Source organism: Callorhinus ursinus, unplaced genomic scaffold (assembly GCF_003265705.2).
Source record: "Callorhinus ursinus isolate GAN/ISIS: 27379988/994484 unplaced genomic scaffold, GSC_fseal_2.0 scaffold46, whole genome shotgun sequence".
NCBI classification, from domain to species: domain Eukaryota; kingdom Metazoa; phylum Chordata; class Mammalia; order Carnivora; family Otariidae; genus Callorhinus; species Callorhinus ursinus.
Window position 1 is genome coordinate 8569694 of NW_027397108.1, and position 61433 is coordinate 8631126.

Genomic DNA, 61433 nt, shown 5'->3' on the forward strand with positions numbered 1-61433 from the left:
CTCACGCCGTCCTCCCACCCGGCGTCCCCCAAGCCGGTACTCCCCCCGACCCCGACCACTCGGCGAGTCGGGGCGTCCGCGGAAAAGCCCCCACACTGCCGCCCCTTCCCGGCGCTGGGGCCTGAGGCAAATGGCCGACCCAGCCCTTACCCCGATGAGGTAGATCTTGTCTAGGCTGAAGTTTGGGATTATGGTGACCAGCTCCTTCTCAGCCAGAAACTCCACCTCCGCCGCGTCCATGCTGGCCACAGCGACCCGCCCGGGACACGTCGCCGCCGACTGCCCCTCACCATCGGGGGGGGGGGGAAGGGCCGTGGCCGCAGCTTTCCCGCCAACACGCGGGGCCCGCCCCCCCCGCGCCGGAAGCCTATAGCAATAGGCCAGCCAATTGGCCAGCCAATAGCCACGCGGCACTCTGAGGCGGGGACCGCGGCCGCTTCGAGCCCACGGATTGGCGAACGTCAACGAGGCTGAGCAGATCACGCCCCACAGCGCCTCCGCTCGGTCCCCCAAGCTACAGGCCCGGGGCCCCGCCCCTCCCGCGGCCCGGCCCCGCCCCGCCGCGCTCCTCTCGTGGGCGGGGCACCGCGCGGGGCACCTGGCGCCGCGCACGCTCCTGACGCTGTCTCCACGCTTCCGTGTCCCTTCACCTGTCCCGGGCGCCTACACTGAGTCAAGCTGGGGGTGGAGTTCGGAGCACGTGGACACTGGGTGCCGCACCGGGCCAGAAGTAAATGCATTTATTATTAGGTCATGCCTGTGACCTGGCTAGACAAACGGGGCCCAGGCCCCATCGGAGTGAGAGGAACCCTTGTTTCCCTTAACTTCACAATCTTCTGCCCTCTCTTCACATACTGGTTAGACCTATAAAAAGACAGATTCCCCCGCCCCACCACATCTTCCGATTCAGAAACTCAGAGTATGTGCTTTGGCAAGCACCCCAGGTGAGACTCAGGAAGGGGCAGGTTTGCACGGCTGCCGCACGTACTGATGAGCTTCTCTGTCCCTCCCTATATACAGTGGGCTTATGTAAGACCTCATAGCAGTGGTTCTCACACTCTCTTCTATGTCAGAATCCCCTAGAAGATTCTGAGTGTTGGGTGCCTGGGTGGCTCAGTTGGTTAAGCGACTGCCTTCGGCTCAAGTCATGATCCTGGAGTCCGGGGATCGAGTCCCGCATCGGGCTCCCTGCTCAGCGGGGAGTCTGCTTCTCCCTCTGACCCTCTTCCCTCTCCTGCTCTCTATCTCTCATTCTCTCTTTCTCTCAGATAAATAAATAAAATCTTTAAAAAAAAAAAGATTCTGAGTGTTAACATGCACACTCCTGGGGGGCTCCTGGGGGGCTCAGTCATTAAGCGTCTGCCTTCCGCTCAGGTCATGATCCCGGGGTCCTGACATCAAGCCCCACGGCAGGCTCCCTGCTCAGCGGGGAGCCTGCTTCTCCCTCTGCCTGCAGCTCCCCCTGCTTGTGCTCTCTTTCTCTCCGACAAATAAATAAAATCGAAAGAAAGAAAAGAAAGAAAGAAGTAAACATGTGCACTCCTGGAGAATTCTAAGTCGGGTCTGGGGTGAGGACAGAAAACTGAACTTTAACCAGGGCCAGAAAGCTTCCTGGGAGTGAAGCTGCTAGTGCGGGTTGTTAGGGACAGGCAGTGGGCTGAATTTGAACCCTTGATCATTGGGCCCTGCGAAAAAACACAGCAAACAGGAGGATTCCAGGGTTCCGAATCCTCACAGGAAAGCTGCCCCACCCTAGATAGCCCCATGCTTTCCTCCCTAAGCCCCCTGAAACCTGCCCCATGTAAGGTTGTTGGAGAGACAAAATAAGGCCATAATTTAGTTCCGCCCACTCACATGACCTAGAAAGCTATGTCTGCTATTTATCTGCTTTGGAAATCACCTTCATTGTGTGCCATTTTATTAAGACAAATACAAAGCCAGGCTGGCTCAATCCGCGGAGCTGGTGACTTTTTTAAGTAACCTCTCCACCCAACCTGGGTCTTGAACTCATGACCCCGAGATCAAGAGTCAGATAGTCTACCAATTGAGCCAGCCAGGCGCCCTGGAGGGAGCTACTCTTGATCTTGGGATCCTGAGTTCAAGCCCTTCCTGCAGTGTGGAGATTACTTGAAGAAAAAATAAATAAAAGGTCCCTCTGGATGCTGTGTGACAGAGGGCAAGTGACTACTTTGAACCTCAGTCTCCTCATCTGCACACGAGGTAGGAATGAGAAGGAGCTTGGGGTGTGTGGGGAGGGGGAGAAGCTGCAGGCCACCTGGTCTCTCCTAAAATAGAAGCTCCCTCAGGCATCTGCAGAGCATGTGTGCCAGTTTGTCTGGGTTTTGACTGATAGGGGAATGTTTTCTTGACTGGCAAATATTTGTGTTTCAGAGTTGGCGAGGCTTCCCTCCCTGCTTTTCAGAGCCTGGAAAAGAGCAAAGGAAAAGAGCTGGTGGGAGAGCCCAGGTTCAGAGAGGCCACGCAGGGCAGGATGAGTAGGAGAACTAGCCGAGCCCAGTGTCTACATCACCCAAGTGCCCTTGTCCCTGACTATAGGGTGGGGGCAGTGCTGCTGCTTACCTCTTCGGGCTGTTGAGAGAGCAAGACGAGCTGGTATGGTGTCCAGTGTTGCACACTGCAACAGGACAGCGCCTCGGAGTCTCAAACATGAGCAAACATCAGGGGCACCTGGAGGCTTGTCGAATGTCTTTCCGTTCCCAGAGGTATGATTCACAACAGCTGAAAGGTGGAAGCCACTCAAATGTTCATCAGTTGAGGGATGGATAAACAAAATGCAGTCTCTACATACTGCGGAATATTATTCCACGACCAACAGGAACGAAGCACTGTTTCGTGCTACAGCATGGATGAACCTGGAAAACATGATGCTACATGAAAAGAAGCCAGTCACAAAAGACCACATATTATGAGTCCACTTATATGAACAATCTAGAAACTAGGTTAGATGTAGAGATAGAAACTAGATTCGTGGTTGCCAGGGCTGGGGGAGAGGGAAAAGAGAGTGGCTGTTCATGGGTACCGGGTGTCTTTTAGGGGTGATGGAAATGCGTGGTGGTGTTTGCAGAGCTCTATAAAGATACTAAAAAACACTGAGCTGTAGACTTTAAAAGGGTGAATTTGTGAAGTATTCCCCAATAAAGCTGTTATTTAAAACGCCCTCCCCTAAGCTCCAGATTTAGACTTTCTGACTGAGTGACCACACACATGTAACTGGCTCCCAGGAGGTTTTTATAATTGGGAAAATTGGGAATTGAAAGGATTGGCCCCAATTCGGTCCAGCTGTGAGCCACACTTAAGATCCAGCAAAGACTTCCAAATGCCTATCCTCATGCCTAGTCTCTGAAAGCCGGGGAGACAGTGCACACAGGGGAGAGGAACACGCAAGGCATGGGGCCAGCCCGGAGGGGCGCGGTGGAGGCGGGCTGTTGCGTCAGACCAGGTGGTCAGAACCCTCCCACCGCTATCCCCTGTTGTAAGAAATGCCTCCCCTGGAAGATGGGAATGACCCATGTCATGGGGAATGAAGAGCTGGAGATGATGTAAACGGAGATGAAGGGACAACCTTACTGTGCAGAAGAATTCCAAACGATGTACACAGAGACTCACTCTCAAGAGGGTGACCCGAGGGCACTTGGCTGGCTCAGTCAGAGGCACGTGCGACTCTTGATCTTGGGGTCGTGAGTTTGAGCCCCATGTTGGGGGTAGAGTTTACTTCAAAAACTAGTGACTCAGGGGGCGCCTGCGTGACTCAGACGGTGAAGCGTCTGCCTTAGGCTCAGGTCATGATCCCGGGGTCCTGGGATGGATCCCGGTGTCGGGCTCCCTGCTCAGTGGGGAGTCTGCTTCTTCCCCCTCCCCTACTCGTGCATGCAGGCACGCACTCTCTCAAATAGATAAATAAAATCTTTAAAAAAAATAATAGTATGCCAAAAGACAACAGGCGTCGGTGAAGATGTGGAGAAAGGGGTATCTTCTTGCACTGTTGGTGGGAATGCAAACTGGTGCAGCCACTCTGTGGAAAACAGTGCGGAGGTTCCTTAAAGAGTTAAAAATAGAGAGGCACCTAGGTGTCTCAGTCAGTTGAATCTCTGACTCTTGGTTTCTGCTCAGGTCATGATCTCAGGGTTGGGGGGATCAAGCCCCATGAAGTGAAAGCCTCCATGCTCAGCAGGGAGTCTGCTTAAGATTCTCTTATCCTTGGGGGCGCCTGGGTGACTGAGTCATTAAGCGTCTGCCTTCAGGTCAGGTCATGATCCCAGGGTCCTGGGATCGATCCCCGTGTCAGGCTCCCTGTTCAGTGGAAAGCCTGCTTCTCCCTCCCCCCTGCCCCTCCCTGCCACCCCCCCCCCCGCGCGCATTCTCTCTCACTCTCTCTCAAAAAAAAAAAAAAAAAATTTTTAAAAAAAATTCTTTCCCCCTCTTCCTCTGCCCCTCCCCCCACTCGCACATGTGCTGGTGCTCTCCCTCCCTCACTCCCGCAGATAAATAAATAAAATCCTTTTTAGGGGTGCCTGGGTGGCTCAGTCATTAAGCGTCTGCCTTCAGCTCAGGTCATGGTTCCAGGGTCCTGGGATCGAGCCCCGCATCGGGCTCCCTGCTCGGCGGGAAGCCTGCTTCTCCCTCTCCCAATCCCCCTGCTTGTGTTCCCTCCCTCACGGTGTCTCTCTCTGTCAAATAAATAAGTAAAATCTTTAATAAATAAATAAATAAATAAATAAAATCCTTTTTAAAAAATTAAAAATAAAGAAGTGCCTGGCTGGCTCATTTGGGAGAGCGCATGACTCTTGATCTCGGGGTTGTGAGCTCAAGCCCTGTGCTGGGTGTAGAGATTACTTAAATAAGTTAATTAATTAAAAAATGTTTACAATAGGGGGCGCCTGGGTGGCTCAGTCGTTAAGCGTCTGCCTTCGGCTCAGGTCATGATCGCAGGGTCCTGGGATCGAGCCCCGCATCGGGCTCCCCGCTCAGCGGGAAGCCTGCTTCTCCCTCTCCCACTCCCCCCGCTTGTGTTCCCTCTCTCACTGTCTGTCTCTCTCTCTCTCTCTGTTAAAAAATAAATAAAATCTTTAAAAAAAAATAATAAAAAAAATTTAAAAATAAAAAATGTTTACAATAGAACTATCATATGATCCAGTAAATACTATTTACCCAAAGAATACAAAAACACTAATTTGAAGGGATAGCTTTATAGCAGCATTATCTTCAATAGCCAAGCTATGGAAGCCGACGAAGTGTCCATCAGACTGATGAATGGATAAAGAGGTGGTGTATATACACAATGGAATATTACTCAGCCATAAAAAGAATGAAATCTTGCCATTTGCAACGACATGGATGGAGCTAGAGAGTATTATGCTAAGTGAAATAAGTCAGAGAAAAACAAATGATATATGATTTCACTCATATGTGGAATTTTTAAAAATTTTTTTAAGATTTTATTTATTTGAGAGAGAGAATGAGAGACAGAGAGAGAGAGCATGAGAGGGGGGAGGGTCAGAGGGAGAAGCAGACTCCCTGCTGAGCAGGGAGCCTGATGCGAGACTCGATCCCGGGACTCCAGGATCATGACCTGAGCCGAAGGCAGTCGCTTAGCCAACTGAGCCACCCAGGCACCCTCATGTGTGGAATTTAAGAAACAAAACTAAGGAGCAAAGGGAAAAAGAGAGAGAGACAAACCAAGAGATAGATTCTTAACTCTAGAGAAGGGAGGCAGTTGGGGGAATGGGTTAAATAGGTGATGGGGATTATGGGATGCACTTGTCTTGAGGAGCACCGGGTGATGTATGCAAGTGTTGAATCACTATGTTGTACACCTGAAACTAATACTGCCCTGTATGTTAACTAACTGGAAAGAAAAGAGTCTTGCACCATAGGGCGCCTGGATGACTCATTTGGTTGGGCACCTGCCTTCAGCTTGGGTCATGATCCCGGGGTCCTGGGATGGAGCCCCCGTCAGGCTCCCTGCTCAGCGGGAAGTCTGCTTCTCCCTCTGCCTCTGCCATTCTCCTCCTTGTGCTCTCTGGCTCTCTCTATAGCTCTGTCAAATGAATAGATAGATAGATAGATAGATAGATAAAATCTTAGTCTTTTTTTAATTCATTTTTTAAAAGATTTTATTTATTTATTTGAGAGAGAGAGAGAATGAGAGAGAGCACATGAGAGGGGGGAGGGTCAGAGGGAGAAGCAGACTCCCCGCTGAGCAGGGAGCCCGACGCGGGACTCGATCCCGGGACTCCAGGATCATGACCTGAGCCGAAGGCAGACGCTTAACGACTGAGCCACCCAGGCGCCCCCTTAAAAAAAAAAAGTCTTGCACCTAAAAAAATAATAGTGTATTGGGCGCCTGGGTGGCTCAGTTGGTTGGGCGACTACCTTCGGCTCAGGTCATGATCCTGGAGTCCCGGGATCGAGTCCCGCATCGGGCTCCCTGCTCAGCAGGGAGTCTGCTTCTCCCTCTGACCCTCTTCCCTCTCGTGCTCTCTATCTCTCATTCTCTCTCTCAAATAAATAAATAAAATCTTTAAAAAATAAATAAAAATAAAAAATAATAGTGTATCAAAATTGGTTCATTAATTTCTTTTAAAGATTTTATTTATTTATTCATGAGAGACAGAGAGAGAGAGAGAGAGAGAGAGAGGGAGAGAGGCAGAGGGAGAAGCAGGCTCCCAAGGAGCAAGGAGCCGGATGCGGGACTCAATCCCAGGACCCTGGGATCATGACCTGAGCTGAAGGCAGACACTTAACCGTCTGAGCCGCCCAGACGCCCTGGTTCATTAATTTTGACAAATAGACCAGAGTAAAGTAAGATTAAGGGCAGGGGAAACTGGGTGGGCACTCTATGGGAACCCTCTGTACTGTTTTTGCAACTATTCTGTAAATTTATTCTTTTTTTTTTACGATTTTATTTATTTGGGAGAGAGAGTGCACGCGCAAGTTGCGGGGGAGGGGCAGAGGTAGAGGGACAAGCCGACTCGGCAATGACAGGGGCCCGACATAGGGTTCCATCCCAGCTCCCCGAGATCATGACCTGAGCCGAAGTCAGATGCGTAACTGACTGAGCCACCCAGGCGCCCCAAATCTAAAGCTATTCTGGAAAAAAAAAAAAAAAGCCTTGGTAAATTAATTTTTGGTCAACCAGATTACTCAAATATTTGAGAGAGAGAGAGAATGAGAGAGAGCACGAGAGGGAAGAGGGTCAGAGGGAGAAGCAGACTCCCCGCTGAGCGGGGAGCCCGATGCGGGACTCGATCCCGGGACCCCAGGATCATGACCTGAGCCGAAGGCAGTCGCTTAACCAACTGAGCCACCCAGGCGCCCAGCCTTGTTAAAAGAAATCTTGGGGCGCCTGGCTGGCTCAGTTGGTGGAAGATGTGACTCTTGATCTCGGGGTCCTGAGTTCGAGCCCCACTTTGGGTGTAGAGATTACTTAAAAAAAAAATCTCTCCTCCAGATTCCCCCAGGCACCTAAACATTCCTGAAGTTGAACCTACTGCCCCCTTCAGGACAGTCCGTGCTAGGGTACCTTTGGTCACGGTAGAATTTAGGCGGGCAGAAAGGCACCTTGGACTTCAGACCTTTCTGCAATGACAGAAGTGTCCTATCATCGTCCCATCCAGTCGGGTGGCCACTTAACCCCGTGTGGACCAGTATTTGCAGCATCAGCCACCTCCTCGAGCCTTGGGTCCTTTGAAGCATCAGGCAGGCCTGTACCTGGCATTGGGGCCGCCGCCTGCCAACACATCCGGGCAGGTGGGTCTTGTGTTGAGCACGTTTGGGCTGGACCTGTGGTCCATCTGCGTAGGGCATGTTCATTCAATCCTTGATCAGTTTACCTCGAAGTCTGAATCCCGGCCACATGGGAGCCCTTTCCTCATGGTGAGGGGACCAGCAGCCGAGCACCATGATGAGCAGCCCAATGGAGGAGGTGGGGGACAGGCTGCAGGGCATCTCGGCCCTGCTTGTGCTTGGGAATCACCTGCCCGAGGCCAGGCCACACCTGGACTGAAGGAACCACAACCTCTGGGGCGAGGCTGAGGGCCACTGGGTCTGATAAACCGAGTCCAGCCTGGCTCCTGCGGCCTGCGGGGGGAAGGTAGAGGAAGCCGTGACTGGCAGCTGGTGTCACCCATCTAAGGAGGGGGCTGGAATTACAGTCACGGCAGCAAAAGAGAAATGCAGAATGGAGATCACCCCCCTCTGGTGCCTCTTCCTTCCCTTGCCTCCACCAGAACCCATTGTGGCATCGCACAGAGCAGTGTCCTGATGATAGGGAAGGATCACTCCCCTACTGGGGCCCCCATCCCACGGTGCTCCAGCAGCCTGAGAGCCATAGCTCCTACCGTGACTTGGGGGGGCTGCGTCCTCTCCAAGGTCTCCAGGGCAGGGGTGATAACACGACCTTCTGGCCCGCAGCGCTGCGGCCCATTGGGCCCACCTGCTCCAGCGGTTGCCTATTCGGAACCTCACCACCTCCTGCGGCCCCGTGAGGCTTGGGAAGGCTGACACGGTGGCAGCTTCTGCACTTAGCTATAGTGGCCTCTCTCGAGACGTCCCGCAGCGAGGAGCCATTCTCCCTGCAGAGCGCACGGAGAGGCAAGGTGGGAAAGACGAGCAGGGGTCAGCTCGCCAGGGCCTGCTCGGTGAGCTGCTTCCAAGGACATGAACAGGATCCTGAGCTCAACGGGAGGCCCTCTGAGGGATGCGGGTCAGGTCGGGGAGTGACCAGAATGGATTCACGTTCTAGGACGAGAACTCTGGTGGCCGCGGGCGGCGTGGGGTGTGGTCTAGCCGCACGCGAGGCTCACCTGGAGGCTGAGAGCAGAAGTCCAGGTGAGAGCCTTGGCCACGGCCTGGCCTCGGGCAGCCCCAGGACGCCCTGGAGTAGGGACTGTGTGAAAGCAGAGCCCGTTAAAGCCCAGCAGCCCCCAGGGGGCCAAGGGAGCTCCCCATCCACCTGTGGCTCCAGGCGGCCGGCCCTCCTGGGGGCCTGCGAGACCCTCCCCGCAGCTCACAGGCCCCCGGGGTTGGGCGGGAGAGCCGGCGAGAAAACCTCTGAGCAGGGCGGGCGCTCTCAAATGGCTCTGACACGGTGCGAGTACACTCTTGTGTCTTTTTGCCATCTGCTGCTGTCATTAAAACATTACATTTCCATCTGTTTTCACACTTCTCCCCCCTCCCAGCCGCCCCTCCTGGAGGCACACGGCACGAATCCCTAGTCGTGGGCCGGAACGTTCCCGCGCCTCCCGGAACCTGGGAGCTGCTCCGGGACACGCCGGGGTTAGGGCGAACAGAGCTTCTCCGGGCTCAGAGCTGTTAACGTCCATCTAGTTCCTCGTCGCCAGTGACCCCAGGCTCTGCGTCACACCCCGCCGACACACACTTTGTGGGGGGAGCCACTCACAAAGCGTTATTGTTGGTTTTAATTGGTGTGCACGACTTTGGCATTAAGAGCAAATGGAAAAATAAAGTACAGACATTAGTATCCATTTCCCCCAGGACGCATTTAAGGAAGAACAGACTGAAGAAGAGTCAGGGAGCCATGCTTTGGGCTCACGTAAGTCATCATTCCAGACCAACCCCCAAAGAGGCACCCACCCCACCCACCCCCTCCTTTGTAAGCACCACCCCCCAACCTTTCATTGAAAAAGGACTTCAGCCGCCTCCATTCTGACCGCAAACTTTTTTTTTTTTTAAGTTTTTATTTTGAAGTAATCTCTACACCGAAAGTGGGGCTTGAACTCGTAACTCCAGGATCAAGAGTCGTTGCTCCAGCCACTGAGTCAGCCAGGCGCCCCTGACCTAAGACTTGCTAGTTTGGGTTCTCCTTTCCAGCTAGTCTGTCGGCTCAGGTGGAAGACCCTGAGGGCAAAGCATCCCATGCTGGGAACAGAAGCTACCCCCTCAAGCGATAAGGACCGCCCTGAGCCTGAGAGATCTCTCGTGATTGACCCAAGACGGGGATGCATTTGACCTTCACTGCCTACCTGCACGCACCCACCCACCTTTGCCCCACGTTTTCCTTAGATAAACTGGAAGTATTTTCGGCACTTTGGAGACAGACTTCGAGCTGCTAGTCCACTGTCTTCCCAGTGTTGGCCTCACTGAAATAATTTCCTTTCTTGTTTCCCTACCACTTTGGATGTTGTCAGCAGCGAGTGGCCAGACCAGGTCTGCTCGTGAACCCCAGAACCAGGTGCTCTTGCATCCCTGTGCCCTGGGCTACATCATGAAGGGCCAAGTCCACACAAAACTGAACAACTTCACAAGTTTGTGACCGCACAGGTGGGCCTGGTGGGTCTTCTCAAACACAGCTGTGCTAACATCAGCATTATTGCTAACGTTCTGGAGGACTCTTTGGATCCTATGCCACATGTTATTCTAGGTTCTGTGTATTCGCTCATTTAATCTTCCCGAAAACCTAGTTATCATCTCCACTTGAAGATCAAGGAAACTGAGGCTCAGGGAGGCAAAGTAACTTGCTCAAGTTCCCCCACTGATAAATAGAGCGTTGGGACAGACGGGATTTAGGCTAGGAAGCAGGAATCCACAATCGCAGACTCCACCCCAGACTTCCCAAAACATAATCTGCATTTGAACCAGATCCCTACTGGGAGTATCTTCAAGCGCAAGAAGCACTAGTGTAGTCCAGAACATGCCTCAGAGTTGCCTGACCACCACCACAAAGAGCACAGCACGGGGGTGGGGGTGGGGGAGGGGTGGTGGTGTGGGTCAGGGGCTTCATTATCTGCTAACCCATCCAAAGGGGGTGACCCTGGTACTGCCAGCTGGCCTTGAGAGCCCCCAGCCCCCCTGCTCCTGCTCCCAAAAAAGCCCCAGGTGCTTGCTCTGGAATGCTGTTGTTACAGAAATGGGAGCTCCCCTAGCACCCAGGGCAGGTAAGGCCCCCGGTGGATGGCTCCAGGACCCCCACTCTCACCACCCACCCCACGTTCATACCTTCACTGTCAGTAATCCTCAGGTCCCTCGGGGCATCGTCTCCATCCTCCAGGTGAAAACGGAGGCCCAGAGGGGTTGGTGACCACCTGCCTGATCAGAATAACTCCCGTGGATTGACTGTTTGATCCCTGCCAGGCACCATGCAGGGATTTTACATAGACTATTTTACTTATTCCTCAGATGCTCCCCATTTTATCCTCACTTTCTAGGTGAAAAAAAGGTTCAGAGAGGTCAAGTGACTTTCCAAGGTCACACAGTACAACATGGGTCTTGCTGACACCAAAGCCCTTGCTCGTACCCACTCCCCGCATTCTTTCTGATAGCTCCTATGTGGGATGCTAGAGCTGCAGTGGGGTGCCCTGCTCCCTACTTGCATGCCCTCCCTGCGCAGAAGTGTGCACTGAGCAAGCCTCCTCCACCTCGCCCCTCCCTTGTGGGGAGAGAGAGCTTGCTTGAAGGCAGAGGCTTAGGGTGCCGGGCAGTGTCACAGCCTTTGCTGCAGGTTGGGGGTGCAGACATCACCAGGAAAGGTCTCTCTCCCCTTACTCAGCAGGCACCCTCCTAAGGTTGCTGGCTTCACCAGGGATGGAGGCTCCAGGTACAAGAGGCACAAAGCCAGGAACTGGTACGGACACCCTGGGTGCCATGAGAGCAAGGGAACTCACTCTGCCCCTGCAAGAAACCCATATCCAGCATCCTGGGACTGCGCAGCCTCTGACCGACCCCCTCCTGCCTGGGCTCCAGCTCACAGCCCTCTTGCTGTTGCCATGGGCACTAAAAGCCTGGGCTGAAGCCGGGATTAGCCACAGCAGGTTGCTGAGTGGGCTGGAGGCCTCTGAGCTGTGCCCGGGGAGATACAGGGACTCCTCCCGCGCCCTGGCGTGTAGACCGAGCCAGTCTTTAGGGCTCGTGCCCAGCACCAGTGCTCTGGCCCAGCGTGCCCCCTGGTGCCCAGAGTCAGGGACTGGGGCCCCAAGCCATGAGCAGGAGCTGAGAATACACTCGCATGGCCTGGCTTGGTCTCTGTGCTCCCGCCACCCTCCATGACGGCACACTGGGGCAGCGGCTGGCCACAGCTGGAGGAGACACACAAAGCCGATTTGAACCCAGCCCCTCACAGCCATTCAGCAGAGCCATGGCCCACCCACCCAAAGACCAGGGAGTGAGACACCTAAGTTCCGCTGTCTTAAGCCAGTGAGTCTGGGGAGCATGTGTTTCTTCGTGTCTTTGGGTTGCCAAAAATGTATTTCTCACATTTCTGGAGGTTGGGAAGTCCAAGATCAAGGCACCAGTAGATTCGGTGTCTGGGGAGAGCCTGCTTCCCGGTTCACGGTTGGCCATGACCTCACACGGTGGCATCTCTCTGAGGTCTTGTCTTGTAAGGGCACCAATCCATTCCCGAGGGCTCCAGCCGCATGACCTAGAGGCCCCCCTCCTTGCTCCATCACACTGGGGATTAGGTCTCAACACGCAAATGTGGGGGGTGGGTACACATTCAGCCTAGAGCTGGGGTTGTTTGTACACAGCAACATCACAGCAAAAAAGAAAGCTGACTAATACGCGACCCCTAGGAGTTTCCTCCAAGAGTATCCTATGCGTTAGAGGTGCTCAGAACTGTGCCTGGCACCCCTCCAGCTGCATGAGCGCGAAATAACAACTCGCGCACCTGTTGTGTGTGAGCTCTGGGAACATGCTGGGAAGTGCGACTCTTCTTTTTTTTTTAGATTTTATTTATTTAGAGCGTGCATGAGCGGGGGGCGGGGGGAGAGGGACAGAGGGAGAGGGAGGACCCCCCAGAGAGGTCTGGCCTTTGTCCTGGGCTCCTGGTAGGTGACCTGGAGGCTCTAGGAATGTCCTGCCTGATAAGACTATCTTTGTTTACCTGGAGCCTCGGTCACGCAGAACAGTCTGACGGTGTGATTTACAGAGGGGCTGGAGACTGAGGTCACCCACCATGTGGGAGGCCAGCCGTGTCTATGTGGCCAACCCCCCCAGGGAAAACCACGGACACCCCGGCGTCTCAGTGCGCTCCCCTGGTTGGCGGTACCCCGAGCGTGCGTCATCATGGAGGCTGGAGAATCAAATGCTGCCCGCGGGACTTCCCCGTGTGCTCTCTCCTGAGCCCCACCCTTGCCATCTCTGCCCTTTGAGGATTGCAATCTGCATTCTTTCGCTGTAAGAAACCATAAACACGGCACAGCCAGAGTGGCTTTTCTGAGTTCTGAGTCCCTCTAGTGAATTCCTGAACCCGAGAATGGTCTTGGGGTCCCCCTCCCTCCCTCCCTGTGTGTCCTGGATCACCTTCCAAATTAACTCTTTCCCCACAAAGCCTTTGCTCAGGCTCTGCTGCTTCAGGAAACCGACGACACAGCGGGAACCACACAGCCTCTGATAGAAGCCAGACAAAGGTGCCACCGTCAGAACAGTCTAGGAGGGGGACGGGGACACCAAGGGTTTAATGTTCTCGAAAAACACCAAACCCAGAACCACTGCCCCCCATCCTAGACATATATCATGACGAGGATCCCACAGCTGGCGAGGACGGAGCTGGGACTCGGGCCCCCACATGACTTCAGAATCCGTGCCTTGGGCCTTGCTCAGGCTTCCGTGGCAGGGTGCGAATCGGGGGGGGGGGGGGGGCCACGACCATCGGAAGGCCCCCCCCACACACACACCGGCCAGCCCCGCCCCTCCCTCTGTAGGAAGCGATTCTCTTCACCTCTGTACCTGTGTGCGTTCCAACGTCTCTGCCCAGCCCAAGGAGCAGAGTTCACTGTTTGTTACAGATGACCTTTATTTATAATGCAAAAAAGGAATTATAAATCACTTTCTGGACTGTTTTGATATCTGTAAAACAACTTGTAAAAAACGGAGCCACTCCTCTGCAAGTTCCTGTGTGTGTTGACCTCGTGCACACCCAACTGTGTGGCCGAGGGCTCAGGGAGGGTACGTTTGTCCAGGAGAAAGTCTCTCCCTCCACCCCGGTGGCTGTCACCATGACCGTGTGGGCGTGAGAGGTCCGGTCAGCTCAGCTCAGCGGGGCCTGGGAAACGTGGCTCTGCAAGCAGGCAGGGCCGGCCGATTCCTTGCTCTTCTTGCCACGTTGCAGCTGCTCAGGTGCCGGATTCTTCCGTTCTCCCATCCAGCGTCCGGCGTGCTCGGCGCATCTGCCCCAGGCAGCCACGCCCCCAGGGACTCGTGGGGTTGGGGGTCCCTGGAGCAGGACCGTCTCCGACCTGTGCCTCCTCCTCAGGCTTCGGGGTCTATTTCTCCATCCTCTGGGCACGACCCTGTCTCGTCCAGCCAGACTAGGAGGAAGACGAGGAGTCAGCGTCTGGGTGGGCACCCACCACATCCAGGCTCCCTTTCCCCCAGAGCTCCAAGGCCAGAGCCTCCAGGCTCCCTGCTTTGTACCGCCACCTTGAACTGCCCCTGCACCCCCCACATAGAGGCGGGTAAGGATGCTGACAGGGGACCCGGGTGACACTGGGTCTCGTGGGCCTTCCCCACGCACCCTCCGCCCACACCGAATGCAGAGCTCACCCGGGGCCCTGGCTGAGGTTTCTCGGATTGTACCCCTGGCCCCACCCTTGGCTCAGCATCTTCTGGGAGGTGCCTTCAAGGCCGGGACTGGACGGGAGGTCGGGACCTCCATGACCCTGTCCTAGAGATGGGAAGTTGAGGCCCAGAGCAGGACAGACCTGATCCAAGCCAGCCAGGGTGGCCCAACCCCTCACCGCCTGGGGAGGCCCAGGTCTCTGGTCATCACTTGGAGCCAGCAACACTGGAAGAAGTGCTACCCAGGTCTGGTGTTCTCCTCCTGCCCCTAAATACCACTGGTGAGAATATGAGCAGCACTGCCCCTGTGCCGCGCGAGGTCGGACTCTGCCCTTCTTGTCACCGGATCCTCCCCAGCCTCTCTGAGGCACCATTTTACAGATGGGGAAATCAAGGCTCAGGGAGGTAGCCCCTCTTGCTCAGTGTCACAGGGTGCTAAGTCACAGAGCAGGGATGTGAATTCAGGGTTCTCTGACCCCGAGGCCCGCGCCCTTTATCCTACGCCTCTGTTCTCTGAAAGGGGAAAAGCGGAGGCACGGGGTCTGGGCGGGTAGGATGGGAGGGTACGGCTGTGCAGGCCCTCGGCGCTGATCCACCCCTGCAGCAGCTTCCACTTAAAGGGGCCTCTCTGGGGTTCCGGAATTCCTCTGCGAGCTCAGGGACTCTGACCCTGTAAAGTAACCCTGAGCCTCCCGGCGCTCACATTGGCCCCGGGGGCGGGGACGGTGGTTATAACCCCATTCTACAGATTTGGACACCAAGCCTGGCAGGACAGGGAGCCTAATGGCAGAGCAAAGGGCCTGAGCCTCTGCTGCCTGCACTGAGCTCTCTGGTTGGACACGGAGCAAGAGCTCAGCTCTTCTCCCACCTTGCTGTGTGCCCTTGGGTGAGTCACTGTCCCTCTCTGGACCTCAGGACTCCCATCTGTAAACTAGTGATAAGGGTGGTACTCACAGCCCTCAGGGTTGGCAGGAGAATAAACATTGTGAGAAACCTTCAGCCCAGTGCCTGGCACTTGGGAGGGTGATACAGGAAGGTGACCCAGGGTGAGTCATAACTGAGAATGGCCCAGCACTAGTCCCCGCATAGGGCCCGACCCAGAGGGGATCCAGTGGGTGGTGGGCAAGCTCAGCACTTCTGGAAAAGTCTACCCAGCCCCCCCACATCAAGCCTGGTCAGCCTGTGCTCCCAGCAAGAGCCAGGCGGGACTGATGTCCTGACGGCTGGTTGGCTGACTGATGCGAGCCACTGGGAGGGCGCCTAGCCTAGGGGCCACAGGGCGGGCTCCAGATCACACGGCTGGGTCTGAATCCCAACCCTGCCACTTACCAGCTCTATGGTGAGCATCTCACCCTCTCTGACCCTCAGTTTGCCCATCCGTGAAACGGGGATGAAAACAGGACCTAGCCTAGAGTCACCCTGAGGACTCAATGAGAAACTGCTCACTGCTAACATCAGTATTTTTTATTACTATTATTCACAACGGCAGCCTCAGCACCTAGCACAGGTATGGCCCCCTAACTCTCTTTGATGAACAAATGAACAAGCCGTCCCACCAGCTCCAACAGTGTCCACGGTGTCCACAGGTGAGGGCACGGGTCTGTACCTCTCTCTGGAAACAAGTCTGTCGCCTCCCCACTCCCTGCAGTGAGCAGCATCTAGGAGGCCCAGACGTGGTGTGTTTCCAAGGCTGTCCTGTCCAGCTGAACTGCTGTGGCCGGCAAGACGGAGCACCAGTCCCCAGCTGGCAGGGGAAGGCACATCCATCCATTACCTTGCTGGGCCTGCCCAGCCCCATCCATCACGTGCCCCGGCTGCCGGCAGGGGCTGTCTAGCTAATTACTTAATAGGCCACATCTTGCCGAGGCTGGTGCGTGCAAGGGGCCCTCGGTGGAGCCTACGCAGATCCCAGCATAAATTTTTAACAAACCCCGGCAGGTGGGGACGTGAGCTCAGACCCACGGCACAAAGGGGGGCCCCCCGGGACCTGTCCCCAGCCAGCTTGGCAGCGGTGGCAGGGCACCTCACCTGTCTGCCTGGAGTCCCGTGGCAGCATCATGCCCGTGGGGGTCGGGGGGGTGATGATGATGTTGGGCACGTCCAGGTGTTTGTCGCTCAGGACGGGGGCCTCGTCATGGCTACTGCTACCGCCACACATTTTAAAGCCTGAGAGGGCAGGCCGTGGGACACACAGGTACACACACACACGACAGGGAGACAAGCATCAGTGGCCGCCTGGAACTGCCCGCCGTGGGTTGCCTGCCGGCCTCCCTCCCTCCCCGCTGCTCCACTTTGCACACACGGGGAGGGACCCCCCCCCCACCGCTGGATGGCCTGTCCAAGCTTGCATTGCTCGGGGAGGGCACTGAGTTGTCCCCGCTTTGTCCACTGACGTGGCCCCAGTGCCCAGAGCAGTGTCTGACACACAGCGGGCGCCCAGAACAGGGTTCTAAATGGACGAGAGCCGTGCAGCTCAAACGGGAACGCGGCCCAACCGACGCGGAGCCCTGCCTGCCAATACCTCTCCCCCACGTCACCATCTGAAAGGGTGTCTGTGACATGGGGCTCATTTCTCCCTGATGCACTGGACCGGATTCCCCAGCGGAGCTGTCTGAGCCTGGCATTTGCTTTGGGCAGAGACTTTGGGTTAGGAATTCGGTGTCTTTCCTCGACAGGGGGCTGGTCAGGTTTTCTGTTTCTTCCTGTGTCAGTTTGGGTAAGCTGGGCTTTCCCAGCCATCTGTCCATGTCTTCCACGGCGGTGAATTTGTGGTCCTGAAGGCTGCTGCTAATGAGGTTCCGGTGACCCGGCCCCGCCCGGGTACAGACCTCCAGCTGACAGAAAAGCATCCCCGAGTCATCAACATCACACGCCTTGCTCCATGCTTCCCCTCTGAGTCAGTGGAACCACGATGCGCTAGAAACCAGAATGTGCGCCATAATTCCTCCCTTTCCTGCTTCACCCTCCAACCCCCGAGACAAACTAGCCAATCTCAAGCCCGCAGGTGCCATCCCTCAGCATCTCTGCAGTCCTTCTCTCTCCCTCCCCATGCCCCTAACCAGTCTCTGGGCCAGAAACTGAGAACCTGATCATACCACATACCTGCAGGACCCTCGCTACCTCCTGACAACCAGCTATAAGCAATAGCTCCCAAAGTGTGTTCCCTAGAACACTGGCCTCCTGAGACTCCCTCAGGAAGGGGGTCCCACAATCACATGAGTTTGGGAATACCACATATTTGAATGTTGACTGGATCCCATCTAATCTATCTTTCTCATGGAGATTCTCATGCATGTTAGAGAGAATTAAAGGCTCTGAGAAGTCCTGCAGTAGGGAAGCAGCTTTCACTGAGGTCAACCCTGGGCTTCCTGAACTTTTAAGTAACCTCGGGGTCTGTTTTTGAAAGAATGCCTGTTAACATCTCACAGAACCATGAGTTGTGAAATACATTTTGGGAAATGTTGATCATAAATTATAGCCGGCCTTCACAATCTGGCCCGAACTACCTGCAGCTTCATTCCCTGCCACTTGCCCACACTCCCCAAACTGCTCACGGTTCCCCAAAAGCCTGGGCTCCCAATGCCTTTGGGCCTTTGCACATGTTACTCTCTCTGCCTGGAATGTTCTTCCTTCCTTTGCAGGGCAATGGGCTCCTGCTTACCCTTCAAAGCCCAGCAAAATAGGCTCTTCTTTGGGGAAGATGTCCCAGCACATGCGATCCCTCCCTCCTTTGTCCATCTACACTGATTCATTCATCAGTCTTCTTCCAGCACTGATCACACTGTACTGAAACATTCGTTCTTAATTCTGTCTCCCTTGGGCCCACACAGTGCCTGGGAGAGAGCAAGTGGAGTGCTTTAAACTGGAAATGAGAAACACCTCCAGGCACTGCTGAACTGGCTGTAAAAATCCTTGTCTCTAGACCCCCCACCACCTTGTTTTTCACCCCAAACAACCCCGGACTGGGATGACATTCGCTCAGGTATCTGGGTCCCTAGTCAACAGCAGGAGCTGGGGAATGGGGTGATTGTTATTCCTGCTGCTCCTCAATGGCCCCTGGCGGGGGGGCGGTCAGTGGTTCTCACGTGTGTCCCCAAGAGGTGGAGTCTGATCCACTTCCCCTTCCATGTGGATGGACTTAGCATGGATTCTTGCACACGGCATATGACGGAAGGCATGGCGTGGGACTTCCAAGACAAGGTCACAAAGGACTGCAACTTCTTCCTTGCCCTCTCGCTCTGGGGGAAGCCAGCCACCATGCTGTGGGGACAAGCTAGCAGCCGGGGGTGTGTGGTGAGGGACTGAGGCTTCCTGCCAACAGCCCTCTGAGGGAGCCACCAGGAGAGGGAGTCCTCCAGCCCAGTCAAGCCTTTGGATGACACTGCAGCCCTGGTTGACCACTTAAATGTCGCCCCACAAGAGACCCTGAGCCAGAAGCTCCCAGCAAAGTCGTTCCTGAATTCCCAAGCCACAGACACGGAGATAATACATGTTAAAGCCGCTGAGTTTGAGGGTAATTTGTCATACAGAATTGGAAGCTGATGTGGTCCCCATAGCTCGCCCTGACCACAGGAGGAGGAAGGATAGCAGGTGCACAGTGGGAATGCACAGTACCCACTGTGCTGTGGGAAAAATCACAGGGGGCTTCTCAGGGTGACCTCTGGCCACCTAAGGGGTGTTCCGCTGATGGGCAGTTCATGCCTGGACTGTCAAAGACAGCCTGTTTGAATCCACAAAAGCATGAACATCAGGTGACCTAAAGCAATGGAATCAGGCCAATTTCTTGGCCCATCTGCAGCTTGACCTGAGCCATGTGCTCAGAAAAGCTGCCAGCAACGGACACAGTGGTGAGCACGCTGGCTCTAAATCAGGCCAACGGCTCGCTATCCGTGCCACCCTGGGCAGGTCACGTCTCCTCTCTGGGCCTCTGATTGGGAAAGAGGTCTGGCCTCTGTGCTCGGCTTCTGGGAGGCCACCTCTAAGCCCCTGGGCTGCCATGCCTGGCAGGAGAGGCTTTGTTTGCCTGGGGGCCCTGGTCATTTTGGAGAGTCCAGCCACGCGGACTCTGGGTGACACCCAAAGGGACTGGAGACAGATCTGCTTCCTGGGCAATCAACCGTGCCTTTGTAATGGAGTCCCAATGTACTTGTGTCCTTGGGTTGCTGTGACAAAGGACCACAGACTGTGGGGCCCCAACAACAGAACCTTACTCTCCCCCAGTCTGGAGGCCAGAAGTCGAGAGCTCCATGCCACCAGGGCTGGCTGCTCCTGAGGCTGCGAGGGAGACCGTGCCCCATGCCTCTCCCCCCCCCCCGGCTCTCCGTGGTTTGCGGGCAATGTTTGGTGTCCTCTGGCTTACAGACACATCACCCCGATTTCTGCCTTCATCTTCACACAGCTTCTCCCTGTGTGTGAGTCTCTGTCCAAATGTTCCCTTTTCATGGGGACACCAATCATATTGGATCACGGATTATAATCCATAATAATCCATACCGGATTATTACCCTACTCCAGGATGTCCTCGTTTTAACTAATTACATCTGCAACAGCAACCCCATTTCCAAAGAAGGTCACGTGCTAGGGTCCTGGGGGCTAGGACTTCAATATATGAATTTTGGGGAGCACAATTCAGCCCAGAACACCCAGTAAAAACTCTGAACACTAAGGCTCAGGCGATCTTCCCTGGTTGGCACCACTGTGTGTGTGTGTGTGTGTGTGTGTGTATCACACATTTTTACCAAGAGTGTAATGCATGTGGGAGCTCTGTCTGGAACTTTCCTGGACTCCGCCCCACACACTCCCTCGGCTCAGCTGGTTGGAATCTGTGTCCCTTCCCCGTAATAAATCATTACCGCGAGCACGAGAGCCTCCAGTGAGTTCTGTGCGTCTTTCTAGGAAATCATTGGACCCCTGAGCCTGCAGCTGCTGTCAGGAGTGAGGCTGTTCTTTGGACTGTGTTCCCTCTGACTTCCTGCTTTCACTGACAAAACAGGGTGGCCGGACCCACGTCTGTGGGCTGGGAAGAAGATGACACCGTGCCTGGCAGACGGCCTGCTCCCTCCCGGTGAACACAGCAGCCTTCCAGCCCTGAAGCCGGATCCTCTGTCCTCCCTGGGGTGGTACTCCCCCCCCCCCCCCCCGCCGCCACCGCCCCAGAACTGGCCAGGCCAGTTAGTTCTGCGGGAAGAGGCCAGGTTTCCTCATCAGACTCCGAGCCCCTCGGGAGCACCCACTGAGGCTCCCGCCAACTTGATTGAAAGCAGTACAACCCAGAATGTAATGCAAAGGAAGCCACTTGGAGGAGGCCGTCCTGTTATCACCTGTAATGGCTGACATCTAGGATTATTTGCTGCATGCCGTTCACGGTGCTGAGCGCCCGATGGGCGCTTTCTCCTTCGGTCTTCACTGTTCCTCGCTGAGGTGCGAAGTGTAACCAGCCCCATCTCATGGATGTGGAGACGGAGGACCAGAGGGAGAAAGCACTTGCACTCAGTTGAACAGCTAGTGTGGGCTGGAGGCCAGGATCAGAGCCCAAGCCCAACCTGTCTGACTCCGCAAGCTGGTGCTTCTCGTAACCACAATTCTATATGATGGAGCTGGCAAACTTTCTGAAAAGGGCCGGGCGGGAAGTATTTTTTACCCTGGGGGCTCTGCAGTCTTCTGCTGCAACTGCTTCACTTTGCCATTGTCACAGGAAAGCTGCCACTGACGATAGGCAAATGAATGAGGGGTTGCATTTCAATAAAACTTGATTATTTCTTTCTTTATATTTAAAGTAGTTTCCAGGGGCCAACGCAGGGCTTGAACTCAAACCCCAAGATCATGACCTGAGCTGATACCAAGGGTCCCATGCTGAAACCGACAGAGGCACCCAGGCGTCCCCCAATAAAACTTTGACAAAAAACGGGCGGTGGGCCGGATTTGGCCCAAGGGCTGCGGGCCACCAGTCCCTAGGCTCTGTAACCTCCAGAAGTCAGGGAGTGTGGATCTGGAACCTGCCTGAGGTCCTAACAGGCAGTAACAGAAACTCAAAAGCCTGAGGCTGCTTAATGCCAAAGACAAGAACAAAATCTGAGCCCCACCTGCTGTGGTAAAGTGACAGTACCTAACGTCGGATGGGTGTTGGGCTCGAGGAAATGAATGAATTCACATAAAGCCCTTGCCCAGCAAGCCAGGGGCCTAGAGGGTGCTCAATCCCTGTTAGCTTTCTCTATAATCATCCATAAAGAGCGTCTCATGGAGTGCTGGCAACAAAAGGAAGCTCTGATTATTGTTATCTGTTAACAGGAGGGAGCCTCCCTGCTCCATCTCCGAGGCCCCTTCCTCCGTGAATATTCCCAAGTTCTAAAATAAAATGCTAATAGGGAAGAGCCACACTCCTCCCGGGGCCCCACATTTGCATTTTAACAGGTTCTGGGAGCTTGGCAACAAAGCCCACATTCTTAATCGGGAAGCATCAGGTCACTCAGTGGGCCCTGGAGAGATGCTCGGGGGGGGGGGGGGGGGGGGGGGAGAAAAGGGGGGGGGGGGGGGACCCCCCCCCCTCCCCCACCCCCCCCCCCCCCCGCCGGGGGCTGCCCAGCTTCGAGCAGAGGTGGCTGAGCAAGAGGGAAAAAGCTCTCAGGAGATAAAGCCTACTTTGGGGATTAAAGACAAATGCCAACCCTGCCCCAGACAAGGAGCTCATTTGTGCTAAAGCCAGAATTGTTACTTGTTAATTACGTGCCCGCCTCAGGCCATTAAAAGCCCATTTCCTGAAGGGGTGGGCTTGGCTGGGATTCCAGGGGGCCAGGCCCCAAGGAAACAGGGGGTGGGGAGCAGACCCCAGCGCCCCAGAAATAATGAAAGATTTTGGAGTGCAATAGGGAGCCTGTGCGGGAGGAGGTCACCTGACCCTGACTGGGCCCCTGCTCTGGGGCACGCAGTGTTCTTGGTCCTGGATTTAGAGCAGGCCAGACTGCCAAAACCCTGGCCTCCAGGAACCGGCCTTCTCTGCGGGTGAAATGGGGAGACACTGGGCAGCGAGGCCAGACAGACTTCCTCTGAAACCTGGTTCTGCCCTTTTCCCAGCTCGAGGGGAGTGGTTTTCCATCTTGGCTGCCCGCTGGAAATCACGTGGGAAGTTTGAAAAATACCGATGGGGGCCCCACCCCCGGAGAGCCCGATTTCACTGCCCTACTCCGGCCACCAGGATTTTTTTTTTTTTTTTAAGTAGGTTCCAGGCCCAGCGTGGAGCCCAGCATGGGGCTTAAACTCATGGCCCTGAGATCAAGACCTGAGCTGAGATCAAGGGTCGATGCTTAACCGACTGAGCCACCCAGGTGCCCCTGGGGCTGCCAGGATTTTTAGAAGCACCCAGGTGAGTCTAACAGCCAGGGCAGGGAACCCACAAGCTAAGGTGACTGTGTGAGCACAGGGCCCCACTCTGAGCTTGTTTTCTGGCTGTAAAAGGGGTTACACCGGTCTTGCAGGCATGAAGTACCTGGCATGGGCCATGGGGCTACCCAGTGCGGGAGACATGGCCAAGGGTGAGCCTGCTGGCTGGCTGGCGCCTGGGGGAGACCGGGGTTGGGGACCAGGCCGCTTCCTCACACCACCCCTTGGGGTGCATACTGGGCCCACGGCTGTTCTCCAGGCGAGAAGACCAAGGCTCAGAGAAAGAAGGTGCCAGGAGGGCCCGCGGAGGCCCGGTGGCTCCCACCTGAGCTCCTGCCCTGCCCCTTCTGGCATCAGCCACCACTTCTCATCCTTCAGAAGCCCCGAGCCAGGCCTGTGCTCTGCTCAGGATGCCCCAGTTCCCTGTGCTGCTCTCAGCAGCCCCCAGGCCACTCCCAGGCCGCAGCCCACACCTGTTGCCCTCGGCAGGCTTCGTGGCTCAAGGGTGCCCTCTGCTGCTTCTTTTGAGAATGGCACTCGGACCGGCACCCAGCCTGGAGACTCCGCCTGGGCCCAAGTCCCTGGGACTGTGTCCACTCTTCCCAAAGGCACCGTCGCCCACACAAGTGACTCCGTTGCGCCCACGATGTAGTGGAGGCCAGAACGTACACCTGGGCTTCAGTACACCTGGTAATGACTCTACCTCTTTGGGCCTTGTTTCCTCACCGGCAAAATGAAGGTAAATGATCGTCCCCACCTCCAGGGGGCGCTGAGGGGGATTAAGACCCACACTGAAGTCCACACTCCAGCCAAGGAGGGGTGCAAACACTATGGGCATTTTGCAGGTGAGAAATCCACACAGTTGGCCATGCGGAGCACGCTCAGTAAACACAAGTGGTGATTAATGGCACGAGATTCTGATCTTAGCACTTATTCATTGATTCAGCCAATATTGAGCACCGACTGGGTGCCACCCTGCAGTTGTTACTCCTAGCCCCCTGAGCGGTCCCACCCTCGGTGTGGGACGGCTGGAGTGGGGGCGGCTCCCCCAAAATATCCCTGGTCCCGACTTAACCCTAGGAGACACATTTTCCTTATTGGATTGGACCAGCCCTGGGCTCCAGGGGCTCCGGACCCTGACTCTCAGTTCTGCCGGCCGGCCGGCTGGCTGGGACCACGCCTCGCTTGGCCCCGGCCTTCTCATCTGATGCTCCCTTCCCTTGCGACACGGAGCCGGGCCCAGGGGAGGTGCTCAGTCGGCAGGCGGTTAGTGAGCACCCACTACGTGCTATAGGCGTCATTCAGAGTCTCAGCATGTTTCTCTGCTCCTCCCCCCACACTGTGCCTTCCTCCACCCTCCAGGCCCCAGCGTGCGGAAGTGAGGCCCCAAAGATTTCCGTGTCAGCTGGAAAAAACCCCGAGAGGGCCCTGGTGTTCCAAGCCACAGTCCGGAGGGCTCACGTTGCTGGGGGGGGGGAGCACTGTGTGAGCTCCTCGAGGGGAGTCATCATGCGGTCCTCCCAGGGAGGCCGACAGTGGGAGAAGCCCATTTTCCAGATGGACACACTGAGGCACAGAGGAGTCAGGCCATGCCCAGGGTCCTGGGGGACCTGACACGGAGCCTGCCTTCCCAGGGCCAGGAGGCAAACACTTTCCAGAGCCTGGGTCAGTAGTAAGAAGCAGATGATGGGAAGGAGCAGCCGGCTTGGGTCAGAAGGGGGGAGTCAGAAAAGACTTCCCAGAGGGGCCAGTTGGAGGGCGGCCGGAGAAACGGAGGGAGGGAGAGGGCACTTGGGTCAGCTGCAGCAGGCACAAAGGCCCTGGGGCAGGAACGGGGTGCGTGGGGCCAGCACTAATTCCTCGGAGATGACCGGATGTAGGTCTTTCAAAAAACAAGCCGACAAATGCCTCCAAGGGTTTCAGATGCACTTAATCCTTTTTTTTTTTTTTCCATTCCAATTAAGCAGAAAGCCTTGCATTATTATGGATGAGGCCAGGGCAGTGAGGGCGGTTTTACCTTTTCAAGGCAGCCCCGGCCCAGTGGAGCCCGCAGTGGATGTTTTAAATCTCTTTTTAATTAAGGAAAAAGCCCCAGCTTGCGTCAGGGATGAGCTGCTGGAGTGAGAGCCCGGGAGGGGGAGCCGGAGAGAGGGTGGGGCGTGGTGAGGTGGGGCGAAGGCGCCCCCCTCCCTGCCACCTGCGGCCCGTCTGCCCGCCGGCCCGCGCCCAGCGCCAGGGCGGACTCCGGTGGGCTCCTGGCCCCGGCTCCGGACCCCAGCCTCTCTGGGAGGCTTCGTGGGTCTTCGGCCAGGGGGGTAAGGGTGCAGTGCGAACCCAAGTCAAAGAAAGTAGGCGTAGCGTCCGGCCGCGGCCCCGCCTGTGGGAGTCCCTGCTGTGTGTGGCTCACGGTTCCACCGCGGCTCACGCCTCGTGGTGGGGGCTGCCCTGTGCACGGGAGGGGGCTTGGCCTTGGCCTCCAGAGGCTGTAGCGCCCTCTGGCTGTGACGCCGGAAAATGTCTCCAGATGCAGCCAGCCTTTCTTGGCGGGTGGAGTTACCAGATAAAATACAAATTAAAAACAAAAAAAATACAAATAATGTTTTAGTACAAGTCCCGTGCAATATTTGGGGCATACTTATACTAGACAGTAATTCCTTATTTACTTGAAATTCAAATGGACCTGGGCATCCTGTTTATGGTTCCCCCCACCCCCGTAAATCTGACAACTCTAGGTAATGAGGTGGGGGTGGGGGGCAAACCGCCCCCCCCGCCCCCGCGCCGAGTTGGGAAGTCGAGAACCACGGTCATGGCTGTTACAACTCGCCACAGTAGCTCGGCCTTTCCGAGCAGGCCCCGGGGAGCTGCTGGTTTCCTTTGTCCTTTGTGGCCGCGCTGGAGCCACGGGAGGGGGCTGCGGGGTGGCCCTACTCTGCCTTCCACCAGCTGTGTGGGCTGAGCAACTTTCTTACCCTCTCTGAGCCTCTGTTGGCAAACTCACAGAGGGGATAACAGAGGGGGCTATCCACCTTGCCCCCCTTATTAGGATAAAGATTCAAACTTTCGCCCAGGATAGTGACCTGTAAGCTGCAGGGCCCCCCTAAGGATGTGGGATGTTAAGTGGAAGGTGTCCAGCCGGTCTCAGAGGCAGGAGGTGAGCGAGGCTATCCTGAGCAAACCTGTGAGCTCCCGGGGGAGACCGAGCCCTGAGGACGGGGACGTGTCTTCCCAGCAGTGGGCAGCTGATGCGTGAGAGGGGCCACGGATGGGTGGCCACACAGCAGAGCAGATCAAAAGCTCAAGACCCAAGTGGCATTTGGCATTTGGGACGCAGAGCGGCAGCACGTGCCACCACGGACAGCTGAGGCTGTGGCTCCGCCCGGGGAGTCCTTTCGGGAGGCCTGGCTGCCCCCTTCAGTGTGCTCCCTGGTCAGCTCCCCCCTCAGCTCCACATGGGCCCTTCCCGGGCTCAGAGGGCAGCCGATGCTCTGGGATCTGGCGCTGGCAGGGTGCAGAGAAACCGGACAGCCACTGCCCTGCATGCCGCTGGTGCCAGTGCAAGCTGGGAGAACCTTCCCAGGGCGCGGGCTGCTCCGCAGGGGGCAGGAGGGGAGCCCCGCCCACGGCCCGAGCAAGCGCTGGCTCAGACGAAAGGCGGGAGCCATGATGAGAACCCCCCCATCTCCTTGTATCGAGGGCCTGCTGTGGCCCCACCTGGCAGTGGGGGAAACTGAGGCAAAGACAGTCTTCACCACTTGCCCCTGATCACATAGCTGCAGCCTATGGTACAAGCCCCGTCCCACCAGAGGCAGCACCATGTCGGCTGTAGAATTCTGTTTGCTGACAATTTGCACCGCGTGCAAGGGTGACAGACAGGAAGTGCTCCCAGCTCCATCCCAGAGCATCCCAGCCCTCACTGCAGAAACTGAGGCTTGGGATAAGTTCGTGCCTTCACCTTGGGTGTCCCCAGTGGCTTCAGAGGAGGGTCTCAGAGGAGTTTCGGGCGTGGCTTGGGCGGTTTGAAGCTCCCTGCTCAACAGAAGAGGTGACACACACAGAGGTCGGGGGCAGGGAAAGGACAGAGGCAGGAGAAAGAGACCTGGGCTGGTAGGGGTCAGGGGAGGGGTCTGTTTCTCGATGAGAATGCTGGTGGGTGTGTGGCCCCCTCACAGCCTGCGTCCTTGCTCTGCCCGTGTGTCGTGCGTCAGTATGAAGGCAAACCTTTCTTGCAGAAATGAAACAAACGTCCCCGAGATAGCAAGAGTGAAAGAAAAAAAAAAAAAAAGGCTGTTACCACTGTTAGCTTAGTCATTCCCCGCGTGAAGGTTGCAGGGCCTTTGGGGGCAACTCCCAAGGTCACATGGCAAAACTCTCCAAATGACAAGGGTGCACGCCCTCCGACCTAGCAGTGCTACTCCGCGGAATGTCCCACGGCCGGGCTCCCTGGCGGGTGGAAGGCAGGCTGGGGACGGTGAGGCGCTGAGGGCGGGCCGCACGAGGGACTACCAGGCCACACGTGGACTCCCTGTCCACGAGGGAGCCCATTCCCGCGCCTGCAGATCCGTGGAAGGAACAAGGGGCGGAATGGCGGGTCTAATGCCACCACTCATGTTGCAAAGAGGAAAGGGATACGCCCAGGACCATGTCTGTGCATGCAGACATAGAATATTCTGGAAGGAGACCCAAGGAAGCAATAACAATGGCTGCCTCCACGCAGGTGGCTAGGAGAGTGGCAAGGGCAGACTGACTTTTTATTACATATGCTTTTGTACATTTTACATTCTGTACCACAGAGGTATTTTATATATTCGGAAAATAAAGTAATGAAAAGGAGAAAACATTTTCTGAAGGGGGGCTAACACAGACAGACGGACTTAGGAGGGAGGAAGGAAGAAGGGGGGCCATGCTGCTGCAGGAGAGGTCTGATCAAGGTCTCATCAAGGTGATGAGGTGGGAGAGTAAACAGGAAGAGAGAGGCAGGAGCAGGGATGCGAATGCTCCTTTTCAGGAGAGTGGCCCCATGTGTGGTCACCGGGCCCGGGGAAGTCGAGAGTGAAGTCCCCAGAGTTCTGGGGGTGGGGATGCTGGGCCCAGCTGGTCCCTCCAGGCCAGAGAGATCGGCCGAGGAAGACTCCAGCCTGTGGGCCCTGCTCTTGGCTGACCCCCAGCCACCCTGTTCTTCATAGCTTCTCCCCTTGGAGGCAGTCATGGTTGCTGTTTCCTGTGTCTCCTTCCACAACATTCTCTGTCTCCATGTACAAACACCCTCCTAGGCATATTTGTTTCCTTTTTCCAACATGCATGGTGGTGTTAGACCTGTCGTTCTGCCCCTTGTTCCTTTCACTGAACCAAGCGTGTGGGACATGGCTCCCTAGCTGTTCAGACGGAGCTGCCGTCCTTTCTCGCACCTTCATGGTCTCCCCTGCATGGCCCCCCTCTGCCCGACACATGGGAAGTGCATGGTTAGGACACCAGTGGGGGCCGCCAGAAGCTGAGGCCGGCTGTGGGGGTGGCTAGGACTCAAAAAGACAGGCGTCCTTGGGGCCTGTGCCTTTTTGGCCCATAGGCTGGCCCCAGAGCCCCCCACTGGATCCTGTGACCTGAGTGGATGTCACGCTTTACGGCCCAGGCTTGTCCCCAGGGGGCCGGAGTGTTGCCTGCTGATGGTTCCCTAGGACCTGCCCGCCCCCAAGGTGGGAGGGACTGAAGTGGGCCACTTAAGGAGCTTAGGGTACACAGTTTAAGGGGGCCCCATCCTCAGGGCCAGGCACCCTCACTCACTCTCCTCATCTCGGCCCTGCCCAAGGTCATGCCCCTCCTGACGCAGCCCTCCAGCATGTCCAGGAGATGCGCAGGTAAAAGGCCTGTCCCCCTCGATCTGGGACAACGGTGCAGGGCCATCTCAGCTCCAGAGCCCCTGCGCACGGAAGCCCAAGCCTACCCTGGGTATTGGTCCTCAAGCACGCACCAGGCCAGCCAGCTTGACTGTGACCCTCTCGGCCGTTCCTCCCTCCTTCCTCAGGACAGTAGGGGTGGTGTCAGGGTTGGTGGGGGGGTTGGTTAGCCTAAGCAGGACATGGGGCTAAATCCAGGCCATGAGCCAGGAGGGCTGCTGGCTCTCCCATGGAGACAGGGCAGGGCCAAGTTAAGTACCATCTGCTTCGGCATTTAAGATAGTCTCTGATTATCCACCCCTCCTTGGAGCAGGTGGGGGTCTCCCTGCCCTCTGAGCCCCTGCCTCCTGGGTTTCTAGCCAAGCCAACCTTGTCACCTTGGGCAGTCAGCCCCCAGCCCAGGTTCCATGTGACAAGCAAGGATATTGGCCCCGGCCAGTGGTTCTCACCCTGGGCTGCGCAGGAGAATCAGCTGGGAAGTTTCATAAACACGCCGGCGCTCAGGACCCCCACCCACACTAACTGAATCCCCACCCCCTGGGGAACGGGCCAGAGCTGCACCTTTGTGAAAGCCTCCCATGAGATTCCGACGTGCATCCCTGCACGTCGGAATCGCATGGGAGGCTTAGACCCCCGGTCTGCCCTGATTCTAGTGCTTCCTACTACTAATACAAGAAATTCTTGATACCACACCTCAGCTGCCACGGCCCTGCCTGCCCCAGGGACCTCAGCAACTCCTGCTTGGCCCCTCAACCCCTCACTCCTGTCACAGCCCCCTCCTCCTTACTGCTCTTCGGCTCACCAAACCTGTCCCTGCCTCAGGGCCTTTGCATCCGCTATTCCCTTTGCCTGGAGCACTGTTCCCTGCCTCCGTGTGGCTGGTTCTGACGTCAGGGCCTCGCGCACGGTATAACACCACTTCAATTCCCTTTACTGTTGTCACCACGTAATCCGCCGGCCTGGCTCGTGTTCACACACTCGTTTCTGCCTCTCCTGCGTGAGGGCAGGGCTCTGAGCCATCCATAGCCCTTCCCTGGGGCCTGGTGCAGTGCCTGGCCCAGAGCGGATGTCCAACAGCTGCCTGCCGGACAGATGGAAGGTCTCGTGGGAACACGGTGCTGGTCTGGGCTCTGTTCCCTGAGGGGAGGGGGTTTAGGGCAGGCAGCAAGGATCCCCACGGGCAGGAAGCTGCAGCCCACTGCACAGATGGGAACACGGAAGCTCAGTACACTAAGGCATTGACCTTGGCCACGTTCTACCTTGATGCGGGCCCCACCATGTCACCTTCCTTTCAAACATATGAAGCCCCCCAAAGCATTCTGAAAATGGCTCAAAATGTACTAGCCGACTGGATGTCTTTATTCCTCTCTTTACATAGAGCCCCCAGCCCCCATTGGAGTAAGCCCCAAATTCCCTTGCCCCCGGTTCCACCGTCTCCCAGAGCAGCTCTTCCAGGATTGCTTGCTTCCCTGGTGCCACCCCTGCCCTGGGCCGGGCCACAGGTTTCTGTCCTAGCACGTGGCAGTCGGCACTCAGGTGGCCGCACTGAGTAACGTTCACCTCTCCCTCACTCTCCCAGCTCCACACGGTCCAGAAGTGCAGCTGCCTTGTTCGTGTCTGAAGCCCTGTATCTGGCCCTGGGTCGGCGCACAGTAGGGATGCAATCGAAGTTTGTGCAGTGAGCAGTCTCTTGACCAGCTCTGCCTGCAGCGTCGGACGGCTCGGACACGAGTTTGCCCTAGGAGGTGTATGCGTCATGACGCTCATCTTTGCTGTGACCTGCGGCTGGTCTCAGGCCTCCTGCTACCAGGCAAAAACGGGCATCATGACCACCAGGCCCCGACCACCCATGCCTGGTCACAGGCCAAGTGGAGGAGAGGCCCTGAGCCTCCCTGCAAGGGAAGTGGGAGAAATGCCTGGACAGTCAGGGGCGCCGCGGAGGGCAGACCTGTGTCCCCAGTTCCCCACCATCACCATTGTCACCTGCTTGGCACAAGAGACTAAAGACCCCACTAGCACTGGCCAGATCCTGACAGTGGGCTGTCCTCCCAAACAGATGGCCGTCTTCCTCAAGACGGTCAAGGTCACAAAGAGGAGCTTCTGAGAAACTGTCATGGTCAGAGGAGCCTGAGGAGATGTGACAAGTAATTGTAAGGTGGGCTCCTGGGACAGCAAAGGGGCCTGAGGGGAGAACAGGAAAGCTGAACAAAGCACGGGCCTTCCTGGTAATAACGTATCTGGACCAATTCAGGGGCCGTGATGAAGGGACCGAGCCGATGCAAAAGCCTTAACTAGAGGGAAAACTGTAAATTTGAAACTACTTTCTGTAAATCTAAAACGGTTCTAAAAAATAGTCATTAAAACACATGAACAAGCCACCAAGCCCGGACAGAGTCTCCATCTCCCGGTGCCCTTCCCACCTGGTCCCAGGCGGCCCCAGAAGGACAGTCCGCTGGGACTAGCCCAGCCCAGGAGCCTGTCTCCTTGGCGACACTGTCATTGGCCGGGGCTGGCGCTGGCACCCTCTGGGGAACCCCAGCGACCACAGCGGCCCCTGAGGTGGCCCCCACAGGAAAGCCCACACCTCCAGACTGACTTCCCTTGCACCTGCAGCTGCCACCAGAGTGGGAAGGTACAGAGGGCCGGGGCAGACAGGAAACCCTGTCCACTGGGCACCATCTTCAGCCAGTCTATCTCAGATACGTCTCGGAACCTGGCCCAGGAAATGTCCCCACTCATCACTCCATTTTACAGATGGCGTAGCTGAGGCTTTGTTATGTGAAAAGATTTGTATGAGGTTGCAGTTAGTCAGGGACACACCTGGGATCTGAACTCAGATCTTTCTGACCCCAGAGCCAGGTCACCAGTTGTTCTGAAACTTGAGCAGGCACTGGAATCCCCCAGAGGGTTTGTTAAAACCCCCCAGAGTTTCTGACTCAGTAGGTCTAGGAGGGGCCCATGAGTCTGACCAGTTCCCAGGTGATGCTGAGGCCTCAGGTCTGGGGCCCCACCAGGCTGCTAACTCACAAACCCACAAACCAGGAACCCACTCACCCCTCCCCTGCCTACTGAGCCAAGCCCCTCCAACCGGCCATGGGACGCGGGCTGGTGAGAGTGGCCCCGTGCCTCAGTGTTCCCACTGTGGAGTCACCTACACTGTCCAGCTGTAGTGAGCAGGAAATAGGCAAATCGAGGGACCCCATTCTGGGAGCAGTGCCTGGCTCAGTGACGCCCGAGCCAAAGCCAGCCCTTCTGCCAGAGGGCACAGGGGAGGTGCTCTTTGGACAGCAGAGCACTCCCACATGTCACAGCTGCCGTGGTCAGGCCCTTGGGCAGCAGGACCCCACACCCAGTGCTCCGCTGCACCCACTCTCCTTTGGGACCGGAAACAGAAGGATTTCGGCGCAGCTGTGTTCCTCTCTCCCGTGCCACACCCTCCACAGGTCCCCACCTCGGGCTGAGTCTTTGCCGTCGGACCGGAGAAGCACCTTCCTGCCCCGCACGTGCGGGGCTCGGGCATGAAGTGACTCATGGTGGGGTGAAGTGTCCCCTCAAATCCACGTCCACACAGAACCTCAGAACGTGACCTTATTTGGAAATAAGGTCTTTGCAGATGTGATTCGTTAAGAATCTTGGGATGAGATCATCCTGGATTTAAGGCTGGCTCTAAGTCCGAAGACCTGTGTCTTTCTAAGAGAAAGGGCACAGAGAGACACAAGCAGGAGGCCGTGTGAGGACGGAGGCCGACCCAGGAGGACGGGCCACACGCCCAGGAGCGCCTGGAGCCCCCAGGGGTGGGGAGAGACAGGGAGGACCCTCCCCTGGAGCCTTCGGAGACAGCGTGGCGACCCTGCTGGCACCTAGATTTAGGACTCCTAACCTCCAGACTGTGGGAGAATGCGTTTCTGTTGCTTGAAGCCCCTCAGTTTGGGGTAATACATTTCGGCAGCTCCACGAAACTCTGACACCATCTTACTGACTGTGAAGATGAGAACGTGTTGATAACGTTTCTGGCTACAGCGACTGCTTCAAATGTCAACTTAAAATGTTTCCTCCTGAGGAGGCCATACCAGTGGTGGTTGAAACAAGGCCTCTGGACCCAGCCCGCCTGGGGTTCAGATCCCACCGGGTCTCAGCTGTGTGGCCTCGGGCCAACGGCACTGCCTCTCTGTGCCTTAGCTTCCTCATCTGGAAACTGGGGATCCCGGGAGGACTCACTTGGTTGTCGTGGAGACAGGGGAGCGGATCCACACAGAATATGCACAGAACAGGGCCCTGTCCAGGCTGAGCCCCCAGTAAGAATTCACCATGTATTCTAATTGCTTGACTGGGTCATTCTGATTTCTGGAATTCACCCCAAAGAAATAATAGTTTTAAAAATCAGAAATCAAAGATGTTCAAAATGGCACGATCTACAAAAGCAACGAATTGGAAACCACCCAAAGACCAACTCTTGGCAGGATGTGACACAGGTGTTAGAGAGTGTGGAAAGACACATACCAGTGGCAGCCAGACAGGACACACAGACATGTCACAGCCCCACAGTGGGGTAACACCACGCTTGTGGGCGCAAGGGCCCAGGCGGCGAGGGCTGAGAAGGTCATGTGGACAATGGTGTACAGGGAAGGGGCCGAGGGGCACCTGGCCCTTTGCAGTTGCTGGGCTGTGGCCCATCCCCTATGGGAGGAGGAGGGTCGGTGACTCTGGGCCGGTGGGCCTGGGTCGTCTTGGTGATGCACAGAGAGAGGGTCTGGTGCTCAGCTTCCCGCCCCCTCACCCCCTCCCCCTGCCTGTCACACCTGAGACCTGCCACTTCCCGACATCAGGGCTGGGTGAGGCTGGTGTGGGTAGAGGGCTGGCAGCCCAGGGCCGGTGGCAGGCCCCAACGAGCTGCAGTGAAAAATATGTGAGCAAACCTCGCTGCTCCAGCAACATTCCAGCCCTTCGCTCCTCCAGGTCTGGCTGGAAGGTGGCCCTTTTAAAAGCCCCCCCCCCCCCCCCCACCGCACCAGGAGCATTCAGCCTGCTCCTGGGCTCTCAGTCCTGTAAGGAGGGAAATTGGGGGGGGCATGGGATGTTCCCCAGGGGCTCTCAGGGTCCGAAGTGTCTGGGTCTCCTCCCCTGGGTGGTTCCCGCCTTGGGCTGGAAAGGAAGCAGCCCCAGGGGTCCCTCCGGGGCCTTGGTTGACTCATCAAAGACGTCCTGGCCCAGCAGCCAAAAGGGGAGGCAGCCCCGCGTCCACAGAGGAACGAATTGGATAAACCAAACGTGGTCTATACACGGGGTATATAAGTCAGCCTTAAAAAGGAAGGCTATTCTGACACCTTGAGGACATTCTGCTGAGTGAAATAAGGAAAGGGTAGATAGTGTATCACTACACGCATAGGAGGCCCTTAGAATAGGCAAATTCACAGACAGAAGGTAGGACGGTGGGAGGTGGGGCTGGGGGGAGGGGCTGGGGCGTTGGTGTGTGCGGGCGACAGTGGAGAAGGTCTGGAGGTGGGTGATGGGGACACCTGGCGCAACAACACGAATGTACTTAATGCTCAGGCACTGTACACTTAAGAACGGTTAAGACAGCAAATTTCATGTTACATATATCTTACCACGATTAAAAACCAAAACCAAAATCTTGTCCTGAATGCCCACTCTGTGCCCGGCCCTGGGGACACCTGCCGCGAAGTCTAAGGGAGGAGGGTCCTTGAGCTCCGGGGGCTCTGACTGGATGCAACCCCTGGCCGGCCACCCCCACAGATGCTCGGCCCGCAAATGCCCCCCACTCCAGCGTGGGCTCAGCCTGCGGCCTCAGAGGGGCCAGGCCCTGGAGGGGCGTGGCTTGTGCCCCGCTCTCCAGCATAGCATCCCCACCCTGCCAACGACACTCTGGTTTTCTCCAGGGGACCCACTGCCCCGCACTTGGGCGTTGTCTTGAAGGAACTGTCCATCAAGAGGCCCCACCCCCTGGCCAAGGGGGCGGAGCATAAGCCCTAAGCGGGGCCAACCAGAAGCTCTCCAGAGCTCACCCATCGCAGCAGCGGGACCGAAGGAGGTCCTGCACTCTGGCCTGGACCTTCCCGCGTGCCTGACCTCCTGCGGCGAAGGGATGGGGTCAGGGGCACCTCGGAAACATCCAGGAGGTGAGTCAGGGCGGCTGGGCATGCCACACGTGGGCGAGGGGCCATCAGAACAACTCCCAGATTTCCGGCTGGGGAGCATTTGTCGCCGAAGAACGCGCTTCAAGGGGAGAGTGTGGGCCACTTTGGTCTGAGGTGCCCCTGGGCCCTCCAGACGCCGGACAGAAAAGTCTAGGGCACAGGACAGGAGTCTGGGCTGCCTCTGCCAACACCTACCACATTCCACAGCGATTTTGTGTCCTTCTAGGACCTTCTCCCTGTTGGCCTTCCCAGCACCCAGTGGGCCGGACCTCCTATGTCAGTGATAACAGGCCCGCGGGGTGGAGAGCAAACAGCCCGGGGTGTGCCTGTCGGGGGCTCTTCCTCCCTTACTCTCCACGGTTGGGGTTAACGGCCCTGAGGGACAAGCCATGGCCCAGGGGCACTGAGACTTTCCCACATCACTCACCTGTCAGTGACAGGGAAGGCCTGCAGGGGCGCTCAGTCAGAGCAAGCCTTTATAAGGCACCTGCTGTGTACAGGTGCTGCCTTCAGGGGTGGCCCCCCCTCCCTCGCCAGAGTGTACCCTCCCACTCTCTCCGGCCTCATTCCTTCGCCTCCCCCCACTCCCCTAGCCCCAGGGGAACTGGTGGGGGAGCTGCCCCCCTTACCTTTCAGGCAGGACAGCTGAAGCCCCATGGCGGCGCTCCGCGGGCCTGCGGAGAGAGAAGGGGCTCGTTGGTATTGGCCACGTGCGGCCAGCCCCCGCCCCGCCCCCGCCGCACGGGCTCACAACAGGAAGTAGTGGGGAGAGAAACCGCCAGACTGGCGAGGTCAGGGTGAGCGCCGACTACATCTGGGCCAGAGTTTGCTCAAAGATGAGTCTGTGCGGTGGAAAAAACTTTCAGGCGCCTCAGAGCCGAATATACTGGGGATCTGAGTGTGGGGTGCAGTGGAGGTGAGCGTGGGGTCGGGGTCTGACCTGGCCTTTTCTTTTAGGGTCTGCAGAGGTGGCTGGCTTCAAGAAGCAGGAGCAGGAGGATGTGAGGATCCTAGGCCAGGCTGCGGGGCGGGCGGTCCTGAGGCCACCATGAAGGGCTCTGCTTCTGTTAGGGCCCCGCCCCTCATTTAAGATGCACGTTCTTTGGAGATCTAACAGATTAAGGGCACTTAGCCTCAGTCCGAGGGAGTTAAAATTATCCCAGCCAGTGTTCCCCTCGTTGGCCAGCAATGGGATGCGTCCTTAGTGTTCTGAGTGATGGAATAAAACAGGCAGCAGCTGACAGTGCTCAGCACCTGTGTGCTCGTGACAGTCCTCAGCGACAGTCCCGGGATGTGCTACTACCGTCCCCACTCACAGACGTGGAAATCAAGGCTCAGGGAGCTGGGGTTCCAGCCTGGGGCTGCCCCAACCTCGGTCTGGGGCCTGTGAGGCTCTGCAGGCCCTTCTGGGGAAGGGGAGGCTCATCCCTCCATTCACAGGGAGCTGCCTGTGTGCCAGGTTGGGGGCAGGGAGAGGCATGGAGGGTGGCCACGAGAGGGGCCCCTCGGATCTCCAACGCGAGTGTGTGACCGAGACCCCGCGTTGTGCTCTGAAACCCGTCATCCCGTCCTGCCCAGAGGCCGGCATCTATGGCTAGGAAATGCTGGGGTCCCCCAGGCGCTCACTACCCAGGCTGTGCCGGTGGACCTGCAGCCTTGGCCCCCCTGGAAGCTTGTTAGCAATGCAGCATCTCAGGCGCACCCAGATGCACTGAGCCAGAATCGGTATTTTAACAAGGCCCCCCGGGAGCCATGTGCCTGTTAAGGTCGAAGCTCGCTCTGGGTCAGAAACTGTGGAGCCTTAGGATGGAAGATGGGGGTTTCGGGGGCGGGAGCGGTGCGCGGGGGGACAATGAGGGTGTGGAGGAGCAGCTGGCAGTCTGGGAGACATGCAGGCTTAGGAGATGGTGGAACCAGGAGGGGCTGGCTTGGAGAAACCCAGGTTGAGGGCTTCGGTTTTATCCAGATTGGGTTTGTGGGACAGGTAGGAAGGAGGGGGCCTGGAGACAGACTGGGGGGCTTGGAGACGAAGCGGAGAGCACGAGCGAGTGGGAGGGAGAGAGAGAGGCCAGGAGAGATAGACAGTGGTGGAGTTATCTTTTAACTTGCCGTCAGGTCCTGGAGCTGTGTGCCCTCCTGGCTGGACCAGAGCCTGGCTCAGCCAGGTGACCACAGGGGGCGGTTCCTCAACCAAGACTTCACTTTCCTCATCTTTAAAATGGGGGTGATGCTCTTGGCGGGATCACTGAGCAGCATGGAAGACTGAATTATCAGGAGGGCACAGAGCTCAAACCCGGGAAGTGTCCAGTGCTATTATTTATAACAGCCACAGAGGGAAGACAGGTAGTGGTTTCCAGCGGGGGCCTTTCTCCACGGTCATGCTATCCGGAGTGTGGTCTTGGACCAGCAGCACAGGAACACCAGGAGCTTGTGAGAGATGCGTGCTCTCAGGCCCCACGCCGCCTGCAGGCTCAGGAGCTGCATCTCAACAAGACCCAGGGGATGCTCATTCCCGCTGCAGAGGCCCTGAGTACTATCTCCTACAACACAGGTAATTCGCCTGGGCACTTAACATACAGGTGCCTGGGTCCCACCCCAGAGATTCTGGGGTAATTGGCCTGGGGTGTGGGCCTGGTCCTGAGATTTTTTAAAAGCTCCCCAGGGGATTCTAATAATGTGCAGGATGCGATGCCTAGGAGAGGGTATCCTTCTTCAGGGGGAGAGCAAGGGAAGAGAGAGCCCAAGGCCAGTCCTGTGGGAGTAACACCTGTTATCTCTTGAGTGTTCACTGTGTGCCTGTCAGAGCCCCTGGACCGAGATTCCTGGTCAGTTAATGCTCACGACAGCCCCGAAACATTGGGACCATCCCCATCCCCATCCCACAGAGGGGGAAACAGAGGCACAGGGAGGTTAGTTAATTTCCACAAGGTTGTATGGGTAGCAGGAGGTGGGTTCAGCGTTCAAACCCAGCACTTTGGACCCTACAGCCACAACATTTTCAACTACAGGGCTTCCCGGGGTTGGGGGTGGGGGCTAAGCAGGGGGTGGCATAGACCTTACCTCTGTCTCTCCCAACCCTCCTTAGGCTGGGTCTCCGGCCCAGGGGTCTGCAGCCCTGAGGTCGGGCTCATGAACACACCCAGGACCCCCACTGGCCACTGTGAGCAGCTCACACATCACAGCCTAGTAGACACACCGTGCACAGTGCACCCCAACTTCACTGTGCGCTTACGGGCGACCCGTCCCAGGGTTTAGACAGTGATTTATGGGGAAGGCCTCCCAGAGGAAGTGAGGGTAGGACTTTGCTGTAAAATGCTCCAGAAAAGCCACCTCCCGTGCTGTTGGCGCAGGGGGACGATGCAGTAGGGGCAGGGGCGCCGAAGCTGAAAGGTGGGAGTTCATGACGTATTTTTGTGTTTGTCTGAAAAATGCCAGGGCACCCGGGTGGCTCAGTCGGTGAAGTGTCTGCCTTCGGCTCAGGTCATGATCCCAGGGTCCTGGGATGGAGCCCTTGAGCCCCGAGTCGGGCTCCCTGCTCAGCGGGGAGTCTGCTTCTCCCTCTCCCTCTCAAAAAAATAAATAAAATCTTTAAAAAAACAACTAATACTAAAATAGTCAAGGGGCGCCTGGGTGCCTCAGTTGTTAAGCATCTGCCTTTGGCTCAGGTCGTGGTCCCGGGGTCCTGGGATCGAGCCCCGCATCGGGCTCCCTGCTCCACGGAGAGCCTGCTTCTCCCTCTCCTACTCCCCCTGCTTGTGTTCCTTCTCTCGCTGTGTCTCTCTCTGTCAAATAAATAAATCTTTAAAAATAAATAAAATACAAATAAAAGTCAAAAGAGAGACATCTGTCTATGAGGTGACAGGATGCGGCCGATGTTCAGGTTTCTGATGTCGATCATTGGACCAAGTCTGCAAGAGGCAGTGCGGCTCCAGGTGTCTGGGCTCGGGGCCACACCGTGCCTGCAGCGTAACTCGGTGGTTCAGCTAGGAGATCAGCACACGCGTGTGTACGTACAAAGAGAGACCCCGAGGCAAACGTGGCTAAGTGTTCATCTCTGGGAAAGGACCTGGAGGAGCACTTTGTGTTCCTGCAACTTTTCTGGAGGCTTGAAACTATTTCAAGAGAAGTCAACCAGGGAAAGAAAAGCAGAGACACAACAGCAACAGGGGCCCCACGGCCTCTGTGCCCGACGCCACCGTCTCCCCAGTGGTGGCCCAGACCGCAGTTTTGTGCATCAGACGGTGTTTTCCTAGAGACTTCTCTGATGCAGTTGGAGGTGCGTTCAGGGGACCGCGGCTCTGGTCTGGGGAAGGCTGTGTTCTGTGCCAGAAGCACCACCTCCCCAAGACTTGTCCTGAATTGATAGGTGTTGTCTCTAAAGCTGTCTTGTGACTTGAAAAATACCCATTTCAAAACATTCAGGAGGGAAGGGGAGAGGGAGAGACAGGAGGGGGAAGGGGGGAAGGGGGGAAGGGGGTTGGGAGGGAGAAAAAAGAAGGCAGCTCAAGGAAGCAAGAGGAGGAAGCAGGAGCGGCCCCAGCCTGGACTCGGGGGACATAGGGGCCAGAAGCTGCATCAGGGTCCGGCCAGGTCACATCAAGGGGTCATATCAGTGTGCAGTGTTTCTGTGTCCGATGTCTAAAATTCCCAAATGGAGAATTTTCACAAACCGACGTGTCTTGTCCCAGTGCACGGGCCCTAACTCTGGCCACCCTGCCTCTACCTCCCCACAGGACAGAAGGTAGGCAGCAGGGGCAGGGGGGAACGGCCTGGAGGAACGAGGAAGAACCAGGGTCCAAGAGCTGTGTGACCTCAGGCAAGTCATTTCCCTCTCTGAGCCGGAGGTGCTGAAGTTTGGCTGCCCGGGCTCTGTGTCAAACTGGCACCCTGCCCCCGGCACTCCTGTGCAGGCGCTGCGTTAGGGGTGTCCCACGTAGCGGACCCTGGTTTGGGCGGCCGTGTCGGGAGGAGGCGCTCCCACGGGTGATGCACTCCCTCTGTGATGGTGCTGCTGGCTGAGGGCCAGGCCTGGCAGAGACTGGCAGAGACTGCGGAGACAGCCCCGTGAATGGGAGGAGTTGAAGCCTGATTCTACAACTGGGGGAAGGGAGGCCTGACTGGGGCGAGTGGGGCCACTTCTACTTCAAACCCCTTCGTGGGCAGCATCACAGTAACGAGAGCGGACAGATACCTGGCTAATGCTTTTAAGAGGCCAAGTCCTGGGCTGAGATTATTATAAAAATTACTCCACTCAACCCTAACAATGCCCTAAGAGAGAAACATTACCGCCACCCCATTTTACAGACGGGGAGGGCAGGGGATGGAGCTCCGAGGGGTCCCGGGGCTAGGAAGCCCAACCCGGGGGCACTCGGTTTCAGGGCCCCATCATCCTATACACCGCGGCTCTGCGCTGTGTTCGTTACAAAGATACAGGTTTCTGCGATGTGGGAAAAGAGATTTAATGGGAGGGAAGCAAAGATCTCGTGGGAGGGGTCCCCCTTCGCTCAGCAAGATGGCACACGTGTGGTCAGGCCCAGGAGAACCGCTAGTTTAGGTATAAATGTCCCCTCTTTCACACTGTGGCAGCAGTGTGGAAAACCTCCCTTTCCTATTGCGTCGGGCTGTTTATGTTTCCTTTGAAATATCAGATTGTTAATTATTTGCACAACAGCTTGAAGTAGAACAGGTTCTTTCTTGTACCTGGGCATAGAAATGGCTCTACCGCCAAATGGCCACCACAGGGTCCTCTCTCGTGGCCGGGACGGCAATGATAGACACTTCTATCACTCCTGCAGGGTCTGCCTCCGCTCTGAGCCATGGGGAGAGATGGCTATCAGCTGCTTTGCACACCACGCGGCATGCTCTAAAAGCAGGAGCATCTCCAGGGGAAGGACACACTTGGCCAAGTGGTCTGTGACTGTTTTTACAGCAGCCTGGAGGAAACTGCCAGCCCACAGTGGCGAGAGCTCCCCCACTCACCTTCTACACGCTTGCAGTGCAGAGGAAAGGAAGACAGCGTGTTCTCTGCCCAAAGTAAAAAGTAACTATGATGTAGTGTCCAAGACACAGAGCCACAGACGGACTGGGGGGACCCTACTTCTTGAAGTCTGGCCCCAGTGCGGGCTGACTCCCTTCAGTTACTACTTTCGTGGACCAGAGGCTGGGCTCTGGAGTGTGAGGGGACGTCTTTCTGAAGTGAATCACATGCATCTAGAGCTGGAAGGAGCCGGACAGAGAAGGCTCCAGATAAAATATACAGTGCCCTGTTTCTGCATGGGACATGCTCAGACCCCAGATCCTTCATCATGAATCTGCAATTCAAACTTAACTGGGTGTCCGGGTTTTTTTGTTTTGTTTTGTTTTAAGATTTTATTTTTAAGTACTCTCTATACCCAACGTGGGGCTTGAACTCACAACTCTGAGATCAAGAGTCGCATGCCAGGTGCATCCTGTATTTTATTTGCAAAATCTGGCAGCTCTCGACAGAGGTGGTCTTGGTGCTCACATGGGTTTCCCAGATGAGGACACGGAGGCCCAGAGAGGGAAAGTGAGTGAAAGGTCGGGTCCAGCTGGAAGTCTGATCTTGGTCTCTGCAGAGCCACCTCCTAGACGGAATCGGAATGACCCTCTGGAGGTCATGACTCACCGTAGTGTGGCGCCTCAGGTGCTTAACCAATACCTCACTTGAAGCCCAAGGAGAGGGCCGGGGTGAAGAATCATAGCTGAGGAATGTGACAGTTGGCCTAGGTGGGTGGACCCACCGAGTGAGGATGGAACCAGGTGCCACTCCCAGCCAGGGCACGTGGGCAAGCTCTCCTCGCCTGTTTCCTCACTGCAAATACAGGGAAGAAGGTTCTAACAGGCTGGCCACCCTGGGCTCCCAGTAGGCACAGGGAACATCTTGGTTTTCTTCCTTCTTTAGAAAAGGCACTTGCTTTTTGTAACAGGATTAGAATTCCTGCAATTCCAGCCAAAGGGTCTGTGCTGGGAACAGATGCTACAAGCGTTAACATGCCTCCCATCCTGGTACACAGAGTGCAAACATGAGCATCTCCCTGGCCTTAGCCCATGGACCTGCAGGAGGCTGCAAGCTCCTCTCCTGGGGGGAGGGGGGAGCAGGGACAGCTGCTTGGCCCACAGCAGCTCACCAACAAGAAGTGAAAGAGGATGGGGGCGGGGAGGCAAACCACCCACTGAAATCCCCACCTATTTTTCTGTCATGGAGAAGGGTCTTGGGCCACCTGGGGTCCAGCCTTGGCCTCCCTGTGATTGACTATGTAACTCTGAGCAAAATACTCACCCACTGCCCGCCCTGAGCCTCTACGTGATCAAGCTCAGTGCTTATGGTTTGTGTAGCTTTTCATATGTTATATACGTCAGTAAAACTGTTTGTTTAAAAATAAGGGGTATGCTATTAGAAGTCAAGTTAATGATTAATTAACCACAGGGTTAATTTAAAAATGTCCAATTAGGGGCGTCTGGGTGGCTCAATTGGTTAAGCATCTGCCTTTGGCTCGGGTCAGGATCCCAGGGTCCTGGGATCCAGCCCCACATCGGGCTCCCTGCTCAACGGGAAGCCTGCTTCTCCCTCTCCCTCTGCCTGCCGCTCCCCCTGCTCGTTCTCAGTCTCTCTCCCTCTCTCTGTCAAGTAAGTAAATAAAATCTTCAAAAAAATTTTTTTTCTTTAAAGTAGGCTCCATGGGTGCCTGGGTGGCTCAGTTGATTAAGCGACTGCCTTCGGCTCAGGTCGTGATCCCAGAGTCCTGGGATCGAGTCCCACATCGGGCTCCCGGCTCGGCGGGGAGCCTGCTTCTTCCTCTGACCTTCTCCCCTCTCATACTGTTTCTCTCTCTCTCTCTCTCTCTCTCTCAAATAAATAAATAAAATCTTTAAAAAAAAAATAAAGTAGGCCCCATACCCAGTGTGGGGCTCGAACTCACAACCATGAGATCAAGAGTATGCTCTTCTGACTGAGCCAGCCAGGTGCCCCCAAAAACATGCAATTGTTTTTCATGGCAGCCTTGATGATAGGAGCCACAAAGTGCCAGCCCGCAGCAGTGAGCACCTGCCAGCTCACCTGAAGGTTTTCGGAAGTGGCAGCCTGTGGGAGACATGGGACCCACTGCTGGCTCCCGAGGGAGACTGCCGCTGGGAGGGGCAGGAGGACATTCCTGGGGAAGTTCTATTTCCGGATCTGGTATACACTTTTGATGTGCACATGTTACCATGTGTGTATTATACGTTCATAATATTTTAATGGGGGGGAGGTGTTGCACTTGCTGGTCCCAGAGGCCAGGCCTAGCTCCTGCCATATTCAAGAGCAATTCACTGTCAGGGATAGGGGTTCAAGGCCTGGCCTTGCCACCGACCCGCCTCATGACCTTTACAAGCCTCCCTGTCCTCATCTGTAAAATGGGGATAACACCACTACTTGGTCAGAGGATGAAAGGAACCAGGCAGGTGATGGGGACTGCGGGGTCTGGAACACTGGAAGTGCTCGGTACACATTAAATAGCACTGCTCCCTTTCCACACCCACTGAGGGGAAGGTCCCAGCTCCAGTCCTCGGAGGTGACCTAAACTCCGGCTCAGTGCCCACTGAGTTGCACCCCACAAGCAAGGGAAGGGCTTCCAGGGAGAGGAGATTAGGTGGTGAAGCTTTCAGCCTCCTTGGGGCTTGCAGAGGGATTAAGTCTTTCCATAAATACACCGCCGGCCTCCCTCCCTCCCATCCACCCATCCATCCATCCATCCGGAGGAACCGGTACCCAGGGTGGGGACAAAGAACCCAAGATAGGTGTGGCCTGGACAGGTGCGGGGATTCCTGGGGGGGGGGCAGGAAACGCCAGGGCCTGCCCATCCAGCTCTGCTTCTCTGAGCCTCAGTTTCCTCATCTGTAAGACGGGGCGCTTGTGCCACGAAGGCTCCACTCTCTCAGAAGCGCCTTCCACCTGCCCTTCCTCCGTGACCCACTAGCTGCTCAGCCAGTAGAGACTGCCTCTCTCCGCGGTTCCTCCGCGGCCCAACAGCCCGGCGCCTCCGGACCAAGTCCGACCGCCCTTGACCCCGCCCCCCACGCGGCCAGGCGAGCGGAGCTGCGGGTCCCGGTTCTGGAGAGCCTCCCCCAGTTCCGCCGAGCTCAGCCGGCCGGGAGAAGTCGCGCGTGCGTTCACACTGGTCGCCCTTTGCGGTTGCAAACCTGCTTTGATGCCCTGGGAGCCAAGGGGGCCCCTAAGTGAGGCGGCTCATAAATAATATATCGAGTTTGAAATACTCGATAGAGGGGAAATGGTTCCTCCCGAGGCCTCCTGCCCCCACCCCCGGCCGGGCTCCTTCCCAGCTCTCAGGAATGGCGGTCTGGCCCATTCCCGAGGAACTCGTGACAGCGCGAGGTGTCGGGTGGACAGTGGGGGGCCAGAGGCGTCTATGCGCGGACACACCCCCACCCGCCCGGGGTAAGTTGCAGCACAACCAGAGCTCCGGACCCAACTTTCCCCAAATCCGCCTCTCCGCAGAAAAGTCTGCGAGAAGTTGGGGGGACGTCCAGGACCTCGAGGGTCCTCCAACACCCCCTCGGAAGCCCCTGGCCTCCCCTGCCGCGCCCTTCCCGCCGCCGGAGTCGGCGGGGCGTGGACGCCGCTTGGTCGCCTGCGGCTCTCGGGGAGCGCGGGCGTCCTCTGGAAGGGGTGGGTGGGCAGCGCCGGGCCAGGCAGCGGGGCGCACGCGGCGCGGGGCACTCACCGCTTCCTGGGGGGCTCACTGCGGAGCCGCGCCCGGGGCGCACAGGGCCCGCCCGGGCGCTGGCGGCGGCGGTGGCCGGGCTCTGGGGACCGGGGCGACGAGCCTGCAAGAGAGAGCAGCGGGGGTCATGGCCCGGGCCGGGCAGTGCACGGGGGCCCCCCGCTCCGCCCCGGCCGGCGCTCCGGTCCGCCACCGCGCGCACGCCTCCCGCCGCCCCCTCCCCGGCCCCTCGGGGCGGTGCTGCCTGCGGCCCCGCCCAGCCCGCGGGCGCCGGATTGCCCGGGCCGGGCGCGGGGGCGGAGCAGGCCCGCCCGCCGCCTCCCGGGGACCGTGCCAGGGGCGCGCCCGGCGCCCGCGCCTCCGGCCTCCCGCCTCAGTTTCCTCTCGCCCGGCCTGGGGAGGAGGTGGAGGGTGGGGCCCCGGGGAAGTTTGGGCCCCTCCCCGGGGCTGCCTGCCAGGCTCCCTGAGGCGGTGCTCCCCAGCCCTGGTTGGGTGGAAAGGGGCGCCGGGGTTCTCCCATAGCAGGTAGCCATACTTGAGTGGGCCCCATCGCCCGGCTGCGGAGGGGGGAGGCGAGAAGTGGGAGGCCCCACCATCTCGCCATCCGCAGCTCCCTAGCCCTGCTCGGGGGCTCCTGGGGACAGTAAGCAACACGGCCCCGCCCCCCCCTCCCGCCCCCTCTTGGGAAAGCCGCGGGGCTTCAGATGGCCCTCGTGATCAAAAGGCAGCCTCCCTGGTGTTAGGGTCTGGCCCTTCCACTCTCCTCACAGGCTTTCACTCTTCACTTCTGGAGGTGAACCCGGGGTGCAGCAAGAGGGGGGTGTGAAGACTTGCCTGCTGGCCCGTGTCCCCAGCTTCAGGTTTTGCTGATGCCCCAGCTGGGAGTAACTCTCCAGTTCCCCTCCGGGTGGGTGTGGAGACCTTTTATCCAAATGGGTTTCTTAGGAGGCTCCCTGATGGGAAGGTCTCTGCCCGCACCTACCCAGCTGGCCAGGAGGGAGAAAAGCACCTCCGACCGTGGGTTCTTCACGTCATTGTCAGAAGCCCGTCATGCCCACAAGATCTCCACACCCTGTACTGTATGTAATTCTGGAGGCTTGGAAGGGGAAACTGAGTCAGAGAGCAGGACAGTGGCACTCCCTGGGCGAAAGCAGGAAAGAATTGAGTTGCAGGAAACAGAGTCAGCATCCTAGCTGTGTGTTCTCCCTTTGAGTCATTCCTTAAAATGTTACAGTCTTTTATATCAAGTCTGGAGTGAAATGTAGAAAATGTATCATGTCCCACCTCCCCAAAAGAAGGACAAAAGGGGGCAGGGTTAGGGACAGGATGCTCCTTCCGAGGGTCCCCATCCCCCACCCTCAGAGGGAAAGGGGACTTTCTGGGTCTTGTGTCCTGGCTGTGAGCTGTGGGCAGGGCTGCTCTGAATTGTCTCCTTTTAATGGTGGTGACAGAGGGGTGGGGGAGCCCCTGGGACGGTGGGCACAGCCACCAGGTTCTGGTTCTGGCATGGTGGAGCACCAGCGAGGTCTTTTCTGCTGGCAGAGAAGTCCTCAGCAGGCCGAACGAATACTCGGTGCTGGTTGTGAGATCAGCCTGTTTCTGGGCCTCAGTTTCCACCAGGACAAATGGGGATTTATTATTTCTACACATGCTTTTTGAGCACCTACTCTGCCCCAGGCATGGGGTTACCGCGGTGAATAGGATAACTGTCACTGACAGCGCCACCTAGGCATGTGACACCCCTGTCACCACCTGCTTAGGACGGCCCTGCGAGGGGGAGACACTTATTCTGTCCACGTCCTGGGGCCTGTGGCACAGGGAGGTCATAGGTCACCCAACCAGTGGGCTCTGCGGCCCCAAGCCGAGGGAGGAGGGAGGAGCTGCCAGTCTCGGGAGGGGTGACTGCTAATGAGAGGCAGCCAGGTAGATGGATTTTTCCAACTGTATGGGTTGAGATGAGGAATGGAAAGAATCCAGTTTAACTTGCTTCCTCCCCCAGGAGTCCTCGGTCCCCTGAGAACAGTGGGGGCTGTGTTTCAGGGTCAGAATTTTTCAATGTCTGCGCTTGATGTCCGGGGCTGGGTGATTCGGTGTCATAGGGGCCCGTCCTGGGCACTGTGGGATACTGAGCAGCATCCCTGGCCTTCACCCACTAGAGGCCACTAGCATCCCCTCCCCTTCTCCAAGCTGTGACAAGACACTGCCACCTGCCCACTGGGGGGTGCAATCCCTGAGTGTATTCCAGTGGTTCCCAGCCCTAGCAGCATGCAGGGATTACCGGGATCACCGAGGGGTGGGGCAGGGGCGGGGGCGGGGGGGGCTTAACAAGTAAATGAATGCAAATACTCAGGCCCAGGCTCACCCCAGGGATCCCAAGCTAACGTGGTCCAGGTAGAGCCCAGGTATATGCGTGTTTTGTAAAAAATCCCAGGTGAGGGCGCCTGGGTGGCTCAGTTGGTTAAGCGACTGCCTTCGGCTCAGGTCATGATCCTGGAGTCCCGGGATCGAGTCCCGTATCGGGCTCCCCGCTCAGTGGGGAGTCTGCTTCTCCCTCTGACCCTCTTCCCTCTCGTGCTCTCTATCTCTCATTCTCTCTCTCTCAAATAAATAAATAAAATTAAAAAAAAAAATCCCAGGTGACACTGGGGTGCCTGGGTGACTCAGTCGGTGAAGTGTCCCACTCTTGATTTCGGCTCAGGTCATGATCTCAGGGTTGTGAGATCGAGTCCCGCATCGACTCTGTGCTGGGTGTGGAGCCTGCTTGAGATTCTCTCCATCCCCCTCTGCACCTCCCCTGGTGTGCACCTTCTCTCAAATAAATAAATAAATAAATAAATTAATTAATTAATTAAAAAACAAAAAACCTCCCAGGGACATTAATTGGCTGCTCCCATGGAGAACCTCGAATCTAGTGTCAGAGCCCCATGTGGAAGACTAGAGACTTAGGGGACAAATTGACCAAGCGCAGTGTGTGAAATGTGTACAGATCCTGAACAAACCCACTGTAAAAAGGTATGTGTGAAGTAATAGTGGAAAATGGACTACAGTCTCGGTATTAGATAATATTAAGAAATTATTACTAATTGGAATGGATGTGACAGTGGTATCATCATGCTTTTAAAAGCTTTTCTCTGGGGGCGCCTGGCTGGCTCAGTTGGTTAAGTGGCTGCCTCAGCTCAGGTCATGACCTCAGGGTCCTGGGATCAAGCCCCGAGTCTGGCTCCCTGCTCAGCAGAGAGCCTGCTTCTCCCCCCCCACTTGCTTATGTGCTCACTCTCTCTCTCTCAAATAAAGAAATAAAATCTTAAAAAAAAAAGCCTTTCTCTTGTTAGTGATACATATGGAAATGTATTTATGAGTGAATTAGTATGAAGACCAGATTTGCTCTAAAAGTGTCCAGGAAAGGGGCGCCTGGGTGGCTCAAGTCGTTGAGCATCTGCCCTCGGCTCAGGTCTTGATCTCAGGGTCCTGGAATCGAGCCCCTCAACATTGGGCTCCCTGTTCATCGGGGAGTTTGCTTCTCCCTCTCTCTCTGCCCCTCCCCCTGCTCGTGTGCTCAATCTCTTTCTCTTTCTCTTCTCTCTCAAATAAGTGAAATCTAAAGAAAAAAAAAAGGTGTCCAGGAAAATAAAAAGATGGAAGAGGGAGGAGAGAGAAAAAACGATGGGAAATGTTGATAACTGTTGACGTTATGTGGAGGCTCGTTAAGCTGTTCTCTCTACTTCTTGTGTGTTTGCAATTTTCCAACATACGGGCATCTGGCTGGCTCAGTTGGTGGACTTGGGGTCATGAGTTCAAACCCCACATTGTGTATAGAGATTACTTAAATAAATAAATCTTTTTAAAAAAGACATTTTTCCAAAATTAAAAAAAAAACCACCTTATTCTTTTAAGAAAAGAGAGAGCCCACTTGGACAACAGTTTTCCCTGGCAGCCAGGTGAGGTGACCACCTCCAGGAGCTTGGTCTCCATTTGGGGGTAGGGGCGGGTAATAGGAAGCTGGTGGTGGGGCCCTTGTGGGTTCTGGGAGGACAGTCAGGCTCAGTGGGCTCACCTCGCACCCCCACCTGGCAGCAGCCATCACCAAAGAGCGGGCTGGGCGGCCATGAACCTGCACACCCTGGAGACCAAGCCAGGGCAGCGGCCGCACACCTGCCTGTGATCAGAATCATCTGGAGCTTTGGGAAAAGGCAGGTGCTGCAGCTCAGGTGTGGATTCCTTAGGTGTGGGCCTGGCTGGGCGACTGTGAAGTCAGGTCCCCAACACCTGTCCCGCAAAACCCTTCTTTCTCAGCGCAGAACCCCTTGGTCCGCAGGGGAAGTAGGAGAATGGCCGCGAGAGCAATTTCTCCCCACTCCTCCCCACGGGATGCATGCATGGACAGCTTCCTGTGCATGATTCAACAAGAGTTCTCAGCACGGACTGCGTGCCCTCCATGTGCCGGGCTCTAGCGAGTGACCGAGACAGTCGAAAACCCTTGCCCCCACGGGTGTTAGAGTCTGTAGGCTGAGCAGAAAACCAAGAGAGTAGGAGGCTGTGAAGGGTGGGGCTGGGGAGCTAAAACTTTGGAGCAGGTGGATAAGAAGAGGCTCTTGAAGTAAGCCCCTGGGAAGGCATCAGGAGGAAAGGCTTCCTGCGGGATTCTGGGTTCGGCGTATGGTCCCAGGAGGGCAGAGAAGGGACAGAGTTGTAGGACAACTTCTTCCTCCTGAAATGTCTCCTTCCCCCCTGCCCTTGCCCCGAGAGCCCCCTCCCGACTTTCAGAGCCCCGAGCAAGTGGCCCTTTGCCGTTTGGAACTGCAGCCTGTCCTGGGCTCTTTGGCGAGTCTGTCTGTCACTAGCCAGTAAGCCCCCAGAGGGCAGGAACCAGGTCCGCTTTGCTGACAGTCGTATCCCCGGCCCCGTGTAGTGCTCTGTACTTCAGAACCGATGGGGTTTGAATGAGTGAATGAGGAACCCCAAGTCCTCAGTAAAGAAGGAGACGCTGGAGCCCATTCCCAAAGGGAGCCAACTGCCAAAATGCCAAACCAGCGCCGTCGCCTGGGGGAGCTGCAGGGGACAGCATCTCCCTCAGGGTGCTGTGCCCAGACCCGGGGTGGAGGCTGGTTCCGTCTCCGTGGCCCGGCTCTCTAGTGCCCCTCCTCCATTGTCATAAAGTGGCAGCTTGGATGAGAACAGTGGCGGTGGTGACATGGGGGCTGTATCGGGAGACGGGGCTTGAGGCAGCAAAGAGAGAGCAGGCGTGGTGGCCGCCCTGAACAATTTCTGGGCCTGGAGGGACATCGGGGCAGGCCCGAGGCTCAGCCGGGGGCGGGGGGAGGGATGGAGATCATCCCGACTCTGGACAGCCTGTGATGTGGTGGCAGGGTGGGGGTTCCTGCAGACTGGCCTCCTGGGAGACCCCACACATGGGTCTGAGAAGCTTGGGCCTTCCCATCACTACGGCACAGCAACCTCCCTGCACGCTGGGAGCACCAGCCGCCTGTCACAGGTGGCTTTGCAGGGATCTGGGTCATCCAGCATAGGCAAGTCCCCATCAGGTGACACAGTCCCCGCCAGTGTCATGAGCTGCCCAAGAACCACCTGGTGGAGCCCGGGCATCCCACAGAATGGGGGTGGGGGGGTGGGGAATATAATGTGGTGGTTGTTTTAAGCCTCTTAGTTTTGGGACATTTTGTTACACGGCAACAGAGCCGAGACAAGCTTCTGCTAAGTGATAGACATGATCTGAGTTACTGTTTTCTCTAAGTTTGGCCTTAGTCTGCTGCAGTTAGATTTATGAATTATTCCAAATGTCCGAAAAGCATACAGCTTGAGAAAATGTACACCTACAACTTGCTATATTTGCTTGAGTTTCTGCTGTGTTGCTACAGATATTCGAAGCCCTCTGTCCCTCTCCCCATTGTCATTCTCTTCCCTGCCTGCCTGAGGCTGATCCTCCCTGCTGCGGGTCCTGCCTTGCCGTACACCTCGGCACTCACAGGCAGCCGGTGGTCGTCCGGGGGGTTTGCCTCCAGAGGCACCTTGCCAGCATCGGGCACTGACGTCCCACTTTACAGATGCGGAAACGGGGCTCCGAGAGGTGGGCCAGGGACACCCGGCTGGAGAGGCGCAGGGCCGGCCTCTCGCACCAGGACCCTCCGGGACGGAGTGGGCGGCAAGCGGCTCTTTCTGTCGGTGGAGATTTTGTGCATGTGTGTGCTCGCACGGTACAGCGGGGTGTTGGAAATGGGGCCGCGAGAACGGACTGATGGGACGCCAAGGAATTCACCCGGCGGATGGGAGAGTAGAAGGGAGCCCCCTGACGAGGCCATTGCTGGAGCCGGGTGACGGGCCCACAGGATGGGTTGTGCTGCCCTCTCTCGCTTTTTTCAATGACAATTTTTTCCTTTTTATTCATTTCATACATTACACTAAATGCATTCTCCTTCATACAAGACACAATAAGTATTCTAGATAAAACTAAACACTGGCTGGAGACATTGCTGCCAATTCGAGTCTTAACAACGATAATTTCCTTTTCTTCAAATGTCTCCACATACATGTTTGAAAATTCTCTGAGTAAAACTTAAAAAAGAAACGCAGGCCCTGGGGAGACAGGCCCCAGGAGGCAGGGAGTTGGTGGCTGTGAGGTGGGACACCCCATCAGGGCTGGGCTGTCTGCCCCACAGGGTCCCCCGAGAGCCCTTGCAGCTCCCAGGCTGTCAGAAGGGGCCGTGGGGGGTTTAACCCACCGTGGGGGAGGCTGAGGCGCCCCCTCCTCTAGCCCCACGCTGGGTCTGGCTCCCTGCCCCACGCTCCCCAAATGCCCAGGGCCCTCCAGCCTCGCTGACCAGGCTCTATGTCAGCAGCTTCATCTCCCTCACGGGGCTGACGGCCAAGGGCTTGGCCTGGGGCTGCAGTGACCGAGTCTCAACCCTGCGTCCCCATGGGCACCGCGGTAAGCTGAGTGGCCTTCTGATGCAGACACTATAATTACCTCCCCCCCCCCGCCCCATATGGGCGAGGGGCTGAGGGTAGTGGTGCCTCAACCCCACTCCCCAGGTCTTGGGCCAGGGGTGACAGAGCCCGGGTTTCCCCCCGGCAGTCAGGGGTCACTCTTTTGCTCTCCACACACACTGTGGGTGAGAGTGGGTGTGAGAGCATGGCTGTCCCCGTCGCCCCCAGGGATGATCAGGGCTGCCCATGGGGGAAAGGGCAGGAAACCGCCCCGTGAGGGCCCAGCCCGCCATAGCCCTCAGGCAAAGCAGCGTCTGCCAACAGATAGAAGGTCACGAGATTCGATGGCCGCGTCCCCAAAATTAAAACCTTCAAGAGACACCGTTACAGAAATTAGGGGACTAGCTACAGACTGGAAGAACGTATTTGCAAATCGCATACCTGAGAAAGGACTAAGCACACAAAGAAGCCTTTGGACTCAGGAACAAGGAGCCAAGGAACCCGATTAGGAACTTAAATTTAAGTTAAAAAATTAAATTCAAAAAAGATTTGAATAGACAGTCCACCAAAGATGCACATATGGTCGGGAAGCACAGGAAAAGAATCTCAAGGTCATTAGTCGTTAGGGAAATGCAAGTCAAGCCCACGATGAGGTGCAGCCAGGGTGGTTGTAATAATAATAAGGGGAAATAGCAGGTGTCGGTGAGGACTTGCCGAAGATCTGACCTGACTGCTGGGAATGTGAAATGACGCAGCCACGCTGGAAAACAGCTGGGAAGATTCTTAAAAACTGAAACATTCATCTACCATAGGCCCCGCCGGTTCCCCCAGAGGGGTGGGATGAAAGCCTGCGTCCACACAAAGCCCGGCGCACGCACGTTCACAGCGGCTGTGTTCACAACAACCCACCGGTGGAAACCGCCCAGGCGGCCTTCCAGTGCGGGGTGGGCGCACACGCGGTGGTCTGCGGGGAGGAAGGAAGGAGGCGCCCACTCACACCACAACATGCATGAACCTCAAAACCGCTATGCCTGGTGCGAGAAGCCAGACAGGAAAGGGCTCAGATTGCAGGCGTCCATTCACCTGAATCATGCAGGACAGGCAGGTGGTGTAGAGACAGGATGCGGACTGGTGGTTGCCAGGGCTGGGCCGGGAATGAGGAGGGCTGCAGATGGGCAGGTGGGGGCTGGACGCTTACTAGGGATTATTGAACTGTGCGCTGGAACAGGTGACTTCTATGGTACGTGAGGGACGCCCCATTACCTGTAATGCAACAAGGACACGGAGGCACCTCGGAAGAGGCAGGCTCCCCCCGCCCCCCAGCCCTGGCAACGTGGGGCCTGGAACGATCAGGTGGCCGGCAGGTTCGAGAACACTAGTTGGGCTCTGGGGCTTTTGGAAGGGCCCTGAAGGAAGGGGAGGGGATGCCGGGGACCCTAGAAGAACGGGCAGCAGGGTGGGGAGAGTGGAAGGGGAATGCAAGGGCCGGGAGACGGGGGCCTGTGGGCAGGAGGCGGGAGGAGCGTTGCCCGGCACCGTGGGGAGTCCGCAGAGGACAGTCACTCTGCCGGGGACTCGGGCGCTAGGGGCACTTGTGGGGTTTGGCCTCAAGTCTGCTGTTTCCTGCACTCAGGCCACACTCACCCCTTCATTCCTTACTGCGCATCTCACAGGGGGCCGCCCTCTGGCAGGTGCCGGCCATTTGGGGAACGAGCAAGCCCCCTGCCTCACGGAGACCGTGGGCCGGTGTGCAGAGCTCTGCGGGTGATGGGGGCGCGGAAGCCGAGTTCAGGGGAGGAAGAGCGGTTGGTGGGGTCCAGGGACGAGGCAAGAAGGTGTCCTGAGGGGAGATGACAGGAAGAGAGTGACAGCCCTGCCTTGAAGGCCATCGGGAGGCCCCCGCGGAAGGGCAAGAGCGGAGGGGCTGAGGTCAGAGGGGCCTGACCCCGCGGGGCCCTGGGGGCGTGCTCTGGAGGTTGGCGGTCCTGACAATGGAGAGAGGGTGATGGGGGTTCCGCAGGGGACTGGCTGGGTCACAGGGGCGTGCTGGAGGGTGGGTGCGCTCTGCGGCAGGGAGGCCGGCCCGTGAAGTGGGGCCAGGGCTGGAGAAAAGGAACAATGAACACAACAGATACAGTCTCTCTGCCGCCATGGGAGAGACCCGCTCTTCACGTCCTGAGACAGAAAGCTCCCCCAGGGCAGAGGAGCAGGGGTGCCCGTCCTTGCCTTCGCAAGGGAGGGGGGACGCGGCTCTGCGTGTCTGCCTGAGCGCCGGGCGCCTGGACAGTCTCCGGAGACCGGGGCTGCTGGCCGCCCGCGTGCCGCCAGGTGCGGGCCTGGGACCCTCTCCACTTCACACACTTTGTCTCTTGGGAAACTGAATGCGGACAACGGATGACTCAGTCCAAAGGTTAAATGTAAAAGAAAAAGAAAATCCATAGGTTCTAACATATATAGAAAGATGCAAAATGGAAGCTAATAAAGACAGGGAAATGTGGGGTGCCTGGGGGGCTAAGTCGTTGGGCGTCTGCCTTCGGCTCAGGTCCTGATCTCAGCCCCATGCGGGGCTCCCTGCTCAGCGGGGAGCCTGCTTCTCCCTCTCCCACTGCTCCTACCCCCTTGTGCTCTCTCTCTCTCAAATAAATAAAATTGTAAAAGAGACGTGGAAATGTGACTCAGTTGTTTTAGCTTTGCTCTCCACAAAGCTTTAGTATGACTGAAACTCACGAGCGTTCAGAGTGTGCACGATTGCTGAGCACTCACTACCTACTTTAACTTTGGTAAGTTACTTACAGCCAGATGATTGCAAGTGCAAAATCACAAAAAAATATTTTTTAGAAAGCTCCGGAGCCGGGCCATCTGGGCGGCTCAGTGGGTGAAGCGTCTGCCTTTGGCTCAGGTCGTGATTCCAGAGTCCCGGGATTCAGCCCCACATCGGGCTCCCTGCTCAGTGGGGAGCCTGCTTTTCCCTCTGCCCCTCACCCCACTTTCATGCTCTTTCTCACCCTCTCTCTCAAATAAATAAAATCTTAAAAAGAAAAAACGCTCTGGAGCCAGTGGTGTTTGATGGTGGGCATGGGTGAGATTTTCATCAGTGTACTGGGCTCTGGGGTGGAACCTCATAAGGCAGGAGATTTGGAGAGCCCAGCCTGGTCTGGGGTTGAGGTCCTGAGCGTGGAGAGACAGATAGGGGGAGTCCCTGGGCAGGAGGGCAGGGGTGGGATCTGTGGCTAGTGCATGGGGGGGCAGAGGGGGAGTCCTTCGGGGGCCAGTGATGGGATCTGTGGCCAGTAGACAGGATGGGTCGGGAGGAATCAAGGACGGCTCCTAGCCTTGTGCCTCCTTCAGCCCATGGGTCGAGTTTGCTTTGCTGAATTAATTTTGATCTTGCCAAATTCAGGCAAACAGCAGATCTTAGAACCATCTTAAAGACAAAAAGATTGGTACTTTGTGATCTGTACGGAATTGTTGCTCTTGATCGACATTCTCGTTCATATACCAGTGTGTGCTTATAAGGACAGTAATGCCATTCATTTGTGGGCATGTCTGGGGACCGCACCTGTCCAAAGACCACTCAGGGGTCAGAGGTAAGACCCAGAGGTTAAGACCACTTCAGAGGGTATCTAGATGGGCTGGCGGACGGTGAGGTCAGGGAAGGATGCGGATGGCAGATGCCCTGATGCAGCAGGAGCTGATGAAGACTCTGGTACCAGAGGAGGAGAATGAAGAAGTAGGAAAAGCAGACTGGGGGCCCCGAAAATGTGGTCACTGGAGACAGCAGAAAGACAGCCTTCCATGCTCGTGCGGCCTGAGGGTGTTGCCATTCAACTGTCCAGCCTTGGACCCAGTGGTCTCCATTTGTCACAGAGAAAAGGATAAATATCACTGGTAAACATTTCCCACCTAAAACCATTAAAATATGTGTACTGGGGTAACAGTCAGTCCCCCGAAACCTCAAGTGACATAGATTTCCTCCCAAAGATTGCAGATGGGTGAGGTTTCTGCACGTCTTTGGAAGGAGAGGGGAATCCCTGACAATTCAGACGCAGCCCCCCATTGCTCAGGGGTCACTCTGCAGGGAGCCCAGAGCGGGAAGCCTTAGGGCTCTTTGTTCAAGCCCCACCCGGCTCAGCCATGGCAGCTTCAAAGTTAACCTTTCTCAGGGCTTCAAAGTGGCCCCATGGAGTGCAGGGCCTGGGCACCAGGCTGAGGGGCTTTCTTCCCGAGACCTTGGGCAGGCAGAGCAGCTGGCTCACAACCCTCTACAGTGTGGGCCGGGCCTCCCGTGGGCTTGGGGACAGTGCCAGCAGGGTAGGGCTGTCACATGCCCCGGCTGGGAGAGGGATGAGGGTGCTCACTAGACCCCAAAGGGACCTGAGCTGTTCTTCAGGACAGTGTCTCCCTGGTCAGCGTGGGCCTTTCAGGGAGGCCCTGCTCTGGGGAGGCTGGCCTGGCAGAGCCCAGGCTTCTCTCCCAGGCAGCTGGTCTCCCACGGCCTACTCCCCACTTCCTGGGGGCAGGAGGGGCAGGGAGGAAGGGAGGAGTGTCAGGGCTCTCAGGGAAGGAGCTGGCCTCTGTACCATCTGAGCACCAGGGGTGGGCCTGGGGGTGGGGTGCTCGGCCACACGGCAGATGTGCCCGTCTCAAGCAACTGATTTCGCTCACTCATCCATCAGACTTGCCCCGGGCACCCGCCACGAGGGCCGGCCAGGAGTGTAGGGCCGCACTGCCCCTCCGACATCTAATTCGCACCACAGGTGCCATCTACAGGTTTCCTAGCGCCTTGTCAAGAGAAGTAAAAAGAGATGCAAAATTCGTTTTAAGGGCCTCTTTCATTTAACCCTGTGGATCAGAAAATGATCCTTTCACCATGTCATCAATATAAAAATTATTATTATTATTATTTTTAAAGATTTTATTTATTTGACAGAGAGAGACACAGCAAGAGAGGGAACACAAGCAGGGGGAGAGGGAGAAGCAGGCTTCCCGCCGAGCAGGGAGCCCGATGCGGGGCTCGATCCCAGGACCCGGGGACCATGACCTGAGCCGAAGGCAGACGCTTAACGACTGAGCCACCCAGGCGCCCCAATATAAAAATTATTAAGAGGGGAATTTATATTCTTTCTTTCTGCACTCAGTCTTCCAAAGCTGGAATGTATTTTACACTTAGAGTGCGTCTCCGTTCAGAACAGCCACATTTTGGGGACGCCCGGGTGGCTCCATCGGTTAAGCATCCGATCCTCGATCTCAGCTCAGGTCTTGATCTCAGGGTCATGAGTTCAAGCCTCTCGCTGGGCTCCACGCCAAGTGTGGAGCCTACTTTAAAAAAAAAAAACAGCCACATTTTAAGTCCTCGGGAGCCACACGTGGCTGCCAGCTGCCATGTTGGGCACCACAGATCTAGAGATACCACAAATAGTGACACCCGGACTTGCCCTGGAGGGGCTCACAGCCCGGTGGCATTGCGGTGGGGGGGCGGGGGTGGGGCAGGTATGTAAACAGCCCCTTATGTAACTCAGTGCTGGGAAGGGCTACAGGATGCAAGGCAGAGATGGTCTGTCCAGAATCTCCTACGTGGGCTCAGGAGACAGGGTTTCTGGTCCTTGCTTTGTCCCTGGTAATGACGCCCAGCCCCTGGCGAGCTGCAGGGGCTGGCCAGCATTTAACGACTGGACCACGAGGCAAAGCCACTGCATGCCTGCCTGACAGACAACTTCAAGGTGCTGGTTCTGGCCGGAGTGCGGAGAACCCTTCCCTGCTCGTGCAATGTTAGGAACCAGGCAGTATCTGGGGAGCTTGTCCCCTGCTGCCCAACCACTGCACGGGGGGGCCTGTGTCCCGGGAGACCCACACAAGCCAGCGGGAGCGGGCAGGTGCAAGGGCGTTTACCTGGCATTGCGGGTGAAACAGCCAACTAGGGATTGCTGTTTGTCAGAAGAACGAATAGACAATCTGTGGTATGTTATGGTCATTCACGAATGACCTATTCATTCGACGGGAGACGAAGCTTACTGAGTGGGGAAACGCAAACTTGGACGGTATGACGTCGATCGGAACACTTTGGAAAGACAAAGTGGCACATAAGCTCCCACAGCATCGTTAGTGGGCTCTGGGGGAAGGAGGCCCACCAGCCTCAGATGAGTGGTTGACTCTCGCAGGGGAGAGGAGGACAAAGGGGGTCTTAGCTCAACATTTTAACTTTTTTTTTTTAAAGATTTTATTTATTTGCCAGAGAGAGAGCACGCCAGCACAAGTAAGGGAAGCTGCAGGCAAAGGGAGAAGCAGACTCCCCGCCGAGCAGGGAGCCCGATGTGGGGCTCGATCCCAGGACCCCGGGATCATGACCTGAGCCGAAGGCAGACGCTTCAACGACTCAGCCACCCAGGCGCCCCTCAACATTTTAACTCTAACAAGTTCAGCAACGACAGCAAGAGGCTCCTAGGTGTTGAATGCAAGAGCGCACGAGAAAGTATTCTCTGTACTTGAGATATTTCTTTTTTTTACATTTTATTTATTTGACAGAGAGAGACACAGCGAGAGAGGGAACACAAGCAGGGGGAGTGGGAGAGGGAGAAGCCGGCCTCCCGGCCGAGCAGGGAGCCGGATGTGGGGCTCGATCCCAGGACCCTGGGACCGTGACCTGAGCCGAAGGCAGACGCTTAATGACTGAGCCACCCAGGCGCCCCTGTACTTGGATATTTCATAATAAAAAATTAAAGCCCCTTTGAATTAAAAGACGAATTAAAGAACGGCCTTGCGTGGGTCACCTGTCCTCCCTGCCCTTTGGTTTCCACATCTCAAAGAGGGAATAAGAGTCCCCATGTCCCTGAGCTTAGGTGGAACAAAGCGTGGCCATGTTTTCGTGACCAGCAGCGGTAGCAGGAGCCCTGGATCAACAGCACTCGTGAGTGTTTGTTGACTGCTTTACTATGCACCTGACACTGATGAACCGGCCTGGGTGGCTCAGTCGGTTGAGTGGCTGACTCCTGATTTCGGCTCAGGTCCTGATCTCAGGGTGCTGGGATCCAGCCCCAAGTCAGGCTCCGTGCTCGGCGGGGAGTCTGCCTGAGGATTCTCTCCCTCTGCTCCTCCCCATGCTCATGCTCACGCATGCACGCTTTCTCTCAAATAAATAAATCTTAAAAAAAAAAAAAAAAAGAACTGGCCTAAAGACTATTTTACAGAGGGGGACGCTAAGGCAGGGTAGCTGAGTTGCCCAGCGTTACCAGCTGGTTGAAGGTGGAGTCAGGATTTGAGCTCAGCCGGTCATTTTCAGGATTGGCATTTTCACCCTTTCCGTATACTGCCTCTCATCAGTGCTGATTTGCTTTCCTTTTCCGGAGATTGAAACCATTTTTCAAGTCTGCAGGTGCCCAGTGGCGTCCCATGCTTGGGTCCCTGGCTAATCCCTGGAGAGGCAGGTGGTGCCCACTCCGGCTGCAGATGGCTCTCCCCGGAATGGACGAGAGCCACCCACGGACTTTAGGGGCCCTCCAAGCGCACCGAGTTCAAAGGTGTGCCCCAAGTTAACACTAAGGTAAACGCTGCTGAGGACATGGCTACCAGCAGCCCCACCTTTAGGTCTCCCAGCTATAAAAATATGTAGCAGGATGGGGGTGCGCACAGAAGGAGGGGTTCTGGGTCCTATATCTGCCTGCAAGGTGCCCTGGGACCTCGGAGAGCAGCTCACTCCCCTGGAAGACCTGGCTGCCTTCGCTGGGGAGGGAAGGTAGTCACTGCTCCCTGCCGCCTCAAGACGAAACTTGGAAGGCTTGGAGGTTTTCTGCTGGGCAGCGGGCTCTCCTCTACCAGCCAAGCCACTGTGCAAACAGATGAGCATCGTCTTCCTCCTGGGGCACAGCCAGCGACAGCGAGAAGAAAATGAACTTTCTTTTCTGCCTGCCACTGAGTTCCTATCCCTTTTAATTTAAATTGGGACAACTCCCACTGAACTGTGGATTGGTGGGGTGAGAGGAGACGCATTACTGCTTCTTTCTCTGCTGTAACTTTCTGTAATCTTAAAAAACAAAACAAAACAGAAACCCAGCGGTATATATGGCTTCTGCTCTAAGAAAATAAAAACACAGGTTTAAAAATTCACGAGAAGAGGTCCAGGAAAGTGCCTGGCGCAGCGCTGGGCACCCAGAAGGCGGTGTTCAATACTGACGGAAGTTGCAGAGCGAGGACGTAAGGAGGGCTCCTCCCCAAAACCTGGAGAGGTCTGGAGACCGGGCAGGTGGACGAGGCTGCTTTTCCCTCCGAGCCCTGCGCTGAAGCCCCTTGCAAGGCCCCCAGCAGCAACCCCCTTACCTCTACGAGAAGAGATCAGTGGCCGTCTTGCGTCTCAGGCTGGGGACAGTAGCTCGCTCTTCTGGGCTGGCCATCTGGGCTGTAGTTACTCCCTGTCCCCTGCTGGCCTGGCCCTCTCCTGACTCTACCCATTTGGACTAAATGCCTGGCCTTTGCAGAGAAGGGAAATTATCTTTAAGCTCAGACCTTCCAATGGCCCCCGTGACTTTCGGAAGCTTACTCTGTGCAATTAATCCCTGGCTCATATCCCCAGTTCCTGGCTTTGAGGATAGAGGGATGGACCAACCGGAGATAGAACCCACGTGGTGAAGGAAATCAAAACCATGACAGGGGGCGGGGGGCGGGGGAGAGGTGGAGGACGTCACTGTTTCTGGAAGGCTCTCCTGGGAAGGTGGCTGTGGGACTCTTGTGGGGCCCTGGGCTGACACTGGGGTCCAAAGGGGACTGGTTTATGTATAACAGAAGGGGAAATTTCTGGCAATCAGGACTGGGGTGAGCTGCCTCAAGACCCAGTGAGGGCCTGAGTCTGGGTATATCAGGCTCGCTGTCACCACGCTGGTTCACGCTGGTTGACCCAATGACTTGCCAGCCTGGGAGGGAGGGTTTCCCCTTGTGAGCAGGCCGCCTGTGGCCCGGCACTCGGAGCAGGCAGAGCTCAGGGAGGAAGAGCAGAACACAGCCGGCAGCAGGAGGCGCACCTGCACGGGGGGTGGGAGACGGTAGAGGGCTCCAAGGTTGGCCACTGGAGGTGCCAGACAAGCCAGGGCAAGAAAGCAACCTGATCCTGGCCTGGGGGCTTCGACCCGAAACAGGCCAGGGTAGAGAGCAGGTGGGCGCCCGGCTATACAGAGCCGTGAGGACGTCACACGTGGCCAGGAGCTGTGGTCGGTGGTAGTAAGACCAGGCTGGCTGAGAGAGCAGGGATTTCCAGGAAGCCATGGCCAAGGACAAGCCAAGGACGCTTGCTCAGGCCTGCAAGGCCCACCCGAACCCACCTGCCATGCCGGTTCTGGGAAGGCAGTGAGCAGATGGGTCTCTTCTCCCAGCAAGCTCCCCAGGCCGCCACTTAGCTGCGGAGCCTTTTGGAGCGTGAGTGGAAGCATTGCACAAGGCTCTGAGCCCTCAGGAGTAGAGCGTTCCTGGAATTAGAGCTGCTGTGGACCCTGGAACCTGAGGCCGTGGAGTGGCTCAGGGAGTGGGGGGTTGGGGTGCGTGTGCTCATGCTCGGCAGCCCAGGGCCCAGACTCCACCCCTATGCCTAGAAACACAGCCATAACCAGAGGTAGATTGTCCTGGAGAGGGGCCAGACAGAGGGTCTTCTGGTCCCCATGGGATGCCTCAGTGTTCGAGGACCTGTGACTCAGTCCAGGCAGGCCCTGAGGGGGCCGTGGGACTCCTTGGTGACTTGCCCTTCCTAGAGTTCCTTTAGGGGCCCTGCAGTCCTTTTTTTTTTTTTTTTTTTAAGATTTTATTTATTTATTTGAGAG

General features: G+C 56.6%; 2 protein-coding genes and 1 long non-coding RNA gene across 9 annotated transcripts in view; 1 reads left to right on the forward strand and 2 right to left on the reverse strand.

Moving 5' to 3' along the window:
• GINS2 (GINS complex subunit 2) overlaps positions 1-361 on the reverse strand; it is a 20318-nt gene extending 19957 nt beyond the window's left edge. For 5 of the 7 annotated variants that reach the window (XM_073882370.1, XM_073882369.1, XM_073882368.1 and 2 more), the window contains exon 1: positions 151-360. In XM_073882370.1, the coding sequence (XP_073738471.1) occupies positions 151-240 (90 nt within the window). In that variant the 5' untranslated portion in view covers positions 241-360. Of the gene's footprint in view, positions 1-150 lie in introns of all 7 variants that reach the window. The other 2 variants (XM_025860297.2, XM_073882371.1) reach the window with 1 other exon arrangement.
• A 13390-nt stretch (positions 362-13751) lies between these two features.
• Positions 13752-35749, reverse strand: CUNH16orf74 (chromosome unknown C16orf74 homolog). The gene is made up of 3 exons (XM_025860505.2): positions 35587-35749; positions 16564-16701; positions 13752-14285 (listed from the first exon to the last, which is right to left on the reverse strand). Exons 1-3 carry the CDS (start codon positions 35612-35614, stop codon positions 14227-14229), a joined length of 225 nt encoding a protein of 74 aa, XP_025716290.1. The 5' UTR covers positions 35615-35749; the 3' UTR covers positions 13752-14226.
• On the forward strand, positions 34775-36198 carry LOC141370817 (uncharacterized). The gene is made up of 2 exons (XR_012375213.1): positions 34775-34939; positions 35915-36198. It is a non-coding gene; the product is annotated as an uncharacterized lncRNA (long non-coding RNA).
• Positions 36199-61433: the final 25235 nt, after the last annotated feature.

Excerpts from the sequence above, each read along its gene's own strand:
- CUNH16orf74 (XM_025860505.2), bottom strand. The coding sequence starts at position 35,614 with ATGGGGCTTCAGCTGTCCTGCCTGAAAG. Across the intron at positions 16,702-35,586 it reads TCAGCTGTCCTGCCTGAAAG|GCTTTAAAATGTGTGGCGGT; the intron begins GTAAGGGGGGCA and ends CTGCCCTCTCAG. Across the intron at positions 14,286-16,563 it reads ACGGGACTCCAGGCAGACAG|TCTGGCTGGACGAGACAGGG; the intron begins GTGAGGTGCCCT and ends TCTTCCTCCTAG.